Below are 65,686 nucleotides of genomic sequence, written 5' to 3'. Positions count from 1 at the left end.
GCAGGCGCATATGCTCTGATTTGGACAGAACAAGGGGATCTGCACTCAAATGAATGTCCAAAGGGCTCAGAAGAGGCAGAAAACAACCCTGTGTGGCATTTATTGAACCACTGCAACGTTAAAAGCGTTATTAAGTGTAGATATGAGCAGACAGGATCCCTGATAAGACGTCTTAAAGAGCTGCAATAAATGAAGGGGCAGGTAAACCCTGCGGCTAATATCAGCTCCAGTCAAAAATAAAATCAGTCAGAAATTAAATGACCTCTGGGTGGGAAGTAACAAAGTACAAATATGTTAATGGACTTGTAGATCTTCTGACAACTTTCGGCTTTTCCTCCCAACAGGTTTGTTACTTTAGTTGTAAGACATTTGAGGGAAATAAGTGATCATTTTGATTTTGCGTCATAGCACGCTACCTTCCCAACATCACAAGACTGATTTCAACATTTATATATTTAGTACATTTAGTATATTTATGTAGAAATCTGAAGTACCCATTACTTATTAAACAAATAAGATATGGATTTAAACTGCAATCTTCATGGAATTTATTTTACCCACTGATCTCATTAGGTTTCAAACAAGAGAAGTTAGAGTGAAAACAAAAGGGAGTTTTAATGAGAAGGATCTCTGTGTGGAGGGTTAATGGCTGCTCTGCGCTATAATCCTGCAGAGACCAAATCAAATCAACCCAAAAATAGAAAGAGAAGAACTACCTCATGCAGTAAAACTTTCACATCTATCATACAGATCCTCAGGCTCTGCTAACTATCCCACAGTCTGGACTCAATACGCCAGCGATACTTCTGGACTGTCAGAGCTGTTGGACCGTGGCCCGCACTGTCAGAGGCGCTTTCCTAAGACAGCCCTTATAATACATGCATATACAATCGTCCTCCAACAATGTTTCACTGAAGTAAATCTACTGTAAAAACTCTCCTGCATATAATTCTCTAAAAATATTTGGCAAAATGTTAAACCCACTTTGTTGTGAATCATTTCAAAGATTTCATTGTTGACGTTTAAATCTCTTCACAGTCTGGTACCAAGACACCTCACTCAGCTCCTAGTCTCATATGTGCCAAGCCATAACTTGAAGTCCTCAAATATAGCTCCGCTGGTTGTCCGAAAGTCTAGTTAGGTGACTAACGGCGACCTGGCCCTCACTGTAAATGCCCCCAGACTCTGAACAGCTTGCCCGCGGACCTCCGGTTGGCTACACTTTAAAAATCACATTAAAAAGCTCATCTTTTTTCATAAAAGTGCATTTTAAATTAGAAGGCCTCCGGTTGGTCAAGTAAATTCTCCAGTCTTTCTTGGCTCAGTGTTTGGTTATAGATGTTGTCTGTCATTGTTTTGGCATTACCGATTTTTATGTTTTTAATTTGGTGTTGGTGTTGTGTATTTGCATCATTTCACTTTATTTCCCTATACAAGCACCTTGTCCCCTTGTTTAGAACAGTGGAAATAAATAAAGTATATAAAGTATATATATAGTATATATATTGTATAAATAAAGATTCTTATTCCTATCGTTTGTTTTAATTTGTTAATTTTGAATATTAATGTGTGATATTTCCTTAGTCACTAAGTCAAATCGATTGCTTGCCATGAGTTTATCTTTTCTTTAAGTCTCTACTGGAGTCAGGAACGCAGGTAGAAATGGTGCTGGGCTGCAATAATTCTTCATTTTCCTGCAAGATTTTGTGTCTGGTGGGAGACAGGATTGCATCGTGAAGTCGATGTTTGTAGGGAGCCAGTCTAAATGCTGATGGTGTCCAGACTCCAGAGCAATTACGTTGTGAATTCAACGTTTACTTTAAAATGATGTGCAAAAACTTTTCTATCGCCAGTTTAAAGAAACTCAACACAAACAACCAACAAAAGGAGCTGAGCTCTGAGCACATCACTCCATAGTCAAGAGCAATTTTGAATGGATTAATAGTAAATTATTAAACATGATAACTTTATAATCCTTAATAACTGTTTAACATTAATGTATGTCATGGTGGGTAATCATTGACCAATCAACCTACAGAGAGGTGGTCAGTGTGTTAAGTCCAAAATGCACCACAGCCTCAGCCCAGGCTCCACACCAGCACAGGCCAGTAAAGAGTGAAAATACTGTGAGTCTGTGTCACCTTGGTCAATATCTACACCAGCAGCAGCAGAATTTTTCACTATATCTGGTGGGAAACTGTTTTTTATGTGGTGTGAATCTAAAAAGGTACATAAAGGATAAAAATAGCCTTTTTTGCTGTGACCAGCGGGTCTGTCGGCCGCTCCGCTCAGGATTTCCCATCTGTTGGAAGCTATAGATTTTGTCCTACGAGGCGGAAATCTGTTGTGGAGGTCAAGTGTGTGTGAAGGCGCGTGTTTACGTTCATGCTATGGGTAAAAGTGGGGGGAGTGGCAGTGGGAGGGACTGATGCAAAAAGGTGCATTACCTCCAAATGGATTCACAGACATACAAGAGCTTTTGTGTAAACGTTGGTCACGAGCTGAAGACTGGCTGATTCTGAGCTGATGACGCGTTTGTGCCATGTGAGGTTTTGTTTTCAATAAACGAAAAGAACACGTTGACTACAGGCTTCACCACTTCACTGACTTGATTGCCTCAAGCTAATTTTGGAAACTGCTGCACTAAAAGTACCATTAGATGTATATTACAGCCCTTTTAGAGCTGTTTGGATTGCTTCGGTAATAGAAAAGCTATTGTATCTACTGGTCTTATCACAATAAATCAAGGACATAGCTTGTGAGGTCCGAAGACCAATAGCAATAAAACTGATGATTGATAATCAGCAAAAGCTAAGGTTCACTATTTAGCTGACTCATTGGTCTTATACCATGTAACAAAGATTCTGTAAGCATTTGGGTCCTCGTCGCTGTAAATGCAGCAGCCAAAGCAGAATTATATTAGTGTCCCTACAGGAAGGAAATTACAAAAGAGTATATTTCAAACCATTTGGATTATTCCGGATGTGTATTTGCTGCTGCAGACAGAATGATGTTAGGGGATCACCTGAAATATGCGCAGTGTCGCTGCAGCTGTGTGCCCTGTTTGAAATGTGTCAGTTATTGACTATTCTGCCAATTATTTCATGATCAATAGATTTCTTCTTCAACAAAGAGTCCAAAACCCAAAGACTCTTCATTTACTGCCACAAATAACAAAGAATGTTTAAAGAAGCTAGAACCTTGATAAATGATCAAATGATTCTCAACAGTTGGCAAACGAATTACTTTTCACTAATCAATGAATCAACTAATTGTTGCAGCTCTCTTGGGTGCCAAGATGAGGTCAGTTGTCTCTGCTTTTGATCAAAGACGGGAAAGTGTTTCATCTTAAATTCATTTCAGACAACATAAGACGCTGAGATATGAACATGGACCGCAGACACACGCGTTAAAATCTGATAGATATTAGAATCTTTGTTCCTGGTTGGGTCAGTTCTTCCTCTGGGGTTACTGGGCCTGTTGGCTGAAGAGGAAAAGCGCAGTGTGTGTTTTTTTCCACTAAAAACATATTTGAGATAAGGATGTCACACAGGTGACCGTGATAATGGCGCAATAATGACTGCATTCCTGATGAATGGTGTGTGCCGAGGGGAGGTGTGCACGGTAGCGTAGCCTCTGTGGGTGTCAACTGGCCACAGGAGGAGCGACTGGTTGGCTCTGACCTGCCTTATCACCACAGGACTGTCAATGGATGTCTGTATGTGTCGTCCTCTGCTGCTACAGTAGCTGCTTTCTCTCCCTCTAGGCGACGACACTTGCAATAAAGCCCATCAGGTGGGCCTGTATGAGAATCTACTTCTACAGTGTGAGTGGAAGCGTTTCTACCACCTCTTCTTTTAGTATGGTTAAACACAGTGGTTCCTAAGAAAAACCTTATTCTGTCAAAGTAAAACACCCGACTGAGTGACATATTTTGTGGATGTTTCATTTTAATACTCCATGTATATGACTAACCCCACAGAACAACTGATGAACTGCACAATAAACCCACATTGTGAACACTGTTACTGCAGGAGGTTTGTGTGAAACAAGCGATTTGAATGAGGGTGATAATCACTCATACCTCATAACCTAATTCAGTTTATGCGGTACCACATCATGGTAGCCATCATTAATAAATGTCAAATTTATCTTTAACCAACTTTAGTGAACAGTAATTCCACTGTTAACTCACAATGAACTGCTTCACAATTGTTTATTGTGACGTTGCAGCTCATGTTTTTAAATCCCTTACAAATGGTTAAGAAACGGTTTATACAGCATTTCAAGAAACGATGAACGATGAAGTTTAACTAACTATAAATTAACCATTTATTAATGATGGTATTTTAAAATGTTATCGTTTTCTTCTCCTCAATACTTATACTACTATTCTGTTGGATCTTTACATGTTTTAACTGGGTACTTTTTCAAGTTTGATCTTAAATAATAAATCCAAACCTAAAAAAAAAATCTTGGGCTACTAAAGGACTGGCAAAAATAGGAGACCTTTACAACTCACAAAAAGTGCTGATGTCATTTGGAGAAATAGTTGATAAATTTAATATACCCCCAAACCACTTTTTTAAATACCTTCAGTTGAGAAATTTCATTAGAACACACCAAAATCAAACATTATCCATCCCTGAAAGGTCTACTGTAGAAAAATTAATGAATATGGATTTTTTAAGGAGGGGTTTAATATCCAAAATATATAAATGTCTAGTAGATGGAAGCACAGAAACATCAGCAGGAAGGCTGGGAGCATGGAGAGAAGATCTACAGGAGGACATCCCAATAGAAAAATGGGGGGAAGTATGCTCTCAAACACAATCAAGAACTTCTAATACACGCCTGAAAATACTACAGTACAACTGGTTGATGCGAACATATATCACTCCAGAAAAACTTCACAAATATAACAGTGCTATACCTGATACTTGTATTAAATGTGGGAAGGAAAAACCACTGTATTTGGCAATGTACAAAAATACAAAAATTCTGGCAAGAAATAAAACAATGTATTCAAAATATTTTACAAATTCAAATACCATTAATCCCACATTTGTTTATATTTGGTCTATATCCAGATAATTTGAAGTTTAAAAAACATCAACGAATATTTGTGGACTTCAGCGTGCTAATGGCAAAGAGAGTAATAGCCATCTCGTGGAAAAACACTAGTAGCCCAAGTGTGAAGAAGTGGTTGTCTGAACTGTCTTCAACTCTCCCTTTAGAGAGAATAACATATACAATAAAACACAGAACACATATTTTCCACCAGATCTGGGAACCCTTTATTAACTATGTATTGAGGACGGATCTGTCTCATCTGATGGAAGTGCCTGGGGACATGTAAACTATAGTGCTTTGCAGTACTTAATGTTATTGCTTTAATATTATGTATTTACTTATTTTTTTGAACTCACTAACCTTATTCCCAACCAATAACTTGAAATCTTGTAAGGACCAGTGTTGACATGTTTGTTCATGACATGTAACTACATTTTTTTTTATATTTCTTTGTAATATTGTCAAAACAATAAAAAGAATGCAGTCAAAAAAAACAAAAAAAAACAAAACTATTTCATTTTGCAGAAATAAATGGAATGCTGAGATAGAGGCCAATTGTATATATTAGATATGTAATATATTGTAATATATATATAATGTTTTCATACAACCTTTAAAATCGCAGCTCCTGTGAAACTTTGATGACCCTTCAGGCCACATCCACAAGAATGTTTTCCCTTTATCACTTTTGCTTCGTTAAGTCTGTCAGCCACACAACCCCTGCGTTTTATGAACCCTAACACGCAGACTTTTGAAAAAGCTGCTGGACCCGTTTTAGTTCAAACAAATCGCGGGCTGCATGTAGATGTGAAGGAGCAGAAACAGAGACTTTGGAAACAGTAAAGCTCCCCGATTGGGTCTCAAGACTCATGACATCCCTGATTGGCCACATGATCCTTTTCCACAAGACAATTCAACATATGGATAGCAAATTACAGGTGTTGCAGACCTTGTTGCCTATGCTAACGTCCTACATTTTATCATGCTACTGCTTCCTTCAAGCGCAGGAGGCCATTATTCAAGCTCACTGCGACAGTTCCCATGAGGCCAGGAAGAACACGCTGGTAATGCTGGTGGGGGTCGGGACCCTGAGTTTGGGAACCACTGCTACAATGCAGCCTCTCAGTCCTGATCTGTCTGTGCTGCAGCAAACGTCAGACGACGACCGCCAGAGTTAAGAGGCAGAGAACACAAACACAAAAGAGCTCTAATTTGAGCCTCTGCAATCCTTCAACCAAAAACTGTCGCCTAAAGTACCGAGCCAATTTGATCTCAACTGATCTCACAAGAATTATTCTTCACCCGACGTGCGCTGCAGATGAAAAAAAAAATGAAAGCAGAGATTCGACCGACCATATTTAAAGTGAAGAAATTTGTATTTATTTCACATCATTGAATCAAATCTATATCAATGAGAAAACTCTACCACCAGCTGAGCAAGCAACAGGTCAGGAGATGCATTATCTGTCTTCATGATATGCCACACGCGCCCACACGCTCACGCACACACACACACACATGCACACACACAAACAGGTGCTCTAATGTTTCTAGATGAAGGCACATAAACCCATTGAAGGTCACAGTAAGGCAGATTCACAGCACTAAGGAGAAACCGTAGACCGTAGAAATTAGCAAAGGAACACTCAAGACCTCGACCAGTCTGCCGTATTAACGAATCTCTGTTTCCGACTGTCCAGTCTTCCTCTGTCGGGCAGGAAGAGAGCAGGTGAGGGAGGGTGAGGATGGCTGAGAAACGGGAGGAAAAAGATGTTCAGGTGCAGTGCTGACAGACATCCCACCCCTGTTTTCCATGTGACCTTTTCCTCTGCAGGCAGGTAGTGAGAGTTTATCCTTGTCATTAGAAAACTAGCAGCGCTGAGAGAGAGACAGAGTCCTTCCCAGTCTGTAATCCGCATTTCCCTTCAAAGTTCTTTGGCTTGCTTGAATCAGCCAACCTTTAGACAGAACGCGTGACGACGGACGGAACAATTGGCAGTCCATAAATCAACATTATCATATGTCTCTGCAGACATACTGTCGAAAGTAAACAGTTGGGTTTTTTTCTTTCACTCGGACACGTAACTGTGGCAACACACAGTATACCATCACTCACAGGCAGCAGCAGTACAAACTCTGAGAGCTGTTTTTGCATCATTTAGAAACAGTAACACCATATTGTAAATCACAGTTTGTTCAAATGCCTTTCACGCCACGGAAAGGACCAATCTGTACACACAGCAGCAGCAACAGCAGCAGCAGCAGCAGCAGCAGCATTCCTTTGGATCACCAACAGACTGGATTTGATTCGTCCACAAAGCACAAGTTACACGTAATACCCTGTTTCCAACCAGATACATTCTTGTGCAGAACAGCTCTGCTGTGCAGAGGTGCAACCACTCTGTTTTCACGTAAGGAATCTTGTCCCTGAGTCTTCGAACTACATCTGAATAATCCCACTGCACCCTAAATCCCCACCCTGTCCCACGAGCACCCACCTCTAACCACCTCTACAGACATTCAACTTGTAGGTGTGGGTTAAAGGGAGCTTCAGCCGCTTTCCTTGTAAATCGATGAGCTGAAATGCACACCCCCTGGCAGAAGGGCAAAGAATATGACACAGCGTCTGCCTCACACTCGCTCAGACGCACACAACAACAGACAAGTAGTCACATACAGTAGAGAGACTCTACACTGGCTCTGAACTAACAGCACACACACACATTTAACAACATACACGGCTTCAGTCTCTTGGCTCGCTCCGTCACAGAGAGATGTCTTTATGGTGCGTCAGTGTCAGGTACAATGGTTGTGCAGGGCTTGTGTGTGTTTGCATGTGTGTATTTGTGTGTATACATATCTATAGGCAGTTCTGTTCGCGAGGACATCTATGGATGTGCGTGTCCCTGTGTTAAGTTAGGGCGTACTCAAACGTCCCTTTCTCCAGCCCCTCGATACCGTCGGCCCAGTTGGAGGAAGGCATGCTGCTGTAGGGGTCCAGCAGGATCCGGAAACACCTTACTATGAGCAGCCCCAGGAACACCAGTAGCATCCCCACGAAGGCAAACGCCGTCTTCTGCTCCAGAGTTAGAGAGTGCGCCATCATGTCGTTTCCGCTCATGGCAGCAAGGGAGTGGTTGTAGTGGACGCTACACATGGTAAACCAGCATCTAGGTGCCTCATCTCTCCTCTGATAGGGTCAGGCGTTTAGAAGCCTGCATGTTACCTGGACAGAGATTACATGATGGCTTCAGGTTAGTGCTGTGCTGAGAGAATTCACTGAATCAACACGTTATCACAGTTAATGCACACACTGCGCAGGCTGCGAGGAACAACGGTGCACATATGAGAAGCAATTTAGATGTTTTGAAAGGCGCTGACCATGAAACACGAGGGGTTACAGGTTTCTATAAATAGCCTCTTTTGAATGTGGTATCAAACAGATGTCCGGAGACTTCGATCGCTCTCTCGCTCACTCTGCCCCTCTGGGAATTTTGCAGAAAATTTCAAAAAGGCAACCACGAACAGAAGAGTGAGGGAGACTGCAGGAAAACCAGTTCAAGGGATACGAGCCAATGCCAAGGCTACATTCCTTTAAATCGAGTTGGAATTACAATGTGTCGCAGCGCATAGCCAGCTGTTAAACATAAGCAAAGCGGTGATGTGTCTATGCAAGCGCTTCATCTCATGAAGATGTGACGCTACGTATGTTTGCTTTAGAGGAAAGGGCTCTCTACCTGTTGCGTGCCAGACACTGTAATTCCATTAGAGAGGAAAGCGTCGGTGATTGACCGAAACATGATCCCAGAACTGGTGTGGTCACATAAATGCCTGCCTGCTCCCATCGTTCTTTGCCTCCCAAATCATTTTTAACATGAACACGAGCAGCAGGTGGCTCGTGTGAGAGGAAGGGAGGGGAGAGAGGGAGGGTACATACGGACAGGGACGGGGGGGAATGAACAGACAGAATTGGGAAAGACAGACGAGGGGCGAAGGAAGTAGAATGCTGAGGAGGACGCTGCACAAGTATGCACGGTGTGGGAGACAGCGAGGGAGGGTGAGGTAGGGTGAAAGAGAGAGACTGCATTGACAGATTCTCTAGCGAGGATGTCTTAGGAAGTAAAAGCAGGCGTCTCACCGTCATTATCGTTCCATCCTTACAGACCTGTTGCTGCTGTTTCTTGCGGGCAACTCCTCTTCCTCGGAGTCCTCAGACACGTATCCATTAATCCATCCATCGCTGGCATTCTGGACGCGCTACGCTAGCCTCTCATCTAAACACAGAGCGAGAGACAGAGAGAGAAACAGGGAGGCAGAGGGGGAGAGGCAGGATCAAGCTATGATATGTGTCTCTTCTCGGAGATACAGCTCCTCTCCTCATGCTCCCTTACTTGCTGCCTCCTACTCATTATCATTCTGTTTCTCTATCTCCCCCTCCAGAAGCACGCACGCTTGCTCCTGCTGCATGGCAACCACTTGTTAGTCTCACTCAGCTGCTCTGCTGCCTCACTCATTCACAACATTCTCCCCCCCCACCTTCTCCTCCTCGGCAACACCAGGACGGATGCAGCAGCATAAACAAGCAATCCGCCTCATCTTTTTCCTCCTCTCCTCATTCTCTCCCCTCCGCAGTTTACTTGGCTTTTCTAAAAATGACTCCACCAAAATGTGACAGGAATACCACCAGCTTAGCCAGGAGGGGAAATGCCGCCTCTCACCGCTCCTGGCCAGTAAATGCTGCTGCAAAGGTATTTTCGGTACAGCACAGCATTATCCTCCGAGCCTGGTTTGATGATGCGTTTTTAATTGGTGCAGTTCGCTGTGGTCAAATTGAATTAGACCCTCTGCTTATAGGCTTTGCAAATGCAAGCCTCCTCCCTGGACACGGTAAAGGAGAAGACACTGGTGTTTAAATAGATTTCACTGTACAGAATGAAAGGCATGACTGTGAGGGAAAGAAAAGGCAGCAGGTCATGAGATTGCCCACTGTAACAGAATGCAGCAGTGAAGCGTCTGGCCATCTGTTTTGTTGTTATGCAGCGCAAATTCATATCAGCAATGTAGTTTCAGTCACAGTGGTGCAGTGACTCGGATCTAAGGATAAGGCATGCCATGAGGGAGATGGTCATCGTTGCTTAAAAGTGGTAAAGATAGCTTCATTTTTCTTATTCAGTTGTAAACAGCAGACAAAGTCCCAGAGGTGAATTCCCTCCCTCACGTCCACTTTTGCTTCACACTTTTATGCCTCTGCAGTGTCTGTTAAACTGTCCTTCTTCCTTGGATCAGTACGTACCCAGCCCTGCTGTGTTGTCAACGCTGCGCTGTAACTGAGTAGAAATAGGTAGCGTGGCACCACTGTGATTTGTCACCAGAGTCAGCTACTCATAGGCACCTTTTTATTTCAAGGACAGTACTTGCAAATTAGATGGGGAGATGTCACACTGTACAGACAATGCAATCTTTAGACGCTGCCTCATTGCACTCGTGTCAATTTAAAAGACAAGGTCGAAGTGGAAAAGCATTGGGTCACAGCGCAATAGTGTGCGATCGTCAGTGATGAGGTGAAGATGCAGACAGTGTGAACTGTCACTGTTATTAAACCATTATGGTGAGTTGGCTGTGAGATCATAAGATCATTCATGTGAACATGAATAGAACTACAACAACTTACATGAGGTCACCTGCTGATATAGCATTTATCATCAGAGGTGGGAAGGAGTAAAGCACAAATACTTAAGTAGATTTTTCAGGTATTTGTACCTTACTCGAGTATTTTGACTGTTCCTCCCTACGTATGAACACCTTCCCAACATCACAAGACTGATTTCAACATTCATCAGTGCACATCACACACAGCAGACGTAGTGAGACAACGTGGAAGAAAACAGAAAGAGGCAGAGAGGGATTCTGGGAGAAACGGCAAGCTTTTCCTCACTCCAGGGTCTGAGGACAGAGGATGTCACTCACTGGATTGATTGTATCGCCCACTGAGGCAGTGTGATTGGGATTTTGGGCTATATAAATAAAACTGATTTGATTTGTTAGTGTTAGTGTTGCCCTGCAGCCCTCTGCCTGGATTTTCTTATTCTCTCACTTTGTTGCTGCTCCAGACGCTTTAAGACCAACATGTGTGTATGTGACGTCCTGGGAATGAGACTCAACAATCAACTCTCTTCGTGGTGCGTTTAGGAACAGCTGGGACAAATCCTACTGATCCTGAATACATTTCAGAGCCTGTATTTTATTACTACTACTACTTGAGTGAAGACTGTGTTTACCTTTGCCATTTCTGTTCAACGTATCTGTCAGCAGTCATAACAAGCAATTTAAGCTTTTACTTGAGTGCCAAAGTGCTTTGGACTCCTTTGTGTCTGGAAGAAGAACTGCTGAGACAATCTAAACCTGTTGCATAAAGCATATTCGAATGCTGCCCAGTGTCCATAGGACATAGGGATAAAGATTGCTAGACTTTTATCTCAGAGCAAAACTGATATTGAGAACTATAAAATCATTATTCTGTGAACTGCTCTCACGGTATCCCCCCCTTAATGTTAATGAACTCTACACCATGCCCTTTTGTGATAATACAATCTGTACAAGACAGCACAAAGGCAGACGCAGTTAAATCACAAAGATTTTAGATACTTTATTCAGCCTCCTCATTAGCCTGATTGCAGCAATTACTAATTCTCCTGAGGCTCACAACTTAATTAAATTTACATGGTCTCTAAGTTCGACAAAACGCTGGCGTGACTTTCGAGGGTAAATATAATAATCTAAAATATTACTGTCACACCGAGGAATGCAAATTTTAAGCAATTTGTCAAATTGATCGGTGACTGCCTTGACAATCGATTAATCATTAATGATATCTGAAATATTTTGGATGTTTTTGTTTGGGAAACCACTGATGTGATCTATTTTCAATGCAAAATCATAAAAGCTGCATGAGGAGTTAAAAGAACAGATAGCGTAAATACAGAGTTACTTCAATAATTACATATAAATATCTCAAAATAATGACTGCATCGTAATTGTGTAGCTCTTGTCTGTTGCTGTTCATCAAATTCCAGCACATAGTGAAGCGACTAAATGGCTAAAATAAAATTACATCAGTTTATAGAATATCTTTTGGTATTTTTTAAATAATTACTAGTATTCTAATTACACAAATTTTCCCAAACTTGCATTTTGAGTTTTATGTTCATATATTTAATAAGCACGTATTGTAATGAGATACTGCAGTGTACGTCCTACATCTTGCAGGTGATTGTACACATCATAATGTGCCATAAAAATAGAAATACTACTGGAACTGCTAATAAACTAGCGATGGCCACATTAGACATATGCAAGTTAGGTTTACATTGTGTTATTCTGTGGTATTCACACCATAAATAAACAAAAAAGTGGAAACAGACTTTTCCCGTTGAGTTGTAACACAAGACAAATGTGACTTTTTAAATGTATTTAGTCAATAATGGCGATGTTAAAAACAGACAGAAATAGTGCCAGTCAGCCTTCATTTATATGGTGAGGTTTAAGGGGGAACCAATTTTTAAACGCCAATGGTGTCATTATTCTACGGCCATTGTGTTGTGCAAACATTTGCTTCATAATGCGAGGTTAAAGCTTAACAAAAGCTTGTCAATCATGAGTTTCCAATTTGACTATATAGCTGGTTGAAAAAAGGTTAAGTCACTTTTCTGATTGTGTCTTTGTTTGGTGTGTTGGAAAGACAACTTCATGTCTTTTCAAGTAAATCACATTTTACTCAGGAGTGTTTGCAAAAAGAGAATCTTTTAGTAACTACTTGGCTACTAAAAAAATAAATAATAAATCTGACTTCAAACTTTTGTTACAGCAGTGCACAAAGTCACACTGTGGGAGGCTTCAACATTAACTCCATGCATCTCAGTGCGAACCGTTCGTTCTCTGTAAAAGAACTGCAGTTATGAAGCTTTATTTCCACTGCCTTGATATGAATTGTGCAACACTAATCTGCTGGATGTATGCTGACCATCAAGGAAGTGTATTTTTAGTTTATGGACCTGATTTTTTTATTGACAGAGTATAAAATGCACTGTACATAAAGTTAAAGGTTAACTTCACAGCTATGCTACAGGTCAACCTTATCCATGTTGTAATTGGAACTTGTTGCAATCTGTCTTTAATCACACCTGACTTATCAGTGGTATCTGTTCCTGGACGGAGTGAAAATGTATGTACCTCCGGGTGTAAGGCTGCACCATTTGTTGAACTTGTGGTTTTACCATACAACTCAAAATGTCAATGTGTGATAAGACACTTCCCCATAGCATAGCAAACATCTGGGCCGGAGAAGCTCACCTGAAGGTGCACTGAGGGTTCTGATTCTGATGCAATTAAAATCACCATTTGGACTCTGCAGATCTAGTGTGAATTAACTGTAAAATGTGGCTTCACATTGTCTGCATCCCCTCCTATCATCAGTACTTTATCCATAAGCCTCACACTACCTCTTTTTGCTTGTTTTCTAGAAAGGCTTGCTTTGAATTATTGTTCATATGTTCATATGTATGCTAGGTGTGTAAATGATACTATTATGCAGCATAGAACTAACAAAAGGTCAAAATATGAAAAGCTACAAAAATGTTTTGGCCTTAAAAGATAAATTCACCCTAAAATATCTGGTCTTTATCTACATATAGACATGATATGCATTAGTGCTTTTAGCTTATTATTATTATTATTATTTTAGCAGCTTATTTTGTCTTTAAAAAGGTTGTAAATTCCACCTTTTCAAACAGATTTGATATCAGGGCTCCAAGAGGCTTGTCTTATGCCGGACAAGATGTGTAGAGCAAACAAGCCCCCATCTACCTCACTTGTTTAGGAGACTCTGCATGCAGGCTGTGAAGCTCCAGCCATGTTTTTGGGACGTCAAAACTTCACTCAAATTTCCATCGGCATGAATGAAGTTTCATTCATGATCCTGTTCCTTTTGGCTCAAAAAGTCCTTGTCCTCATAAGTAAAAAAAAACTTCAATCAGCTGGGAGCTGAGCAAAGTTTTTTTTGTCTGACAAGAATTCAATCAGCTTTATGTGATACTGAGAAGTGTTCTGTTTTGTTATGGCGGTGCACAGGCCTGCTGAGCACACTCTCTACAAATGTTAAAGCATATTGTATAACGAAAATGAAATTATTCTTCCAGCAGAGCAAAAGTGCATCAATCAATAGTTTCAGGAATGATGAATTGGCCTGGCTCATTCTGCACTCTATTATTAGCATAACAACATTTGCAGAGTATTCAGGGACTCACTGGTTCTAGCAGATACTTCCAATGCTCTGTCTTTGTCTTGTGCGTCAGTCAGACTGCTTTAGTGGGCTGCACATGTCTGGATTTTGGTTTCTAGGTCTGGTCTGTTTAGAAGCACGAATATGCATCCATCAGAGGGATCACTCTCTGCGCACAGGTACAAGGTTGCTCACTTGCTAAACCCTGGAAGTGTCTACTCACCTCAGATCAATCATGTGGACATTCTTTTAAAGTGGTCCCAATTATATCTGCGCTTATTCCTCGACTGTAATCTTCTCTATTCAGCCAAGCTGCCTAGCAACATCTCCCAAATCTCGCGTTGGAGGTGCACAGCACCACTGAAGCCTGTGCTACACACTCCAGGACGGTAGGTGGACTAACAGCAGGTGTTGCAATCCGCCCAAAAAAGAAGACGAAGAAGAAGAAGGAGAAGACGACGACGAAGAAGAAGAAACCTCCCCACTGCACATTTTGAACTGCGTAGCGTCAGGGGCATCTTACGTTGTGTTGGGCAAACACAATCAACATGGCAGATGCTGCAAGCCTTGATGAGGAGCCAAAGCAAGAGGAATCTACTGCGTCCGTGAAGTCCGAAACCGAAGACACGTCCGAGGAGACACCTAATGGCGTGAAAACGTGAGTGAAGATGATGCATTGTTCTGTCCCTCCCGTCGCTGCAGCCGTTAGCTAACTTAGCTAAGATGGAGTCCTGTGATGCTAGCTATTGTTAGCCAAGAAGCCTCTGTCATCTGTTAACAAACACCGTCGTGGCTGCTAATTACCGTTGATATGAACTACACGTGTAGCTATCTTGACGGTACAAGCATGCTGTATAACTTCGTGTTGGAGTCTCATAATTGTGCTCTCTTGATATAGCGAACCGCCGTGTAATGGCTCAGCCTGACTGGGCGCTAATGTCGATAACGTTAGTATTAACGCTAAATGCAGAAATGAAACTCATGTGAAGTAATAGAGTTGGACCTCTGTTACAATTATTTAATAGGAGTCATAAATTACCATAAATTATGCGTTGTCTTTTGTTTCTTTGATTTAAGTAGCAGAGCTAGTATGATTTTTTTTTTTTTTTTTTTTTTTAAGGTACACTATAGTTTTGGAGAAGAAATTCAAAATCATAATTAATGGAGTAGTGGTTTGTTTTTGTTTTTTTGTTTTTTTTCTCATGCTCTCAGAGGAAAGTAAGTTCACCAGGACACTGTTTGAAGCTAGTAAGGTGGCAGGGTCCGCCACTCATAAACAAAGTATGACATTGTGTGGTCCTTTAAGGTTTGTTTGTTTGTGCAGTAATAAAACAAAAAGAGTTCCTATTATTTATTTTTTTTATGTATAAAAACGATCAGTCAATGAAGATCTCTATCTCTTAATTAAAATGTCTTCCCCCAAATTTCGCAGTGCACCTTTAACTTCAGAATTGGGCATTTTGAATGGAAAACAAGTCTCCACATGTCTGTTGAATGTTATTTATTCTGATACGCCTAATTTTAGTGAAAAGGTCAATTGTTCATGAATTAAGCTGCCTTTACACTCACAGGAATCTAAAGGTGTCACGAAGTTATTATTGAAATGTAGTAGTTTTGATTTTGTTATGTTACCTAATAACTAGGCTCTGTGTTAAACTGATACTGGATTTTTAGGATGATGTTGAGGGTGTTTTTAAAAAAATCTGATATTGATATGTTGGTCAATATACACAGATGTTTTGCACCAATCCCTCAAAGACTGGTGACAAATGGACAGTGGATATTTATGATTAAGAATTAACTTTTTTGTCTAAAAGGACATCAGTCTACTGGAAGGCTAAACTTCTCTAGAAAAATAATGATTGGAAAATTCCCCAAGACCCTTCTCAGCAGTACATGATGTAAAAACAGAAGTTTTCTTATTGGGCTGTATTGGACAACATAGCCAAGACTGATATATTTGCGATAGGATATTTATATCCAGCCAATATCTGTCGGGCTCTGCAAATAACCTTTTTGACAAATTTTTCTCAAGGTAAGTAGAATCATCAATGTGATGTTGACACCGCAGTTACACCTGGTTTTAAAGCGGGGTCTTTACTTGGACAATACATATTTCAATCATGCATTTTTATGAACACCTGATACTTTAGATGTGTTCTTATTAGCCTCCTAAAGATTAGAACTCTGTCCTCCAGAGCCAAACCTTCTCATGAGTAATTTGAGGAGGTAAATCAGTCTCAGACTCCTTTACTTGTGCAAGTTGTTAAGTAGGGAGAAACTTAATAACGTTAGTTAATCACTGTCCTATTTTCTAAATTCTGCAAATGCAGTTTCTTTCTTGCTCTCTAAATTTTGAACAACCTATATTTTTGTTAGCTGAAAACAGTTACGTTGTGGATGGATACTTACACGTTGTGTGAAATGCATTTACACCTACCTGACATTCTGGGTGCTATATTGTAGGCAACTGGACTAGTTTCAGTTTCTTTCACCTCTCATCCAAGAGGCTTCTTTAGTTCTGAGATCGAAACACAATGCAAGTCAGATGATCTCAAGACTTGGTTAGGCAGATCTTATAAAATCGTACATATTTACAAGTTTTTCTTTACCTGGATAATTTGTTCCCGATAGAGATTGCATTTTAATACCTCATGTATCTGAGGTGCTGTTGAGCTGTCCCACTCATTCTGTGTGGGAGAAAGTGTTGCTTACAGGTGAAGAAAATGCTTAGCACACAATAAGTTCCTGCTATTTCTCACACAATTATTGACAGGTCTGTTAGATGTGTTCTCTGACTCGCAGCTTTGTGCATTTTGTAGGGATGCTGAAGAAACCAAGCCCCCCAAAGAAAAGCACGATGGTAAAGAGAAGTCATCCGGGAGCCGACGAGGAAACCGTTACCATCCCTACAAAGACAAACACAGTGGAGAAAAGAAGAGTGCTCATAGGAACCGGGTGTTCATCAGCAATATCCCCTATGATATGAAGTGGCAGGCAATTAAAGATCTAATGCGTGAGAAAGGTAATGTCCCCAGTGATGGGGATGGTGTCATCCCCTCTGTAGCTCCTCAGCTCATTAGAACTTCTTGACCCTTCTTCTTTTCTTACCAGATGGAGCATCCTGCTTCTATCAGTAGTCATTTAGTAGTTTGTAGCTTTCTTTGGATAGTAGGGAACCAACATAGTGTGATATTAGGTTATTGGAGTTTTAATAAATTCTTTTTGGATGGACAACAATTTAGTTTGGGCTGATATGTCTGTGAGAAAAGGAAGATGAACCTAGTTACATTGTCACTTGTTTTATGGCATTGTCAGCTCCAAAATGTAACCTCAAACCATCAGTAGAATTGAGTGTTGAATGATTTTGTTGCATTTGTTGAAAGGTGAATCTTGATAACATGAATGAAATATTGTACTTTTTTAACATTCTGAATTATGGGGGTTTTAAGAAGCCTTTTGAAAGGTCAATGGACAGTTTAAACCTTTCAACTGCTATGAATGGAATCTGTTGACAAACTGATCATGTTGAAGTCTTTTGAATTTCCCAGGTTTAACGTAGCTGTGTTTCTCTCTGGCCTTGGCCTTTGGGTGTCTCAGTCACTGCCCAGAAAGGCATGGTGTTGTCTGGTGGGATGTTGGTCTGGGCTGACTGTTGATCATTAATGGGACATTTCCATCAGTAGCGGCATTGCCAAGGCCACCGGCGACTTGAAGACTTGGTGACTTAAATTCCTTTGTTCTTTGGTATTTTTCCTTTGTATGTCTCATGTAGTTGGTGAGGTTACATACGTGGAGCTCTTTAAGGATGCAGAAGGAAAGTCAAGGGTAAGTGATGTGGCCAACTTGCTGCACGAGGTTTTAAATGCCCTCAGCAGGCTCTTATTAATCCAGTGCTCTTATAGGTTCTGATCCTTTGGGTCTTACCAAGTTACTGAACTGGAGATACTGCAGGTTGTGTTTAGAGCCTGATAGATGGCTAATGATTGATATTCATTTGAAAGGGAGATGTCCTGTTGATTTTTTGGAAAAGTAGCCTAATGAACTCTTCTAAGAGTACACTTTTGCTTTTGTTGTTGTTATTTCAATTGGTGTTAAAGTTTGTTTGTTTGGCCATTTTCCAAAGGGAAATGTGGGTTGTGTGATTTGTCTTATTGATTGACCCTCATGGCTCAAAATCATATTTTGAAATTTTGTTATATGACACAGCTCTCTCTTCAAAGGAACAAAACAGTCTTCAAAGATCCTGTAATGTTTTTTGTTTTTTTTTTATTGGTATGTTTTTATACAAATGGCAAAAATGCATATAGATGCAAAGGTGGACCACACATTTTTTTTCTTTATTGCAGTCCTAAAACTGGTTCATCTCAAACATGTAAATTTTTATATGCATTTTTTTTTTTTAAATCTTGCTCCTTGGTATTTGTGTCCAGTTCAAAACAATACAGTGTTTCAGTTAACTACAATGTGCAGATATCTTTTAGTGTCACATGTCTTTAACAAAACCTGTTTTAAACAAAATGTACACCATTATTGTTAACTTGTTTTCAAACAGTAAATTGTATATATTGCTTCAAATAATGGTAAATAATCAGTTTCTTATTAGTTTTTTAATCTTGTTTGCAGTAGACTTAAACACAACCAACAACCTGCTGGCTCAAGCTAGTGGGCAAGATATGGCCAACATGCACTATAGAAAATACTTCAAGCATGTTGATGAATTAGATTTATAATGTTCTCGTGATTTGTTTTGATTCTAACTGTATTTTGTTCACTCCCTCAACTTTGGATGTGTGCGCTACCTGAACTCCTATGATGCACCCTGGTTAGGGCTGTGGGTAAGAAACAACCTCGCTTTCTCGAGCACAGACCTTCTTTTTTTGTAATCTTGCACTTGCGTGGACTCTGCTGATTCTGACTCATCTCTCCCTTATTCAATAGTGTGGTGGAGTTCAAAGATGAGGAGTTTGTGAAGAAGGCGATAGAAACTATGAATAAGCATGACCTGAGTGGAAGGCCACTGAACATCAAGGAGGTGAGAACAGCTTTACTTTTAAAAGAGTGCAGCTTAACTGAATTCTTTTATTGTATTTCTATCCAGATTTTGAATAGTAAATAATGACCACATGCATTAGTCATCATGCTACAGTAAACCAAAATTACCAACACTGAGAGGCAAAGGAGAAACAAACTACAAGACATATTAATTAATGTCTTATCTACTGTGTGTACGACTTAAAAACAGATAAGGAAAGGTTCAAATATGAGGAAGGAAAACAGAAACTGCCAAAGCCTGTTTTTTCACCTGTATTCACAGATGGAAAGTTCAGACACATTACTTCCAGTGACAGATGGTTATACGTCTATACATATGATCTGAGAAATGTGTTAGTAGTCACAAATTGTTGTGGCATTTATTACAGAGTATATCTTTTAGTGAAATGGACCCTGAAATACCCCCAGATAACACACTCAGGTGTGCAAAAGCAATGTACAGTTCTTAGTGGACAATGATGACCTGATTGATTCATTATGATTGTCTTGGTTTAACTGTCCAGAAGTAAAGTGTAATGTAATTCTTATTTTAAGGACCCTGATGGTGAACATGCTCGACGTGTGCTTCAGCGCATGGGAGGAGGTCAACAGGGAGGTCGCGGGCAGGACATGGGGCCTGGCGGGATGAACATCCCGCCCTCCATTGCCAACAACCCTAACATCCCACCTGACGTCATCCATGCTCTGCAGGCCGGACGACTTGGCAACACGGTGTTTGTAGCCAATGTGAGGACACAGTAATAAGCCATTTCCTACTATAGCTAGTCATGATGATTCTTGTTGATAAAAAAAATGGTCGTCTCTTGTTTTTCAGCTGGATTTCAAAGTGGGCTGGAAGAAGTTGAAGGAGGTGTTTGGCATGGCAGGTGTAGTGAAACGAGCAGATGTCAAAGAAGATAAAGACGGAAAGAGTCGCGGGATGGGAACAGTGACTTTCGAGCAGTCGCTGGAGGCTGTGCAGGCCATTTGTATCCTTCAAACCTGAACACTAAAATAGAAAAATCAATGCTTTACAATTTAACTGTGACCCTTCTCCTTGACTCTGGACTCAGCCATGTTCAACGGACAGATGCTTTTTGACAGACAGATGCATGTTAAAATGGTATGTTATTTCTGTTCATTACACAGCTTCAGCTGTACAGGATGAGAGGATGAATTTTGTTCATGAACTACAGTGATGAACTTTTGTGTTTAATAGGATGAGAAATCTCTTCCCCCAGATGATTTCCGTCAAGTAGAAAAATCACCTCAGTTACCACGTGAGTACACTGTCTATACACAGTTGTTAAAATCAAACTCGTATCCATAGTAATATGATCTGTGAATTGTATAACAACATTGTCAGTGTTGGAGGTATGATACCCACTGGTAAAAAATGACTTGTGAATAAAATGATTTACAGTGATGTTTCCAAGACCTAGATATGTTGCTGAAGCTGTATGCCAAAGAAATAGATTTCAAGCAGCTTGCGGCATTTTTTTCCTATCTGTAGGAGAGCTTTTGATCGGCATGGTCCTTAATGCTTAAAGACATGATTTAAGAGGTAGTGGCTGATACATCAGTTAGATATTAAGAGACTTGCATGAGATGGAATCCTTCGGCATTTATTTAAATGGCAGGTTTTTGGTGAGAACCCTTGTATCAAAAGATAGTCAAGTAGAGTTGGAGTATGTGCCCATGCCACGGTGTGCTTGTGTATTAATGGAATGGACAAATGTCCGATGTCTGCACTGAAAGTTAAGGCATGTTGCACTAAAATAGGATATGGAAATACTGCACAAATTAAAACAATATGATATGTGGGTGGTTAAATAACGTGTTATACTGAAAGGCAACGTCTGTATTCGTTTAATCTAAAGTATGTTTTAAGCCAGGGCTGCCCAAAGTGCGGCCCTTGGGGCAAATTTAATGAGGTTTAATTTGGCCCACCAGATGTTCTAGTGGAAGTAATGCAGAAATGAATTGGAAAAAAAAAGTTAAACGAAAATTAATTTATGCTGTTTAATACTTTGTGAGGTAATAATGGTCTCTAAATTATATAGGGCAACTACTATGCAATCATTTTTGAGTGACACTGTCAGGAAGTCAGTTAGTTAAGGGGACCTCAGATTTAGTACAATTTTCTGGAAAAATAACAGTACAATAACAGTTGCTTTTGGCCCATGGCCCACCTTGTAATTTTAGTTTTGGCCGTCCAAGGGAAAATGCTGCACCCTTGCTCTAAGCAGTATATCTTGCTTTAGAATTGGTGCTTTGCACTTGCATTAAAGGATTATAAAATAAAATGTCATTGTGCATTTCTTTTTTAATTAACATCAATCTATTAAGTTCTGGGGAAAGTCTGTTACGATGACAGTCAGTAACATCAGTGATTATTTATTCAGCTTTGTTAACGTTTTTCTGTGGAATGTAATCTTTTTTTTCCCTTCTGTTTTCTGTGTAGGTGGTCTAGGTGGTATTGGCATGGGACTGGGGCCAGGAGGGCAGCCTATTAATGCCAACCGTCTTAGCAGCGGTGGAGGAGGTGGAATGGGCTCCATGGGGCCTGGAGGTGAGCCACCTCAACTGAAGACAACAATGTCTTCAGTCGTGTTTGTGCAGAAAATGCTCACGTGTGCTGCCACAGTACATCACATACATTGAAATGAAAGAAAATGTTTATCAAAGATAAATTGGGCACATCTCCACTAGCTGATCATCACATGAGCAGCACAGGAAAACACCAATCAACAACTCTGAACATTATTTTGTAATAATATACCGGCTAGCCTTATGTACACAGTTAATGTTTAAGCCATTCAACCATCAAGTGTTGGCTGACATTTTCATGGCTCATCTTTTGTCCCTGCAGCAGTGGGTTAAAGAGATAAGAAAGGTAGAGCTCTTCCTCCTTACATGACTCAGATGTGACCTACCTGAAAGCAGCTTTTTACTGTATTTGAAAATGAGACCACTAACAATGTCTTTCCATGAATATATAATAGCCCCTTTGATGTAAATAGATTTGATGTGTGTTTAAACATGATCTGACTGACCTATTCTGCCACAGGTATGGATGTTCCAGGTTGTGGTGGAATGAACAGACTTGGTGGAGGTAAGGTTTTTGATAGCTCATGAGTTTTCTCTTTGAAAGCCATCATCATCTGTTTGTGGAGGAAAGGAGAGACCTTTGTTCAAACTTGCTTGCATCTGACAGGGATGAGTGGAGGTGGGGGTGGTGGCGGCTTCGGGGGCATGGACACCATGGGCAACATGGGCGGCTTTGGAGGGAGAGACATGGCACCAGTTGGCAGGATGGGAGGTAAGAGGCCGCATTCACTCCTCTTGGGTAGATGTTTATTCTGGGATGTTATTTTGTAAATGGGGAGATGAACCTTAGTGCTGTTGCTATCTGAAATCTAAGGTTCCAATTTTTTTCCTGTTGAGATATGTACCGGTCAGGGATGGGTGGAATGGATCGCGACTTTGGCCACAGTGACATGTCAATGAATCGAGGATTTGGGGATTCTTTTGGTGGAATGGGTGAGTCATACTTCTGTCATTGGCTTTCATGCAAGTTCTTCTCTGTAGTTTGTCGGGGTGTTCAGGGGTTGCTTTTTCTCCTCTGTGGTGGTCTGTCTACAGGCTGACTGATTCAGTGTGTGCTGGTGTGTTAAGTTATCGTGTTACGGTTTAATCTAATCCACACTAACTCACTGTATCTTTTTAGGTGGTGGCTTTGGAGGAGGCATGGGCAGTGGTGGCATGGGGCACATGGGGACTGGATTAGGTACATAAAATATTCTGTCCACGATTTTTCTAAATGTGTAAAACATCAATTCATGCCTGAGTTACACATTACCTTTCGTGGTACAGCTTTAGCAGAGCTGTTGACTTTAAACGTTTGTATCCTTAATTGTTTTTTGAGAGCGATAATACTGCCTATTGTGTTAAAGTCAGAATTTGTGGACCATGATGCAGAAAGTCATTGTGCGTCATGCCGTGGTGAATAGGTAATAAGGAGGGCCAGATGTTGGAGAGACTGTCCTTTTTTCAGATGACCTCTGTACAAATATTGGCGCTGCTCTTGTGTTGTCCTTAAACAGAACATGAAGTCCTATACACTGGTGTTTGATGCATACTTCTGTTGGATCAATAGTGATTCACATTGGGACAGACAGAGTGTGCATGATGTTGTGCCCACAGTTGCAACAGAAAAGCTATTTGCCAATGCAGTGTTTAAATTGAAATTCTTCAAAGCCCTCCAGCAGTTTACTTCATAATAATGTGGCTAAAGCGGTCTGCATTGATTTATGAATTGATATAGATTGATATGATTCTTGCAGTATCTGCTGTCCACAGCTGATTACTAGAGCTGTAGTGAAAACAAAATGAATCACCAGCTATTTTTAAATCGACTGATTGGTTTAAGTAATATAAAGTAAAATATAATAGAAACAATATATAAAGTCAAAATTCTCTGTTTCCAGCTACTTAAATGTGATTATTTTCCAGGTTCTTTCTTCCTCTCTGATCGTAAACTGAATGTCTTTGGGCTGTAGAGAAAAACAGATGTTTGAGGACAATATCTTGGTCTTTGGGAAACATTGATCAAAATCTTCCCACATTTTCTAACATTTACTGATCTAACTGCATTGAGAAAATAATCGGCACACTGATTGACAGTGAAAATAATAGTTGAAGCCCGAGCTTATACTGTATAAAAGCTATTTTGATGGAGCAGGACAGCTGTGTCGACAAAACTACAGCGTCTTGTAAGAAGTATTGCACCAGAGCTCAGTGCCATCATGTACTGCCATTCCCTGTGTTTACCCTGATTTAAATCACGTGCAAATGATACCAGGCTTCTGCAGAACGGGCCCATGCAGTTATACACACATCAGAGAGGACAGTAAACAAACTGGCACATCAGTTCATAGCGTCTTATCAATTAAGTGGGTCATTGCGCCCTTTGCTTCTCATGTTTTGTTTGTAAAGCACAACACTGTTGTTACATTTGATGATATGTGATGCAGCAGATTTAAACAGAAAATGTTGGAGTGATGTGGGCATAAAATAACAGCATTTTTATTTAGGATTTTTATCATTAACAGAATGAATAGACTTGTGTTGCTTTGTGTTCTCAACATCTAGAAAACAGTAGGAATTTTCTGAATATCATTTGTTTCCCTTTGTTGAGCAATCGTCGTCGTACCTCCCTGTGATGTCATTGGCAGAGTATTTCACTCGCTGGCGCACAGAGTGGAAAACAGTAAACTTCCTTGTTGAGTTTGTGATTTCAGAAAACAAACTTGTCCGCCTTTTGTGTAAACAATGTCACAGTGACATTGGGCTCTCTGACAGTTCGTGGTCTGATTTAATGGAATATTAATATAGTTTAACAGAGTTTATGCAGTGTTTATTCATTAATCTAGGTCAGTGACATGTCACTGGACTAGATTAATGAAGAGCTATTTGTCATTGTGAAAGGTAGTGGAATGTTAGTGTTTGGCAGTTTCAATATGGAAATATTGTCTAAATATCATTAATATAAATCTGTCACCAGCTACAATAACCTCTATTTACAAACCTGTTCAGTACATGAGTTTAAGTTGTTTACGTGTGTGTGTGTGTGTGTGTGTGTGTGTGTGTGTGTGTGTGTGTGTGTGTGTGTGTGATTGCAGGTGGTGGAATGGGCAGCATGTCGATGGACCGGATGGGCTCTGGTTTTGACCGTATGGGCATGTCAGGCATGGACATGAACCGTGGCTTTGGTGGCTACGGAGGCGGGGGCCACATGGGTGGAGGCATGTCTGACAGAGGCTCCGGCTCCAAAGGAGGCTGTCAGATCTTTGTGCGAAACGTAAGTGTGCGCTGGATTTGTGACAGCTATGCTAGTATAGAGAATTGGAAGCATATTAAATTGGATTGCAGTGACCAAGCCACTTAATGACTATTTTACTAACATTTCTCAGAATGTTTATGCTCAAGTATGGATGGAGGTTTTATTGGGATTCAGCCCATGCTTGTTATGTATCACTGTAAATGATAATGATGCTGTAAATGAGTTTTTTTATGATCAGGTTGTGTAGCCGAATTTGCTGATGCTGTACTTTATAGCAGACTTAAGCTGTTGGCATAAGCATAATTAGCTTTTTATGACGTATTTGTTTGACATACTTTATCTTCATCTTGCCTCAGACATATTCACGTTGTCAAATGTATTGACTGAAATTGTGGTTTCTGTGTTGCAGCTGTCCTATGATCTGACATGGCAAAAGCTGAAAGAGAAGTTCAGTCACTGTGGTATGTCTTCAACTTTATGAATTAATCAGAATGTATTAAATCTTAATTGCTTACAGATTTTTTGCCAGATTAAACACTCATCAGCACTTTGTGAAACACTGCGGTTTAAGAAATCTCATCTCTCGTTCTTGTCCACTGCAGGCCAGGTGATGTTCGCAGAGATCAAGATGGAGAACGGGAAGTCAAAGGGCTGTGGAACTGTGAGATTCGACTCTCCAGAGAGCGCCGAGAAAGCCTGCAGGATGATGAATGGAACGAAGATCAATGGCCGAGAGGTGGACGTCCGCATTGATCGCAACGCTTAGAGCTTTTGTAGAAGTCCTGCTAACACACTTCCACATTCAGCCCTTTTGCCAATGATCTTTTGTTTTGTTTTAAAAACACAGTTACTTCATATCTCCATGTGTCCACAGTTTCATTTTTTTTCTTTTTGTTTATATATACTACATAGCTCTTTTATTCTGTTTTTGTAAACCCTTTTTAATTTGTTGGGCAGTTTATTTGAACAAATAAACTTCTTAATTTTTAAACCCGGTGGTTGTAAAGTCTTGTGGGATCAAAGTCTGGAGGTTGTTCTTAGCATTGTGTAAACTGAGCCTGAGGTGATCATCTATTAAGCATTATTGCTCAACACTGCCATACAGTGGCTGCCAGGAGGTGGGGAAATTCCACAATAATGACGAAGGCAGCAGCAGTTGGAACAAAGTGAGAGCAGAGTTTAGTTAGGTGTGGTGTAGAGCTGCAACGAGAAATCGATTAGATGTTAAATATTACACTGATGTCCAACTATTTTTATAAGTGATCAGCTTATAAAAAGCTTATATAAAGTTATCATTCAGCTCTAGTATGGTGTCCAACAGTAACCACAGGAAGCTATCATATGTCCCAGATCTCTGATTGTTAATTTTGTCTCACCTTGGATTAGAAAGTCACTTGATTTTACTGCACTGATACAAATCTAAGAGTGGATCAGTGTCTCAAGTCCATATAAGCTGTGCCGTAAGCTGTCAACACGTAATTCTCTTTTTACTTTCTAGATAAGAAAAGACACGTGGAAAAATTCTTTGTCTTTTTTGCTCTTCCCCCCTTCCTGTTTGCAAACAGTAAGGACTTATAAAAGGGCTCATAAAAGCTTATCAGTGTTGCGTAGATGGTGCCTCTTTGTCTCCACTCACCCACCGACCAAAAAGGAAGGACAAGGCCACATGATTATGGTTGACACCTTTTTTATTACTTGACTCTGACCAGTCAATTCTGGATTTATCTGAACTGCAGTTACTCCTGTGGTGGCACATTTTCTGTTTATGGTTCTTGAGTAAGACAGAAGACACAGCAGAGCTTGATAACGGGTCTTCTTCATGTAAGGTGTCTGGGCTGACGGCTACACAAACAGAAGAGAGTGATCTTTGGCACATTTCCACTTTTAGTGACATACATAGTGTCATCCTCGTCATGAGATGTGACCAGCACACGTCTGTCATGGCACAGTATCTTTAACGGTATGTAAAGGGGACCAGACCTCCTTGGTTTGACATTCTAGGCTTGACACTTGTGTTTTTGTACTGTTGTTAGTCTCAGAGGATATGGCTTCGGTCCTCAGGGGGTCAGATCTCAGTCACTGCAAAGTCTTACAGGATTATTCCCAATAATCCCCAACTCATACAGGATGGACAGAGTTGCAAAGAGGATGTAGCAGATGAGAGAAATGATTCCCAACTTCCAGTCCAACTTCCATCCGTTAATGTGAACGGATATAAAAAGGAAGACGATGGAAAGGAGGAGCGTGCAGGAAATGAAGACCAGCCCAGAGCTGTTGACCTCCACGGGGTTGTTTGTGTCCACAAAGGCAGTCTTGATAAACCATGGCAGGCCCAAGCAGAGCATGTCGAACACATTAGAGCCCACGATGTTGGACATGGCCATGTCAGCTTTCCCTGATAAACAGAAAACATGTTTACATACCAGGTTTTAACCCTTATTTACACAGAGCACCTCAGAATGTGACCCTCATTCTTACCTTCTCTGGCCACCATCACACTGGCCACAGTGTCAGGTATACTGGTCCCAGCAGCGAGCAGAGTGAGTCCCATAACTGTGTCAGGGATGCCGAGAGTCTCGCCTGCATCAACATAACAGCAGTGAGCGTAAGAGGAAGAAGAAGAAGAATTTTCTCAGCCCATCAAAGTACGCTTCATCCCTCAGTTTATCACAAACATGGGGATACAAGATGTTCACTTGACAGGACAAAGTTGCACTTTCCACCACTGCATAATAGCAACCACAAAAATCAGAGTCTGCCTCCTCCAACAACATCGAGCAAGCAAAGACCATCAGCTGATACCAACTGTTGTTACAGGGTTAATAAATAATCACTGGAGGCAGGATTCCACCAGCAGAGCCCGACCACGAGAGTTAATATCAGTTCAGTTAATATCAGCCTCTAATTTAGCTCTGTAGAATTGTTGAACATTTGAGAAAATATAGACAATATTTAACTGTTTAGTTATATTTAAATCCTGTCTCCTACATTATGTTCTGCTAACAGATCTGTAAGTCTGGTGGCAATCTCAGAAACCAGTGACCCCTGTCTCTTTGGACAAAGGCTTATCGGTGCTGCACTTCTGGTGTGGCCGGGATGTATAAAGACTTTATTTTCTGTGCACCTGTCATATTTTTCTGTCCGATTAGCTGCTTCAGACGTGAAGATGGAGTTGCTGAAAAACACCAAAATTTTCATTGTCTTCAAGCGAAGAGGCGTGTTCAGCCTCTTTAGTTCTCCACACATACCTTTACCAGGCGCGATCGGTCAATAGTACTTGGACCAGTAAGGGATTACAAATGATCAGAGCACTTCTGGTGCAAAAATCTTGTCCATTGCTGACGGACTCTGTGTTTATGTTAAATGGACTGTATTTAATTTTTATAGGTCTTTTTTAGTCCCACCAACCACTCTAAGCATTTACAACACAAGTCAACATTCAGTCACTGGTTTCAGAACGTACCATTTAAGACCACTCCCGCACATCAGGAGCAATATCCATGAACCACTGCCCGTGGCTGCTTCTGGTCCAGTTCAGGGTTCAAGGTCGACTTCTACATTTCTTTATATGTGTAATCCTTGAGTGTACACTTTTCATGTCGCAATAATCTCCCTCAGTAATCAAACGTGTAAGTATATAACTCTGTGTCCTCAGTGGTAGCTTTGATTCTGATTGGTGAACATTGTGGGAAAAACTCCCTTCAGCTCCACTAGAGTCCAAATTTCAAGCTCATATTCTGAACCAACACTTCCAGCAAACCATCAACATCCTGCCTGTGCGCTGTAACTTTTCACAAGTTTCTCAGTCACATACTTGATGTTTGTACCTGCTCGGCCCCAGGCCTGCCCTTACACAAGCCTTTACTCTCCTGGCATGTGAGTCTATCTGACGTCTTCGGGATACTAATCTCATTATACTTCAGTAGACCTGTCACCATCACATGATGATGCTGCCCTTTCGACCTAATCCTAGGTCAGTTTTATGGTTTACATCTCTGTTGTGGATGGGTGGGGGTAAAGCTGTTATTGGACCCATGCCTGCGGGTCGCTCTGTATGTGCACGCACAGCTCACATGACGGTGTTCCCCTCAGGGTGAAGCAGGCTGTAATCCTGCTGCAGCTCAGCAGGCACATGGCCCACTGGAGCTACAATAACCCCCCTCTTAACTTTCCAGGACAATGGCATCTCAGGAATTAGCCAGCAGACCAACATGTGATTCTACTCTGCGAAAGAGGCATTTCTTCTCACAAGGTTCAAACACTTGTGATCCACAGAGGCTCTGCAACCCAGCGAGCCGAGCCTGATTTCCACCTGCAACTCAACTGCAAAGACGAAATAATGAACTGATTCTAACGCAAGCTCATCACAGAGTTCAGCAATGATCTTACCGACCACAGTGACCATCCACACCAGTATGTATGTGAACCCCGAGATCCAGACGGCCGACATGAGGAAGGTTATCATGAACCATTTCTTCCAGAACCTTCTCCTGCAGTCAGGAATGGTCAGGAAGAGCAGAGTGATGATGGGCAAGGAGAGGACCCAGAAGATCCGTTTCAGGTCGCTCTCCGGCACAGCGAACACACTTTTATGCTCTGCTGGATGAAACATATTTATGAGTAGATTCTTAAAACATCATCAGGGGGTCATATAGGCGGAAACACACTGAAAATACCTTCAGGAATCTCATTGAGGCCATGCAGGCTGAGGGACAGGTGGGAGTATCCAGAGTCGTCCTGGAAGATCCCGCTGTCTGTTCTGGACCGACTGCTGACTCGCAGACTGGTGACGTCGCTCCAGCCCATCAGAGGCTGCGTCTCCGTCTTTTCGCCGGATCCTTTACCCAGACAGGTGCAGCAGGGGCTCAGCTTCCTCAGGACAAACTCACTGATACGAAGGTCGAAGCACAGAACTATGATGTAGACAACGTAGACCATCAGCAGACAGGCGGCGTCGTACCTGCGGACAAATGACACAGTTTGAGCATTAAGATTCATTTAATGACCTCCGGGACAGATTTAAGCGTTTAACAGTACAGACGCACCAATCCACTTTTTTCCATTCAAATTATACTTTGTTTTGTTTTGTTTTGGTTTTTTTTTGCATTTTGTAGTAAAAGTGATGGGGAGCAATTGTTTTATCCAGGAAATGAAGTAATAAATACGTTTTAATAAAATAATTACTTTTTGTTAAATTACATTTATTTCACTGATTTTCAGTTACAATATGAATGCAATTCATTTTCATTTTCACTTTTTGAACCAGTTACATAAAAACTGCAGGTGAGACTACAGAATCTGTGTGAGGGCCAGGGACTGAACTTGGGACTCAACTTGACACAACCTTTGGCTTGACTTGAATAAGGAAAAAATGACCAAAAGATTTGAGTCACATGCTACAAAATATTCGAAAATTGTGAAAAATGTTGATCGATGTTTCCCAAAGCCCAAGATGACAACTTCAGACGCCTGTTTCATTCACAACCCAAAGATATTGAGTTTACTGTCACAGAGGAGGAAAGAAGGCAGAGTAATTTGACTTTTTTCGGTATTCAATTATCAAAATAGTTTAATTAAATTATAGGTCAATGCTAATCAATTCATGGTTGCAGCAATAACTAAAATATCTCCAACCAAAGGACTCAGTTGCAGTCGTATGTTCACAGTCACAACTAGTACATCTAACTCATATAATTATGGTAGTCATACACATCTGGGGAATACTTGATATCTTTGTAGAACACTTTAATTACTGATTAAGTAATTAATTTGTGCTGCAACATTTGACTATGGGCTTAAAACTGCATTCTAACATATATTCAATTTTCTTAATTGGGGAATCTAGTCTAGTATGTGGATCAGTAGCCAATATGAGAGGAAGGAACCACTTCAGTAAAGTCCACTTAGTAAGCTGTTGTCGGAGCTTTTGACCACAATGGCCATGGCCTCCTTCAGAGAATACAACTTTGTCATGTGACCTAAGTACAGGAGGACCTTGGTCGTGTGATAACATCTGACTAAGTCACTGAGGAAGGCTGTGGAATTCAGTCAAAAGCTCTTGCAGTATCTAATCAAATGGACCTTGCTTTAAGAAGATTTACAACAGAAGACATACAGCCTAATAAATGTCATCAGGCAGTGTTTTCTAAATTGCCATTTGCAAGAATCATCGGATGAGGAGACCATTTTGGAGCTGTTGTCAAACTTTTGACAGCTTGGTTTTGTTTTCTTTTAATTTCCCAGGTACTAAATGTAGTCCATCTTTACGAGATTCTGTTTCTAGAACATAATAAAGGTGTGCTCTTTATCAGCTCATCCTGTGTTCCTATCAAACTAAATTAATTCTATTGCACTTGAAAATCTCTCCTAAGCACTGAGCGCTACTGCAATCAGTGTTTATGATTCAGTGTTGTAGGATTTAAGGGACGTTTACTGCTCTGCACTGTCAGTGTAATAAACGCCAGTGACTCACTACCGTACGGTTGTTTTGTGCTCAATGATTTTGTTTTGTGTTCGGTGTCACAAGACGCAGGATGACTTTGTGTTTTATAACCACTTCACATGTAGGCGGTGGAAGGTCTGAAGATCAAGTAACTATATCCTGATATCATTATAGTGCAAACAGAGACACTCACCAGTACACCTTGTTATCTGAAATGATGGCAATAACAGCAGAGACACTGATGCCATATGCCAGGCAGTCTCTGAACAGTGGCCAACAGCTGAGTCGCCCTGCCTGTTAAACAAAAATACACAGTTTACAGGTTAAACAACAGAGTACATACAACGATACTTCTGCTTTGACCCAGAAAAAGTAATAATGTATGTACAAGTTGGGTAATCCTCTGTCTGAATATGGTGACAGACTGTACCATAGAGGCCAAGAGTCCACATGCAGCACAGATTCCTAGCAGGTTGTAGACTGCCGATCCCACGATGGTGCTGACCCCGATGTCGCCCTTTGTCACAAACACACCTGAGACACGTGATGAGCACAGTTAGCTTTGAGGAAAGGGACAATGTGGACGCATTGATGAAAACGCAGTGCAAATACAAGCAAAAATTATCAAGTGCTGAGAGAAAGATTGCCCTAATCCATCTCTGTTCCCATATGGCGGTGAAGTCATAGTTCATCAGGCCGGGACAGTGACCCTGATGCTGCTGCTGCTGCTGTCATCATCACCGACATAGCTGGTTGTAATTATTCTGTTAAAGCATGATTACCCAGAAAGGCTGTGACCAGTTCCGGTGCAGAACTCCCAGCTGCCATAAACGTGGCTCCGGCTACATCCTGAGACAGACCCAGACCTGAGAGAAACCAGACACCAAACACCACAGTACACCACAGTTTACATAGGGTGGACAAAATGATAAAGACAGCTGAAGATAAGCTGTCCAGCTGAACAACCAAAACCAAAAACAATTAACAGTCACTAAAGCTTCAATAAGGTCGCATTCGTTGTAGGGCTGTGTCTAATGTATGAAATATGTTATGACACATGTATGTTATTCATCCACCCCCTGTAAGTTTTAATAGTTAAGCTCCTTATTACTGGTTACTCAATTATTCAGTTAGCCAGTCAATAGTTTAGATGTTTTGAAAAAAAAATGTATTGAAACAAAAATGATGATTATATCTACAATGTCACGATTTGTTGATTTTTCTTTTAAAGCCAAGTCTATTTGGGTTTTGGACTACCGCTCGGTCAACACAAGATGTTTGAAGATCATTCATTATTTTGAAGACTTTCCAGAATGAATGTGCAAACTGAGTTTAGCGTTAGTCTAATCGATGATAAAGATGGAAACAGAGGTGAAACACTACAACCACAGCCGGGTGAACGTTAAGTTCAGTCATCACAATCCAACTAAACAAACTCTGGATATTGTATATATCCAGGTTATATATTCACATAATCTATCCACATATTTATGTATTCTTGGAAGTCTGATGATATTGTTGAAGTCTAATCCACAACTATAATATCTGCAGGAGTGGAAGCCGTACTCAGATCTTATATACTTGAGTAAAAGCTGTAGAAATACTCTGATACAAGTAAAAGTCCAACATTTCAAATTTCACTCAAGCGAAAGTTCAAAAATCTTGTTTTATTCAGATCCGAGCACATAAAGTGAGGACTCATTGTGCAGAAGGACCTATTTCAGAATGTATGCGGTATTTTATATTCTTGGATTACAATTTTTGATGCATCCATGTGGACCAATTCCTATTCATTTCTATTTACATATAGTACTTTTTTTTTTACTGCTGGGTAGCTTGTGGAGCCTGACCGATTCCTCGATGTTTGAGACTGGTGTTGATGTTGATTTTTGTGAGTTAAAAAAACAATTCTGATAACACTGTATTGACCGACATGTGCACATTGTTTGCAGTGATCCTTGTGACAGAGACATGTCACAGAGGCATGATATTCAACATGAATTAACATTTGTGAACTTCACTGGGAATTTGATAATTATCATTTGCCCCAAGTGTCTTTTTCTGCATGATACATTGTAATCTCCAAGAAAAGTTTCATATCGGAAGAAAATACATGTCAGCACAAATACATATGTGATAGGTTTGATGATATCAGCTAAGGGATATATCAGTCTACTCTAGTGGCTTGTAAACCTCCTGAGGATCAGTGAAGTCTTATATATATTAATAATATAATTTATCTGTGGAGTGGTAGCATAAAGTAGCAGAAAATGGTGATACTCAAGTAAAGTGTAAATACATCCAAACTATATGTAAATGTACTTAGTTACTCTCTACCATTGAATATCTGTAACTGCTGTGGTTTTAAATACAATAAATAAAATCACAAAACCACTGCAAAATAACTTTTACCATCAATGTACCATCACTTATTGGAATAGCAGTGGCCTATGGTTAATGATGCAGTGATGATGCAAGGTATTTCACATTACATACGTTCACTGATTACTTCCAAGGAGGGCAGAAAGTAATCATCGCAGACTATGGACACAGCCAGCAGCATGTAGAAGATGATCATAAAATAAATGATGAGCCCTCCATCCTTCCTCTCCTGCACCGTGAAGAAACCACCAGGAAACTCTGAGGATTGTGGAGAGATGCACTCTGTCTCATTCTCTGACACACACACACACACACACACACACACACACACACACACACACACACACAACATCACTGACAAAATCCGTGAAACCCTGCAAAAACAGGCATCTTGTTGCTGGAGACAGTTTGAATTGTTCATGGCAGTTTCACGGTGATTCACGCCCATCAGGCATGAGCATTAACCGAGTACACACAGGGCCAACACCACAATGAGCCATGGCATTCATAATGACACGTAAAAATCAGATTATAATAACAAAACAAAACCTACTGAGGACTTTCATCAAATTCAAAAGACCACAAACAAACACACACACACACACACACACACACTTCATGTCTTACCCAGAGCCCGTCGCACCCTGGCAGAGTGACTCCCCTCAGCTGATTTTGCTGCAAATGACACAAGATGGACGCTGCAGTACAAAAATAATACAAATCCTAGGAAGTAAGGTATGAAATCTTTCCTCTTCTTTCTCTGCAGAGCTGCCACCTTATTCATTGTCAATGCAGTCAGTGGAGTGGAATTAGCAGTCACTTCTCCAGGGAGGCATGCAGTGTGTTTCTTCAGCCTGACAAGCTTGCAAAAGATTAAATGTGAGCTGAAGCTGCCTGTGAGCGCTGCATCTAACACTACACTACACTACACTACAAGCTGCACTACAAGCTTCACACAGAGAGATTATTTGGGGGGAGAGCACATCTTTTAAGGTCCAGCAGGAATGGGGGGTTGAGGCGGGGGAGTCATCACGAGTTGCGAGTCATTACACCCTCCAGCCTGAGGCGCATCAGGGGTGGATTTAAGAATGAAGCCACACAAATGCTCTGCTGACTTCACACGTGGAAAATCAGTTGTTTGTTCGCTGCTAACAGAATTGCAACACACATTACTCACCTGTCAAATATAACACCGCCTAGAAAATAAAAATAATATCATGACAGAGTTAGAGTACATACATGACACGTGCTGTATGTATACTATGGGCCTGAATCTGATATTCAGCATCATTTTCAATTACTGGAATCAGTGTTTGATTTTTCTGATTGCTCATAAATAAACACACCAAACAATGAGCTCCTTTGGCAGTGTAACAAGCTACTAAAGTTAGCATGTAGGCTACATGTAGTGGCGTAAAAGTACAATATTTCCCTCTGGAATGTTACAGAGTTGAAGTATATCATCCACAAAATGGAGAGTAAAGTACAATTACTTCCAAACTGTATTTAACATATTTCAATAACAGTGTTCACACACACTGTACACCTTAACAAGGAGAAAGAACAAAACAATTAATAAACAAGACACAATCTAATTAGAGGAGCAACCACACCCATATAATATAATATAATATAATATAATATAATATAATATAATATAATATAATATAATAGCAGATACATAATCTAAAGCAGGTCAGTCAGTAGAGGTCATGTTCCTCCAGTGAACCACCATTATTTAAGAAAAAATATATGTATGGTAACTGATGGAGAGAGACAAATGATTCTTTTGAGCCCTTATGTATTAAAAGATCACTTTCCAACTTGAGAAAATCTCAGCCAAACTGCTATCAGACTGTACTGGATAGATAGATAGATAGATAGATAGATAGATAGATAGATAGATAGATAGATAGATTTATTGATGCCTGAGGGGAAATTAGATCATCATAGAAGCAGGCACATTCAATTGTTGCAATATTGAAATTCTCATATTACAACTTTAATTAGACAGGTGGGCCTATCAAATGAGAGGGGTGTGTGTGCGTCCGCAACTCCTCACTTGTGGGGGCTTAGTTAGGACAACATTTCTAAGTGTGTGTGTGTGTGTGTGTGTGTGTGTGTGTGTGTGTGTGTGGACTGACGGGGTGTCGGACTTGCTCGGACATGCCCCAAAGTCCCCCCCCCCCCCCTCGCCCACAAACCAGGCAACGTGTGCGCACTTCAGCAGACGCAGAGCTGACGGACGGTGTGTCTCCACAGCAGCCGGGCCGCAGAGCAACAGGTGAGCTGCTCATTACTTCCTTCATTTCACCTGAAGTTTGCATGTGCTGGTCATGTTGCTGGCCGCATTGAGGTAAAACACTGAGCACGAGCTCTTGTAGCTCTATGAATGCCAATTAATCACTTAACAGACTCGTTGGCATTTAGATTGCATCAGAGCTGCCGGGCAGCACAGCAGCTCATTAAGGCCGCACACGCTTCTCCTGCTGTGATGGATCACCGTGTCAAAACTGTGTTATATTGTCCGATAATGGACAACAGTGAGTAAATGGCGCCCCTGTGTGGAGTAATTAGTCTAGATTGTTTCTGTTTGAAAAAAAAACAGACTAGAGTAAACTTGGCTGAGGCAGAAAAATATGAACAAGAACATCAACAGAACAAATATCACACTCACTGCACCATGTCTGAGCCATGGTGCAGCGTCCACTCTTATATTTAAGCTTTGTGTAGTTTGATGAACACATTAATCTCATTCTGGATAGAGACTTTTAGATCTTTACTGTTGTTTGTGTTTTTGTTTTTTGTTTTTTTTGCCAGAGGTGTACTGTAGTTTGACCACTTGTAGACATTAAAGAAATGTGTAGCCACGTAGGACCAAAAAAAACAAACTTCAGGAAATAAGTCAATCGTACAAAAATAGGAAATATAACTGACATTTTGAAAACTCAGCTCAAATGAATGGAATGTCTGTTCATCTCGCTTCTTCTGAAGAACATGTTGCAAGTCATTTTTTTTAATTTATTTTAAAAAACTTTTGTATTTAAAGTTTTCTTAAGTCTTTGTTATTGACCACACTTCCCTCAGTTCCCATGTTGTTCCAAAAGGCCACTTTTCATCACTGAGTGGAGGACGGCAGTGTTAAGCAGCTTTACAAATGTTTCTGATTGATTTACAGTTGTGTGACTATAGAATCACCTCTAAAGCGTGTTTATTATCGAGGCTGTATTTGTCAGTAGTGTTGAACTGGACTGCATCTGATTGAAAAGGCATTTCTAATATTTTGGACACCTCATTTATAGACATGAGAAGAGCGATAGGAGAAACACCTGCCCACATAATGCGCTGCGCTACTTTAAAACCACCCAGCATGGCCTAGAATTATTATTGATTTATTCAGTTATATTAAAACATGATTATTACTAAATGACTAAAAGAGGTTGTGTGGAACTTTTGCATTGGACCTGAACCAGAAAAAAAACAAAAAAAACCCCAAAACAAACAGGTGTATCTAGGTGGCTGGTATCTATGAGTGAGGACTATTTGATGCAAATTGTAGATCTAATGATGTTATTATGGGCTGGATTCACTGGTGATATAAGTGATACTGGGCTGTGGACTTTGATATTTGGTTAGGCATGATTGTATAAAAGCTGAGTATGCAACTCTTGTGTCCCCCTTGTGGTGATTAGGTTTCTCTGCCATTAACTCGACATCGCTGCTGTAAAATCTCCCCCTCTTCAGTTTGAGTACACAACATTTATTTAATACAGAGAGATCCTTCTGGAGGATATAGGCTTGATGAATTAGAGCAAGGTGTGAACTCAGTTAGCAGTGGTTTAAATATAAAAGACTTTTATTTGTATGTAAAAGGTCCTTATTCCAGCCTCAAGATGAGAAATCCAAAGCTTTGCAAAAGTGGAATTCCTGACAGAGCTGTTGTATTGGATTGCATTAGAATGTACAGATGTACCTAATGAAGTGTCCAGTGCGTGTGCATTAGTTTTCGCCGCTGTCGGTTTGGTTGTTTATAGGTTAGTTTGTTGGTTTGTCAGCAGGATTACACAAAAACTACTGAATAAATTACCACCAAACTTCCCAGCCCAGAATAGAACTCAGTGACATTTAATCTGGATTAAACAGGTGGATCCAGGAAACGGTGTGTGATAGAGCGTTTTTAAACAGTTTCGTTTCAGATCTGGATGTGTAAGACTCAGTGCAGCAGCTTGTCTCTGAGCAGACCAGCCAGTAGGTGCCAGTGTTGGAACACAAAGTCTTTCAGGACGTTATGAAAATATGATTCCTGAATTCATTCCAGTACGGTAAAATGATTTTTAGGAACAAAATGATCTTCTCTGCGGTTCATGTCAAGTTAATTTAAGGGTTTCATGTTGTGTTTTTACTATTTGCTGTGTAATTATTTGAGTTTCACAAGTTTAAGACTCATAGCAGCACCATTGTTCCTCTTATCAAGGCTGCAGCCATAAAGATAAATACCGCACTGGCTCGCTTTTATTTTTTCCACTGAGATAAATGATTTGATAGCATATTATACAGAAGCCTGTGTACTGCAGCTCTTCTCTCTCTCTCTGTGTGTTGGAGAGCTAAGGTAAAATAGCCACTTGGCAAGGAGGCTCTCCATCTAATTTGTCATTGGAAGCCTCTCTGTCTCCTGGTGTGTGTGTGCGTGTGTGTGTGTGCGTGTGTGTGTGTGTGTGTGCATGCTTTCACTTGTGTGTAAGAAGATACAGTGGAAACTTGACAATACCCTCTTCCATCTCAGTTGTCAGTGGTATTCCAGCCAAGTGGAAGAAAAGTGCCTCCACACAGAGGAAATATGTATATATTATATGACAATGTGCACCTGCAAGAATTCATTTATCATGTGGTTGCAACTACCAGTTACTTTTGTTGTCCATTAAAGGTGCACAATGTAGTTTTTGGCAAGAAATTTTAATCATATTTAAAGAGAAAGGTCTCTATTGACTGTTTTTTTTTTTTTTTTTTAAATTTCTAATCAAACGTAATAGAGAAATTCTCTTCATTCTCATGACTGAATGAACTTAAAGGACAACACAATGTCATGCTGTTTTTTTTTTTTTTATACATGTTTTATGTTTGTATTTATTTTATATTTAACTTTTGACATATAGCGGACCCCGCCACCTTCCTAGCTTCAAACAGTGTTCTGGGATCTTATTTATTATTTAGTTGTATTTATTCATTATTTTTAGTAAATATTTACATTTCAATGTTTAATTATTTCTCCGAAACTACATTGTGCCACAACAACTAATCTGTTGATGCTGTATTCTCTGAAATAGTTGTTTGGTCTTTAAAATGTTGGAAAAAAAAGAAAAAAAAAGTCACTTAGTGTTTCCTAAAGCCCAAATCACCTTGTGAAATGTCTTGTTGTGGGCACAATCCAGATATATTCAGTTTGCTGTCATAGAGGAATAGAGACACCAGGAAATATTTTCATTTTGGAAGCTGGAATACATTTTTTTGGACATTTTTTTTCACAACTGATTGATTAGTTTTTCCAGACATCTATATTTGGAGTGACTTGTCACATGCTAGAGGGTGACTTGTCAGTTTGTGTTACACCACAGTGATGTCAGCCGCAGAAAAAAAAGGGGAAGGAAACAAGCCCAACAGGAAAAACTGGTCGAGTCGCTCTGTTCACCATTACACAAGACAAAGTCGACGGACTTCATTAGTTTTGCGAGATCAGTCTGTGGTCCTGACCTATGCAGCCCCTTCTGCCTTCTCTTATACTGCTCCTTGGCTCTTGAAACAACACAGCTCTGTTTGTTTTCTGTACTTCAACTTGAATACCAGCACCCTGCCCTCTGCAAGGAGTGTTCAAGGTTCAGGAAGATAACGAGAGGTGAGTGGCTGACGCATAGCCCGTGTTATGTTACCAGAGGCTCATATCAGATTACGGTAGACAGCAGGTTGGGTGAAACTGCAGCTGTATTCAGATCGTCGTGGCTCGAACAAACCAGGAACTGGGACTAACAAAGGAGTTTTACAGAGGCTAAAGACGCTAACCGGGGTCTTCCTGTTGTTTTCAGAAGAGCGTTACCATGGGGGAGAAGACACAACACCGCCTGCTGCTTCTGCTGTGTTTGTCAGGGCTTGTTCACTCTTCTGCTGGCATGGTGTTTTGGACAGCCGTGGTGGAAATAAGCTATGCGAAGAATGACAACGAGACTGTGGACAAATACTGTGAGTGTGGGGTGTACGGCCGCAACTCTCCGCTGGCCAAAGCCTCCGGTATTGTTACACTTCCCAAGGGAGACCCTAAAGGCTGTGGCCCGGATCCTGTGTACAACCGCAACTCCAGCTCGCCAGCTTGGATAGCCCTGGTGAAAAGAGGCAACTGCACCTTCAGCGAGAAGATCAATGCTGCCAAAAGTCAGGGGGCATCTGGCGTGGTGGTGTACAATGTGGAGGGCAGTGGCAACAGCACCACTCACATGTCACACTCAGATGCCCTTGATATTGTGGCTATCATGATTGGGAACACTCAGGGAATGGAGATATTCAAGCTGGTGAAAAATGGGACGGATGTTCACATGCATATTGACATGGGCAGCCCTCACGGACCCTGGATGGACACCTACTGGCTTTACTTCCTGTCCATTGCCTTCTTCATCGTGACAGCAGCCTCCATCACCTACTTTGTGTTTATCTCTGCGAACCGTCTCTACAACCTGGGCATACACAGGCGCGCTGAGAAGAGGCTGAAATCTGAGGCGAAGAAGGCGATCAAGCGCCTACAAGTGCGCACGCTCAAGAGAGGGGATGAGGAAACCGCCTCCGATTCCCACATGTGTGCCGTGTGTATCGAATCCTACAAGGCGGGCGAAGTGGTGACGGTGCTGACATGCGACCACATCTTCCACAAAGCCTGCATCGAGCCCTGGCTGCTGGAGAGGAGGACCTGCCCCATGTGTAAGTGCGACATCCTGAAAGCCCTGGGGGTTGAGGAGGAGACGAAGGAGACCCTTTCTGTCGAGTCGCCACCAGATGCCACTGTGATCACAGTGACAGGAAGGGAGCCCATTTATGAAGTCCCACTGACTGACACAGCGGGCCCTGACCCAGAGAGACATCAGCATCTCTATGACAACAGGGCCTTCGAGGGCGAGTCGGAGGCTGTGAGAGGATGAACAACAACAGCAGCAGAAACAAAACAGCACCAAACCACGGCACACTTAAATCCCCTGTTTGAGATATTTATCTGGGATACATTACCAGCACAGTGGAATCAGACTTGATCTTGATTTTCAAATGCAGGCATGCTGAACGAAATCTTAATGGACCAAATGTGTAATTAGCTGGGATGCCTGTGCATTTTTCTCGCTGTTTGTCTGTAAGTTGTAAGTGTGTGTTCATAAAGTTAACTTTCAGGTGCTTTAGAATAGATTCTGTAAACTGAGTGGTCACGCAGCGCTGCCAGTGTCAAAGTGCTGTTTTGCATAGTAAACACAGCAGCTCGACACCGGTTAAAGAGGAAGTGCAGCAGAGCATTTGAATATACGTCTGAAATCGGGGCCAAATTTTCTTCCACAGGAAACGTGTAAGCTTGCATTGCTCACAATTGACCATCGTCTTTTAAATTCACAGCGGAATTTGTTTCCTTTAATTCAGTTAATTTGAACAATATGACCTTCTGTCTCCTCTTTTTTTTTTGTTGCTGTCAGGTCGTCAGGCTGGTAACACAAACACACCCTTATGAACACACCCTTGACTGGTAATGCAGGATGACACACAATGCACCTTGATGAGTGTATGATATCACCTGAGGGGCCGTGACTCTCCGAACATGGTCTGTAGGAACATGTTTACCGCAAATCCCTTTATAATTTGAGAGCCCTCAAGAAATAGAAAGTCCTGTAGTTGTGTGACAACGAATGTCATGTGAGAAATGTTTATGTGTGTTGGAAACGGGGAAATCATCTTAATGTGTACGTTTTTTTTTAATTATATGAATGTTGAGAGAGATTTATTGATCATGAAGTTCAATCTGTTGATATCGAGGTAACACTGTGTATGAAAAGTTCTTCTCTAAATTAGTTATTCTTGAACAGGTCTTCCAGTTTCCTTTTAAATTATTTATCATGGAGTTTATTCAGTCCTACCTCTGAACTCTCTCATGTGTAAATTTTTGAACATGTCTAAGATTCTTGCAATGCAGAGATGAAGTGTGTCCCTCTGAAAATGATAAAGCTCATGACTTGCTCGGTTTCTTTGTCCGCTGCTGGGGATACGCTGCTGATTATGGTACCTAATATATATTTTTCTATGTTGAATCATTTTCACGGCTGTTGAACAGATTCCAGGAGTCTTTAATTGTTCTGTAAAGATGAATGTAACTTTCTGTATTGAATCACATTGATGCTTATTAGAAAGCAATAAATCCCTCAAAATGAGGCCAAATGGTATGAGCATAGTGCTTGTAAGAATGGTGTTTCTGTGTGTGTGTGTGTGTGTGTGTGTGTGTGTGTGTGTGTGTGTGTGTGTATGTGTGTCCACATCAGAGGAGTCTGTGTGGTTAAGTAGTGTCTCATTTTCAGAGTTATAGTCTCGTTCCCGGTGACTGTCGGAGACGCACAAAACTGTAATTACCTCTGCACAGGTTGGAGCCGATCTGCACACACCTTGAGCCTGAGCTGAATAATCATCGTATCAAATAAGTAGAAGGGCCTGACCGAGCACGTAGAGATATGCAGCTGTATGCTGACTGGAATGGAAACTTTTTATCATCCTTCCAATGTGTTTTAAAGGGGCCATCACAGTCACGGTGTTTTACTGTGAGGCTGTTACATATCTCTGAATCATTCTGGACTTCAGTCTTGTATGATTACAAACAGCTGATACAGAGGAAATTGTTCGTCATCTGTACTGTTGTGATCCACATCCCATTTTTGTCTTGTGGCCTCAGAATGAAGCCCACATGTGACTGTGCAGCGCAGATCATGGCCAGAGGGATTCTTCTTTTGGGATTGTGAAGGAAAAAGCTCAATCAGAAATGATAAACATTACTTAGTGTAGTTGTCGTGCTCTAGAGCTTATTTCACATGTATCTTTACTGTAATTTGTTATTTTAATTTCTGTGTCTAGGGGCCTCCCCTTCAATTTATCCGGGCCTTTAATATCAATAAATGTGTATGCTGTCACATGAGACTAGAGCCCCACTGGTACTTGATGTTTGGGGATGATGATTTCTCATAAACCCAGACACTTGTGACAAAGATACTGGAGGCAGATTATTTTAAAATTTTACGGTACACTTAATTCTCTAAAATTACATCACTGCTCTGAAACAATAAACTGGGAATTGAAATATTATGTATTACCCAAGCATCATATCAGCTGAGCCATTCATCGGCCAGGCTCTATATGAAACTGTACTGTAGATCATTTTAGATTTTAATATTATATATGTCACACATATTTTCCAGGTTTTAAAAGGCTGCATCACAGTAAAGCAATTGTCTGAACTTCCCACGCTGCTCCACTAGTTCTAATACTAGCCTAACATTACGAATGATTATGTCAAAATACTGACGGTCATTCCTACAATATTGTTGCAATTGATATCAAGGTATTTGGTCAAAATATTTGTGATATTTTAATCTGTCATCCTGTCTGAGCACTCATGATGTGTTTTTGAGGAGGTTTCACAACAAAGAGATACCGCAACATTATTTTAAGGCCACACTGCCCAGCCCTGCCCACATGTGACCCCTCAGCATGGATTATAGCGTCAGTCATGAGCTGAGTGAGCATCTCGACCAATCCGTGACTTTACTCCTGGGATTGTTTGATTTCAACCAATGCTGAATCTGCTTTTGTTTCTCATGTTTAGTTTTTGATTTCGGGTTGTGTCAATGCTGTGCCTCAGTCTGAGGCACAAAAACTACCATAAACACGGCTTTAAGTTGTCTCGCCATCTCCTTAAAAATATCCATCCCCCTCTGACAGCAGTCTGTCACTTGGCTGCCGTGACTTCTCACCTATCGTTGATATGAAATGTATGATGCATTTTTCATTTTATTCCGGTCGACTGAGCTGTACATTAAAAGGGTTTTTAGAGGCCTGATGAGATGAAAGTATCCAAAAGTTCACATAAAACAAGCAAAAACTGAAAATGATACACATAATTTATGTAAGAGAAAGTTTGATGTAGTTTATATGTCTCCAGGATGGGACTTAAAGAACTTATCTCACACGTACTATGGTTTACATATTCACGCTCAAATGATATATTTTAGATTTTGAATAATGTCTTCTGTGGCCTGGGGCCTTATCCTTAACTTATCTCAGTACAAGGCCTCTTTATGGTCAGAGGCTACATACTCATGCTTGGTAATCTATCATTGCTGCGATGGCCATGCAATGTTTTTGTTAATGATCATTTTCCTTTTGTTTTAACATATTGACCAAAAGTTGCCCAAGGAGGACCGAGTGATTTATCACAGCTGCATGAGAGCAAGCTTTAAAAAGTCTGTGTGTGAGTGTTTGACTTGGGGAGGGAAGAATGTGCTGTGTCATGGGGAGGGGAGATGTGAAAGGTGTAAAGACCGAAGCAGGTGAACAACCAGAGCAGATGCTATAAAAAAGAGCCAAAGTCCAGAGCCACAGAGAGGGAGCCCAGTCTTTCCTCTCATGGTATTTCCTCTCACCTTGCAGGGCAGTGTGCACTGGATTTCAGGCCAGGGCTGTGGGCTTCATAGGTTAGACGGTTATAGTGGTATCACAGCGAGACAGAGAATCAATACTGAACTAACTGGCTGAGCTGGATACAACAGGCAGGCCCTGTGTTGGAGGCCCGCTCTGCTCAGCGGTGGCACTCTTCTGATTTATTGCAGTTGTTAAAGAGAAAATTGAGTCAGAAGGTTTTCATTTAATGGCATACTCGTGTGCGGCTGTACTCTAATACTGCACTTGACCTTCGCTTCCAGATAGGAATCAAAACAGTGGCATTAACCAGTGTAGTGACCTAAGAGCTTATCTGCTCCTGCACAGTAAGCGCAGGATATATCTCATGTGTTATGTGCCGACAAATAAACCTGAAATCTTAAGACTTAAAAAAAAAAAAAAAAAAAAGACTAAAAAGCTTGGCTGTGTTTAAATATACAAGAGGACGCTGCTTTCTTTTCAGGCTTCAGGCTCAAACGGTCTCAGTTTGTTCCTGTGAAATGTTTATGACAGCCCTGCAGCTCCACCTGCTGGAGGAAGTCCCGCCTCGCACTGAATTAGAATTCAGTCCAGCAAAAGTAAAACCAGTGTTGTAAAAGTACCCAGAAGTCATTCTTGAGTAAAAGGAATTAATCATGATGAAATATTACTCAGGCAGAAATGAAACTCACCCACACCAATAATAGTTGAGTAAAAGTTTTGAAGAAGCCGATCTTAAATGTACCAAAAGTACAAATGAAAGTTAATCACACATACATTTACATGTATGTAGCTCTGTATAGCCTATTTGCATACTATGAGCCAACTGATTAGTATTCAGCATGTTGTTGTTTTAAGTCTTATTGCTGAATAATAAATTAATTTAAACATGTGCCACTTTGGCTGAGCTGTAGCATGTAAACTGCAAAACTAAGCAGTAACTACAGTAATCAAATGAACTACAGGTAGTGCGAAGTACAATATTTGCCTCTGAAATGTATTTTAGTTGATGTAAAAATGACCAGAATAACGAGATATTCAAGCAAAGTACAAGTGCTTCCAAACTGTACCGAAATAGCCTGCAGTACTTGAGTAAATGTACTTAGTTACTCTCCGTCATTGAATGTCTGTGGCTGGTGTGATATTAAACAAGTTTTCAATAACAAAACCCAGAGAAATACTTCTTGAGTTAAAGTTTTAAAGTACCTGATGTTAATTGTACAAAAGTACAAGTGAAAGTAAATGATATATATATTTACATTTAAATACTGTATACTTATTATGAGCCTGGCCAATTCACTGTTTTTATCTGATTGCTGGAAAACACGTTATTTAAAATTGTGCTGCTTTGACCCTGATGCAGCGTGATATCTGCAAAGGTTCAAGGTTCACCTGTATTACCCACAATGCAAGTTAACCACTGTGTGACATCACTGAAGACTTTATACTACCTTTTTTTCCCACATATGCAGTGGTACTCCCCAAGACCTGTGTACATCCTTTAATTTGGAATATTCCCCTTCAAGGACAGTACTTAGTAAATGTACTTGGTTACATTCAGTCACGGGGTAAAACTGGTCACAAGCCAGTCCCATCCTTTCATTTTTGGTCTGCAGGTACCTGGGCAATTTCTTGCTTGAGTGGAAAGTACAGAGTAATAAATCCCACCATAATGAAATTTAGTACTTCACTGGCTGTACACTTTAATGGCCCTGCTGAAGTTTTATCTGTCTGTCTGTCTGTCTGTGTGTCCGCCTGTCTGTGCAGCTTCAGCAGAGCGCAGGAAAGTCTCTCTAATTAAATTATAGTAGTTGCTCCTGTCTCAGGCTCTGTTGTTCCAGACTGTCTCAGTAATTATCTTAATGAAGGAGGGAAATTTGATTACAAAAGTGCAGCAAGAAACAAATGAATCCATTTAGTCGCTAAGTACGATATAAAACATGTTTTTCCTCTCGTACTGCTTACATTGACTATTAGACCGAACGCTCTGGTGGGTATATTTAATCCCACTCCTCATCCTGAGCGTCTCACTGGCCCAGAAGTGATGAAGTGCAAATATTGAGAATACTAGTCACATCTCCTCTTTCTCCCAGCAGGGTGTGAACCTCATATGTGAGACTCTTATCTGGAAATATGAGTTGATATGTGGCTGATGGTTCCTCTGCTTCATATCTGGCTCTGTAGTTTCAGTGCTTAAATGTTTGCTGCAGGCGTTCTCTAATCAGGAAACTTATTCTTCACAAGTTCTGCACATATTTGTGCATAAATGTGACGCAGCAGCAGCAGCAGCAGCAGCAGCAGCAGCAGTGTTTCTAGTTTGTCCAGGTGAGGGTCTCTGCTCGATGCTGTCACCCCTTCCTTCCTCTTGTTTGTCCCTCTGGCAGATCAGATAGCGCTGAGTGCACAGCACAAAGCAGCTCTCATCCTGTCGTCATTGTCGCTGCTGCTTCGTCCCGTCCTGTCCTTTGACACGTTCACCCTCCTCTGCTCTCCTCTTCCTGCTGACAGGCAGTAAAAAGGGCAGGCCCGCAGGCAGGCCCGCAGCCAGGCAGGCAGGCAGGCAGGCAGGCAGGCAGGCCCGCAGGCAGGCAGGCAGGCAGGCAGGCAGGCCCGCAGGCAGGCAGGCAGGCAGGCCCGCAGGCCCGCAGGCAGGCAGGCAGGCAGGCAGGCAGGCAGGCAGGCAGGCAGGCAGGCAGGCAGGCAGGCAGGCAGGCAGGCCGAGGGAGGATGTCATGGGAATGACCGCCTGTTCCCTGCCGACTCAATGGCAGGGAAGTGAAGTCACACATTTATCCGTGTGTTCCACACAACGCTTCCTAATACTGTACTACAGGTAACTGAACTGGGCCTTTTGTGCATTCTGAGTGCTGACTCAGGATTGGTTTAGCTGCCAAAGCGGCTGCAATGAACTAAAGTCTGCCATCTACTGGAGAAATGTTAATATAAGATGAGACAAGGTGATCCTTATTGATCCCCTGTAGAGGAGATTCAGGATTAATACAGCCTTTTGTTGACTAGTTTGTGGGGGGTCATTACTTGCTTATAATTGGTCTGAGAGTTGGAGCAGAAACTAAAAGTCGGTGAAGCAACTCACTTTGTAAGTGGAGGTCGACTAATATGGCTTTTTCAGGGCTGATACCAATTATTAGAATTAAAAATGTTTATTTACTTAAGCACTGATCTTAAGTCAGATTTTGTGGCACTTGTGGCGTATGAATAATACTAATGTAGGATGTACGGACGGTACACACCTACATCTAAGTGAGTTGGATTTGCAAATACAGTGGAACGCCGGCTTACGAAGACCCTATTTAACGAAAAATTCAACTTACGAAGGCACTTAACAGCAATATTTCTGGTATGGCAAAATGCCCGCGTAACGAAATCCCACAAATACAGGAAAATTCACGTTAATTTCAAATTTGCAGCGACCGAAATTAAAAAAAAATTATAAAATAGAAAATTAAAAAAAATATATACTGTACTGTTTAAAAAAATATCATTGCACAGTGTACGTACGTATATTAATTAACGTAAATGTAAGTTTTAGTTTTAATGTTTAGAATTAAATTCCATAATGTTATGTACATGTACACGTACGTACGCATGCATACTTACGCTTTCTTCAGCCTCCGCCACCTCCTCCTCCACCAAGAACTTCATCTTCAGCCAGCATCGCCTCACTCAAAAGTACATAATTTATTTTATTGATATTTATTAATACATTTATCATTTCTAAATTATTTTCTTCATTTCAGATTGTATTTTGGAATATTCTTAGTGTTTTTTTTCAAATATTAAGTCATATTTGTAGAAGAAATACACGACTGGTAGGGGGCCTGGAACGAATTAGGCTATTTATAGGGAAAAAGGTGCTTCGACTTGCGAAATTTTTGACTTACGAAAGACCCTCTGGAACGAATTCACTTTGTAAGTCGGGGTTCCACTGTATCTCATTAAAAAAACAAAACAGACAAGAAACAATAATTTGTTGGTTCCAGCTTTTTAAATGTGAAGATTTGTCAGGATCACTTTGTAAAACTGCTGTTGGTACCAACAGCTCGTTTGAAAAGGATTGCATTTTGTTTTTTAGCCTTGCAGACAGCGTCCTTGCTTCCTTTTCCCACGTCCTGCTGTGTGGTGCAGGACACATTTGGTATTCTCTTCTGCTGGTGCAGATTCCAAACATTCCCAAGGTTTGTGCATGTAATTACCACAATCCTACCCCAATCTATCTATCATCTATTGCACACACACACACACACACACACACACACACACACACACACACACACACACACACACACACACACATCAGAGGGAGAGGCAGAGAGCCAGAGAAACAGAGAGATAAAAAAGAGATGCTCTATGTGCCTCAGGAGAAACCCACCTTTAAAGCAGAAAAGGTCTGAGAAACATGTCTGCATTGACAATCAGCCTCTGTCTCTCCGGCTGAAGTGATGTCTCAGCGCTGAGCCTGCACCTGTCTGGGACCGGCCCGTACTTATCAAACCAATTTACTCAGTATGAATCCGGCCTATACGAATCCTGTGTGGTTTTCCCGTCGATACCCCCTATTTGTATATACTTCATGGAAATGATTTGTCAGCAGTCCTCGGTCTCGATGATTGAGCTGTGTACCACCACACGCTGTTAAAATGTCCTCTTGTCTCACTCTGAATGCTGATGGCCCGAGGCAAGGCTTCAACCAAAGTTTCCTCGCAGAAGAAAGTGCCACTCAGCACACTCTGACAACACGAATCAATGATCAAGCTGCTTTTCATCAACTCCTGACATTTTCTCTGATTCTGTCCATGTGCGTCTCACTTCAGGCTCACTTTTCAGAAAATGTCATTTGTTTGTGAAAGTGGCTGTGTGTTTATGTGCAAGTGTGCGACTGTGTGTGTGTGTGCGTTTGTGTGTCACGCGCTTTCCAGGCAGTCTATCCATCCACTCTGATTAACTCCTCGTGTGTCCTGTTGCCTGCGGCGATTAATTAATGACCCATTTGCTTAATTGCAGGAGCTGGCAGGACAAAGAGAGAAGCGAGGGAGGCGTCACCTGGGGGAGCGGAGGGGGAGACGTCTGTGTTTGGATTTGGACAGAAGGGTACGGTGGCCCATAGGGGACTAGACTAACATAACAGTATAAACTTGAAAACTGATTTCACAATACAAACAAAACAAAGTTATAAAGAGAGTCACGCTGGATGCCGTTTTATGTTTTCCTTTGGTTATTGTGTTGCATTTTGAGATAAGTCCTCAGCTACTTCAGTTGTTCAGGAGAATGCTGCAACACTATTTTGCTGTGAAGCTTCGGAAATGTGTTGAGGTCTGCACCTGACTTTCATCAGGCATGGGGGTGAGCAGATAGGAACTGAATTTTCATTTCTGGGTGAACTGTTCCTTTCACAGAGAGAGCAGTTGAAGTAATTATAAGAAAATCATCATAGAAAGTTTTACTGTGCACCAGTCGGTCCAGGGTGTTCGCTGTTGAGCACCTGCTTGTCTTCTCCTGCCAGCGTGGTGTTTTGCGGCCCTGTTGTGCATGTGTGCGTCCCTCCGTTGGGAGTGTGGGTTTATGTGCGGTTGTAAAGCGACACAACAGAAGCTTCAGCTTCTTTGCTGCCTCGTCCTGGGTCATTGTGCTGAATGCGCTCTCCTGAACGCAGCACACATTGTCAACAGTCACCCGTTTGCTCTGACCATCTGTCGCAGGCCTGCCTGGGCTTCCCTACACAGTTTGTCCACAAGCTGTGGCTGCCATTTGGTTTTGTAATAAAAGTCACTCAAAGGTTTCTCCTCATTTCTGTACACCATGGGTCAGTGCTCGGACATGGCTCAACTTCGCCAGCCTTTTTTTTTTTAAAGAGATAGTAATGAAAATTAGAGTAGATTTATAGCAGTTGAAGGGTTTTCGATCATTTAGTATGCTCAGAGAGATCTGCCAGCGTTCATTTCTTTTCTGCTTTCACGTTTCACTTCCCCTTCTTCTTGTCTGATGAACGATATAATTCGGTATATAGCAGCTTGACATCACACAACATGTCTGACTTTACAAACAATCCACTGCTACTAACCAGGCTCCGGTGTGAGACACCTCGCTGTCTGTTTAGCAGTTCATCCATACGCCTCCTATCTGTGTATTGTCTGTCTGCCATGTGTTTCCATCTCTGCATTTATATTCATGCCAAGTGCCCATGCCAGGCTGGGTTATGTCTGCTGGCTTACGTAACAGCAGATGCTTTCACATTGTGAAATCATATATAAGTCGAAGTGAAAAGGAAAGAGAAGGGGGTAGATGATACAGTAATGGGGGAGAAGTAGAAGTGGACCGCAGGGCGGGTTGAATCCAGAGGACGCAGAAGGCAATTAAAGTGTTTGGAAACAGAAATCAGACAGTTTCTTCAGAGGACTGTGTGCATTGTATCCATCTAGATACGCCTGATTTGAGTGTATATGTCAGTGGGGTTTTTGTGTGTGCATTAGGTTTTACGGAGTTGCAGATCATTGTTTGTTTTGCGTTTTCTGTGTTTGTTGCAAACCAGCTGGTCTGCATTCACTTATTTTCCAGAAAACCATCATAGAAAGCCGACAAATTTGAAAGCTAAATCCCTGTTTTATGCCTCTATCGTGGCGACAGGTGTGGCCGGAGGCATCATAAACACAATGTCAATATTATATATCTTAAGAACACTTTGAGGGCTTCAAGGATGAGCTGATTAGATTAAGGTGGTAACCACTGTAACCTAACAAAAGACAATTTTGACCATCGCTCAACAATTCATATCACATTTGAGACGAATTTTACACAAATGTCAAGTAATGGCATCTTATATCCAAAAGGTCAAAGTTCAACTTCACTGTCAGCTATTATCTGGACATTCAGATTATCCAGTTTACTTACATCAACTTTTTGATCACTACTGAACACACATGTGGACTTGAATCACTGTGACATAAGACTGAAGTCGACTCGAGTCACTGCTGTGATGATTACAGAAACTTCTTGAGACAAGAACACCTCGAGGTCTGTGTTCATTTTGTGTTATCAGTTTAGTTAAATATCTGCTTTAAAATGGAGAAAATACATTTTTTTTTACATTGAGCAGACGCATTGGTCCAGTAATCTATACATACAAACAGTGATAGTGGTGGCTGCCATGCAAGGTGCCGACCAGCACATCAGGAGCAGTTTGGGGTTCAGTATCGTGCCCAAGGACACTTCAACATGCAGACCAGGGGAATTGAACCAGTGACCTACCAATAACAATTCCCACAATATTTGTGTGATTCATAAAGAAAGTAAGAAATAAATGTGGATTCACAGTTATTTGTTTTTCTGTGACTACTTTTCTTTCACACAGATTCAATTCATAATCAGACTTTTTGATCAGGTTAAATACATCCGCTGGTGCTATCATAATGTTTTTTTCCCCTTTTATAAAGACAAGACACTGCAGGTTGATTTTCTTAAGGAAGAAAATGACTTGGGCCTCACCTGAAACTTGGACCAAATGACTCGAGCCAAGTGTCTGCTTATTATCTTTCTGTGCTTTGCTCCACCTTCATATCTTGTTTATGGAAACAACATTATCGGCATGTTGGTTCCTTGTGACCTTTACATTTATGTGGTACAGTCACACGGAAATCAGATAAGAAGCAGGCAGCAAACTTCAGTCTGAGATAAGAACATGATTGCATAATTGTAGGAGGGACTTCTTGCCTTTTTGTTTCCTGTACAACTCTGTTGCAGAGAAAGACAATGTGAACAGCGCAAAACAGCTGTCAGGTATATTGTCCAATCGTTTTTTGTTTTTTTTTTAATTTAAAATAGCAGCTTGTGAGTTTGCTAATCACAGGGTGTATAATGTGTATTTAAACACTACCATCAGTGAGCACCAGTACACCTACATACTGCATCTTCATTTTATCCAGCATGTGTCCTGAAGGGACACTTGACACTTCTTTTGTACACCAATATCACAATGGCAGGAGCAGTGGGGGTGTTTCTGGACTGGCAGAGGGACCTTGGCCTGTTCAAGTATCTTTAGCTCCCCTCTGATTGGCCGGTTGCATGTGCGTATACAAACCCTCACAAATTAAATTTACAAGCATCTAACTATTGAGTTGTTGTTCCATGGTTTATAATAGCCTTGTTCTCTTTGCATGTTATTTAACTAAATGTTCAGGCAGTTTATAACTCTCAGTTGTTGCTGGCAAATGCTCACAGTGTATTTCTTTTGTAAGAGAAGACAAAAGGTGTTGTTGTTGCTCGAGGAGAATAGACGGCTTTGTCCGGACTTTCTATATGTGCAGGCATGAGTTACATCCCAGTGAAGCTCCCTTTGTCCAGAGGATAGCTGGTCTGTGGTTGAGCTGAGGCCTGAGCGGGGGAGGGGATGTGGAGCCAGAGTTTGGAAACAAATATGAGTCCCTGGCTCCAGGTAGGGTCACCCAGAACACCATGTGACGTCGAGTAAACAAAAGAGGATCTTGGCCTGAGGCTGGAAGAAGATTGTTACGCCGATGAGACAGAAAGAGGGAAGCACTTGACAAAGTTTGTTTGTGTTCAGCTTCTCCAAACCGCAGCCGGGGCTCTTTGTGAAAGTTTCCTGTGTGGTCTAGACTGAGCTGGGATTTGTGGTTTAGGTGAGGTTAGGGCACCACCAGGGGAATATTATGGAAGTTGGAGCTTCGTGTCAGAAATGGTGGCACCAAGTTTTGATAAGAAACTCTCATAATTGGTTTATAACTTGTAACTAATGCATTAATGAATGGTTAATGATTATTGGTCTTATAATTAATTAGATAGATGGATGACTCACTTTCTGGAAAACGCTGGAGAGCATCCGGACGACAATCCATTTATTGACAACAAATTAACATTTACAGCTGCAGACTTGATGAATTGGAGCCAAAAACCTCTTATTAATGACTTATTAGGGTATATAACTCCAGACATGATGGCTTGTTAGGAAATGAGAAACCAAATATCAGTGGGTTCTTAATAAATGGATTTTGGCCCAGGTGCTTTGCAGCCCCTTTTCCATATGGTGCAAGTGGTCCAACAATTGATCAGCGGTGGGGCTGCAAAAATTAACTGAAATATTGTCGGAATCACAATATGGCCATGTGCAAGATCCAAATCCAGAGTTAGATGAGAAGATGGAGACCGCTCTCATGTCTGACAGCGGCTTGGCTTAGCTTATCACTAAGACCTGAAACAGGAGCAAGCAGCTAGCATGCCTCTGTCTGTGGTTACAAGATGTGAGCAGTGCATTTTGTTGCATTAAAGTAAGGTCTGGTTAACTGTTGCTCCGCTTCCAGTTATCACGCTAAGCTAAGCTAAGCTAAGCTAACTGGCTGCTGGCTCCAACTACATGTTTATCCTTCATATGACTTTTGAATTACTGGCAGCTTTGCCATTGTAAAACTGTCAAATTTGGATTTGTAAAGATTAACACATGTTTTTTTCACTGTGACAACTGTTATTTACATGAAAAGATAGGAATGTTTTACAAGAAGAGCTCGTCTTTATTCTGGCAGCTTTTTGCAGGTTCTGGGCCAGGGAAGTTCAGCAAAAATTAAGATTCCAGAGTTCAACAAAAATACCAATAACAATAAAGAGTAAAAGATAGTCAGTTTGTTATAAAGTTTGATCAGATCTGTCCCTAGTACGCTACATTCCCAAACAAATCAGTAAAAGATCTCTGATAAAATAATCCAAATATCTCTGACTCCATTGTCTGGTGCAGACAGGATAAGTGTCTGGAAGTGCGGCTGCAGGCTATCTGTAGGCTCTTTGGAGGCAAACCAGATGCGTGCACAGCCCAGTCGCCAGGATACAATGTTAGCACTTAACATTTCTGCAAACACAGATACTTCCAAGGTTGACACCAAATGCGGCAGATCACATTTGGTACATTTGCCACAAAAAACGTGTCTTTTTTTTAAGGAGACCTGGAGATACGTATGTCCAGCCATTTTTGCAGCGACCGCAACCATCTGTGATCGTGGCAACCAACACAGGTATTTTAAGACAAACCATGATGATCTCCAAACTCTAACCAAGTTGTTTGGTGCCTTAGCAAAACAGGGCAAATGCAAAGCATTGTGACACGAGAGAAATTCAGCCGAAACAATATGTTGCAACATGAAGAAAGTTCAGGATTAACCTCGTGTGGTTTTGCAGAAACATCCACATGATTCACAAATCATTAGTTATTAACAGTTACTTTCAGCTTTTCTACTTGTTATCCATGTTATCTTTGTAGAGAGTGTAACTGGGTTGGTTTGGACTTTTTGCACAACATGAACAAAGATAAAACACCCACGCTCACACAGTTTCCTCCCTCTCTTGATCCTCCTTGTAAATAAATGTAATTTACAGCCACAGAGCAGAGCGGTCCCTCAGAGTTCAGGCACGGCGAGCTCAACTAAATCAACCCCGACTGCAACAACAGCTCCAACAGCAGGCCGGTCGTCGAGGAACTGCTCGGAATACGTGATCAATGAGAGGGGGAGCGACGGGGAGAGAGCAGGAGAGATGGCATAACCGAGGGAGGGATACACCTCCCTTCACCTACGCGCATGAACACACACACACACACACACACACAGACACACAGTCTCACTGTTCTGACTCTTATCTGTAGCCTGAGGGAGTCAGGATGAGTCGGAGAGGTCCCCCGCACAGAAATAGTCGCCACAGCTCTCCACGCCTCTTGATTACTACTTTAGATCTCAGCAGGTGAAGGACAATATTGTTCAGGCATTGTACAGGAAACCTCGCTCCTGCACCACAGACGTACCTCACATTTGCATATCGTTTCTTGCCTCCTGAGTTCACACCCCTCTATCTCTCGGCACTGAAATCCCCCAGGACAATATACGCAGGTTCATTATGCATCTTTCGGTGTGGAAACCTTTTCCTGAGGGATTTATATTCGTTGATTGGCTTTAATTATGTGTGTGTGTGTGTGTGTGCACCTCGCGTCAAATGAGCCAATGTTTGCGACTGGCCATGGGAAGTGATGTGTGACGCTGGTAACTGCAGGCTATGATGGGATATTTTCCTTGTGAGTGACTGGGCCAACACGTCATTCCCTCTCCGGGCTTTTGTTTTTTTTTTTGCCCTTCGTCTGTGTGTGTGTTGTATCATGTGTGTTTGTATGAGTGTGCGTGACTTCCTTGTGTGTGCGCGCCCCTGTGTGTGTGTGTGTGTGTGTGTGTGTGTGTGTGGAGAGTTAAAAAATGGGCCTGTCAGAAGTGAATGATCAGACTAATCAGGTGGAACACAGCAGACAGCAGGATTAAGACACACTGGAGAGAGAAAGCCCAAATATAGCCAGGGTCAACACACATCGCACGCTAGGGGAGTGTGTGTGTGTGTGTGTGTGTGTGTGTTTGTACTTTAGAGCCAGTCTTGTGATGTCTCATGATAGGCCTTGTTTTTTTCTATCTAATTGCTTTACAGTGTTATGACATGAGAGTCTCAGAAAATCCATCATCAACATCACCAAACCTTCATTTTTCCTTGTGAGTAGTCTTGTCAGGTAGCATTAAAAGTCTCTCTCTCTCTCTCTCTCTCTCTCTCTCTCTGTCTCACACACACACACACACACACACACTTCTACAAATCTACAGCATTTCCTCTGACATCCAGTTTTACAACAAACAAGCAGCTCTCTGAAAGACAAACCCTTTTACCAGCAGGCCTTAATGGCATTAACTGCTAAGCGGAATGAGTTGTCCCGGAATAAAGCTCGACACATTGTTTACCTCCTATAACAATCACCCCATTTAACATAAATGAACCTTACAAGCCTAAATGGATGGATCATCCTCAGCGGAGACACCAGCTTGTGTTTATCTCCTCCATCTCTCCATTTAGTTATCCAGTCGCTGATAAAAGTACATTCGCGCACTCGTTTGCTCTGACAAATATTGATGTTGCGTCGCTTTGTGATGCGTTGGGATGAAAAACAATCATCAATATTAATGGCCACTCTGTTTGGAGATAATGCTCACATTCATTATCATCCATTAATGTTTGTTTACCTAATTTGATTGGACTATAACCTCCACAAAGGCATATCGTGTTATTCTGCAGCGTCGTTGTTTACGTGAGGAGTCCTGAAAGGGTGGAAGCGTAATTGAATTGAAAGTCAAATCCACCCTGAAAGTTTGGTCACATTAGGCGCCATTTCCAATCAGCGGCCTGCTACAGAGATGCTCGTGACACCGCCAGGGCAAACCTTCATCATATTTCACATCATGTTGTTATCACTCACCTCATTACACTTCCAATCAAACTAGCACAGCATTGCCAAACGGTGTGAATCCAATTTTTCTCTCTTTTCCCCTTTTTCCCCCTGATGATTATGTATTTTTTTTTTGCCTCTCTTGTCTCCATCGCTCCCTCGCTTCTCCTCTCTGCGCTGTCTCTACAGAGCTGCTCTAATTAAACACGGGGTCGGTGGTGGTACAGAGTCTTCCAGCCGAGCAGAGGAGAAAGGCTCTAATTCCAGCTCTCAGGATGGAACTCTGACATACAATGGCCCTGCCGTTCTCTCTGCCCCCCATAGATTCCCAACTGAAAGCCCTCTCCTCAGGCAGCTTTTTAATAGGCCTCCCCTCACCACGCACTTCCAGCTACACACATATAAACACACATGCATAAGCACACGCAAACACACGTGCACCTACGCAACACACATGCGCACACACACACACACACACACACACACACACACACACACACACACACACACACACAAACACACACAAGCCATCGGCCCCCTGTGTGTGTGTGTCGCTGGTGCTGCAGCTCACACTGCTTTGGGCTTTTTGAAGTGCTCCTAAGGCCAGACGACAGCCTTTTTACTTTTCACATCATGCAGGGGCGCAAGCGCTAAGCTAAGGCTACGACTCTGACCGGCCGCTATTGTAAGAGCAGCACTCAAGGGCGGACTGCCGAGTACTAAAGGTTTTGTCCATTTTTCTCAACAGGATGTTGATTTTAAAAGCACTTCGTACACGAAGACTTAGCATGATTGTAAAAACAGGTACTTTCGAGTGAATACCCTGGTTGCTCTGCGCTGGGTTCAGGTGCGTCATTTCTGAAAGAAAGGGAAGCCTGAAAACTTGAGTTCACTTTGTATTCATTCCAATTTGACTGGTGTGTAGTTTGGGTAGCTTTCAGTTGTATGGAGTTGTGGGTTTTCTTTCTTTTTTTTTTTTTTTTTTTACAAAAAAACATTTTTCCAAAAAAGAGAATGGATTTGGATTTGTTACTCAGAAGAAAATGGCAATACTCCATTTTTTATCATCAACAAAAACAACAGAATCAGCAGTCACTAAAGGGTATTCATGTGAAGCCAAAGCCTGATACAGTTTATTCTGTTATTGTTCATAATGTATAAAAACACAGAGTCACACAAACACACAGTCTGACAAGTGTCTTCATTGCCATGAGCATGAGTATTTATTTTGGGTAAATCCAACTGCAAATACTCACTAGTGCACTAAAAGTGTACAGATCTGAAAACAGTCCTGCACAAATGCACGTTTTACTGACCCTTTTTAAAAACAAATCTATATGTGCACAGTCTGGGTTAGAGGGAGCCCAGTCAAAACAAAAGACATAAGTAGCACAGATTCATCTGCGTTCTCGTCATTGTTTGATAGTTACCAGTGCCAATGAAAAATCAATCTATCCTACTCCTACGGACAATGTTCTAAAGTTTTTAGTCTGGTTCGCTTCCTTCCTTTCTCACTTTCTGACTCGATCTGTCGATAGTTACAGCGTCAGACGACCGGATTAAACACCTTGCTAGCTTGAATCAAATGATACATTTCTCAACAAAATACATGACAAAGGTCTAGTCATGTTTGGTAATTGTGCACATAACATCTTTTAGTATTTACATCTTCAGCAGGAACAAATCTGCCTGTCCTAATCAGAAACATGACCATATAAATCCACCGAACAAGAAACTTCTTACGACCCATATTTATGTTTCTTTTAAACAGCGACCTCTAGTGGTCATAGAAATTATCACGGCAGCAAAGGAGGAAATCAGGTGAAGTGGCTGTAGATTAAAGAGTGACAAAGTCTGCAAATGGGATGGATGGCCGGGTAAAATAAACGCAGGGCTTTCATCCAGGAGAGTTTGAAACTAAACGTCAAGGGCAAGTTATTTTACCTTCTCAATGAAGGTAAGTTGCGTGAAGTGACATGTGACAAGTGACAATAATAATTAAACCCAAACCACAATGTTTTCCTGAACCCAACCAACATGTGAGTGTACGGATATCTAGCAGAATACTGCAGAAGTGTTGAGTGATGGACTTTTTTGCGAGATTCGTTCACAATAAAATAACTAAATAACTTATTACACTTTACAATAACTTATATAGGGTGAGCTATAGAATATAATTTTCCTTCTGTATATTTAGAGACGGCTGAAGGCTTCTTTTAGGTTATGTGTGGGTATGTGCTGTCGGGGATGGGGGTGGTGCTAAGCTGTATCCTGTGAGTCCAGGGTATTGGATCGTTGTTGATGTGTTTTTGCCCTGAATGATAATTCTGCCTGTTGGAAAGACTAAGGCTTGTTGTGCAACATCTTGGCACTCAGCTCTTTCCTCCTTTCCGTGCCATCTTCTCCCCTCCGTCACTCTCTGTCCTCGCTCCCCTTTCTCCTTCCAGCTACCCTCCTTCCAGCCTTCGCTCGCTCGCTCTGAGAGACTGGAGATGCGCCTTAACAACACAAAGAGACAGTGTTCAATCAGGATGGGAAGAGTCAGAGAGGTCTGCCCAGCGTGAAGCCCATTACGTATCGATCTGGACTCTGTGCAAGGCAGCGAGGGCACATTTATGTTTGTATCAATATGGATGAAAAAGAGGGAAACAACAGGAGAAAGTTGTTGGCTCTGTATTGGCCGCGGCGTGCTGAGCTCATTTCTCAATAATAAACAGGGTTGGTTAAGGGGATGGCTGTGAAGCAGAGGCAGAAAATTGGGCAGCTGATACAGCGGCTTGCTTGAGAAATCTCTCAGTGCTGATGTGTATAGACCATAAGCCCATTGATCTGTAGGGAGAATTAATTTGCTCTGGCACTAATGCAGGAGGGAGCTAACTTCATGTTGTTAGCCAACGTCAGATCCAAGCTATGTTCAATTAAACCCGGTAACAAAGGCAGAGTGCTGCACTTACAGCTGCCCCGTATAATCTGATCCATGGGACACAGTTACATTTGAGTATTCTTGTAATTCATGTGGCCTGTCTTCATGCAGGTTTGTGCACTGATCAGTTGTTTGTAATTCCGATCCGAGCAGCAACTAAAATGACTCTTTTTTATGTGAAGAATTATTGCTGCACATGGTGTAAGATTGTGATAATTGTTACAGCATCCTGCCCGTTCAGCTGCAGTATTTGCCTGAGGGTAGGTCTACATCACAGGCTGTTTCTGTGAGTGTTTGTATATATTTGTGCATCTGGGGCTTTCCCATGCTCGGGGTATTGCAGGTGATGAGGGCCCGTCAGCTGTGATGTGTACGATCTCGCCACCCCCTCGGGCGAATGGGTGTGTGTGTCGGGGTGTGTCTCAGAGTGAGCGTCTGGGAAGATGTGATTTCCCGATGACAAAGCGCCGTAATAGCAGGCTTGGCTATAGTCATAAAGCAATTGGGATAATCCATTGGTTTACCAACAAAGCTCCCAGAACACCCACACTGTGAAAGGCCTGAGTCAAGCCTCAGAGGGGGGCGGATCAAGAGAGTGGAAAGAAACAGAGAAGAAAGGAGAAATAAAGTTGTTTATTTCCACCTAGACAAAGCAGGTTGAGGGCTGTGTCGCTGTTAAATGTGGAGATAAACCCTAACCTGAGCACGTGACCCCTTCACAACAAGAGTTCCACTCTGTCAGGTGTTTACAGTCTCAGTCAGTGAATGCTCGCCTGATAGGCTTGCTGCAGCCTGCCCCAAAGAACAGAAGCCCCTTCTACAGGACACACTTTTACTCACACACACACACACACGCACGCACACACACACACACACACATGCACACACACACACACACACACACACACACACACACACATAGCCGGGTGAGCAGATGAAATCTGACAGATAAGTACCTTTACTTGCAGGTGCTGGAGCATGGACTGTGCATCTTAAAGAACCACATTGGACAGATATTCATCTCACTCTCTCCGCTCGCTCTTAACACTGTTCTCTATCTGTGTCACGTGACTCTCTGTCAGACAGGCCCGTATCGCCAGGTTGATGTTATGCATGGTAAAACTGACTGACATAAATCTAGATTCAATACCATGTCACATGCCAAAGATGGTTGTAGCCCCTGTGTGACTGGTGAACTCCATACTTCATACTTATTTGGTCACATAGTGCTGCCTACACAAAGTTTAGAGTAAAAGATCAAAAGTTTATTTTATTTTAAAAGACATGCGCTGCTCGAAATTGGATTGGGATATTTAGTGTTTCACTTGATTGTTAATTCACTGAAATATCTGAATTTTTATTTTGCGTTTTGTGAATATTTTTAGTCAACAAAAATAATGCAACCCGGTTCATCTGACATTTATTGCATATCCATGCACATATGTACCCATATCACAATACCCCTAAGTAATATTGAGTAGTGTGATAAAAGGCTGTGTGTGGTATCGAGGACTGTCTTGTCCTCACCTTGGAAATAAAGACTGCTGGTGCTCACTTTTCGCCCCCAATTTGCTGTCCCTTTCATTTGCTGTTCTTCTTCGTTGAGTTGGCTGCTGCTGCTGGTAGCTTCTCTGTCAGCACATCACCCCCCTGTACCGTCCTGCTGGTTCGCTCTGGACACAGATGTCACCTTGTCTTTTTATACAGTACTGTGAAGTGGAATAACGGTGCACCGGAGAACATACAGAGTGCCAGTGTATGTAATTGGCACAGCCATTATACCCAGTAATATCTGGTTTTACTGAGTGAAATCTTGGTAGTATTCAAAATGAGTGTGGAGACCTTTTATGTACTGTAGCTGACTAAACCCCTTGACTTTAATGATATCATGACCAATTTAGCTTACTTGCAAACATCTTAACATCTCACTGCAGGCTAGTCTAGTTAAAGTATGCCGTTGTTTCCAGGCAGATCTTAGCTAAGAATGCTGTCAACATATAGTCTCACCATTGATATTTTCTGTTGCGTAACATAAGATGACAAATCCATTTTATATTAATAATTATTTACTGTTGTGCCACGTCTTGCCAAGGACCTGTTCACAGGCCAGACTGTTTGGGGTTTCTGAGGTCCTGTGCTGCTTCTTTGCTGTTACGTGAGTGACGCTAATCTTAAAAGACAAAAAACTTGTGATCGCATGATGCATCCATCCTGATAAATCTTGATTGTGTTATTCAGGTGCCATTTACTTGAAATGAAAAAAAAAATGCCCTGGCAGGCTTGATGGTGTCTGCAAATGCTGGAGAGAGAAAAAAAAAACTGTGAGAAAAATTGAATGGAAAAATTGTTATTCTAATAGTGCACAGTGTGCTAACTTGAAGAAACAGAACAGCTGCGTCTGGACTGCACAGGAATTAGGGGAAAAAAATGATGAGTAATACTGATGATTTTCAGTTTTTTTCTTGTCTCAGTAATGTCTGGACTGGATGTAATACATTGCCTTTGTGGTAACAGCATAATTATTTCCGTATGCAGCCCATTCAGTATTCCTCCTTAATAATAATGTCTGATGATAAAACACAGGTGGCAGTGCAGATGCAGGCATTAAAAACAGGTTGTCATGTCATTTATGGAGGTTATCTTTGTAACACAGCAGCCATTCACTGCAGGGATATCTCAGCAGCCATTATATAACGTACCAATGAGTTCAACTGTCTGCAGCCGAGTTCTCTCCCTCCTGCCATCTCTCTCGCTGTCTCTGTCTGTGGTGTCAATGCTCTTGATTGGCTGAAACTCAGTAAGGGAGAACTGTGAAAAGTCCCTGTATGTGCTTTATTCTCTCATTAAGATGCTTTGTTTGTGGTTTATTCACAATCCAGAAGTCTGTATCTACTCATGAAGGCATAGGAAATACGAGTCCCGCTCTGTCTGCACTCCCATTCCCCAGATTTCATCAATCTCTTCTTCTTTCTTGCTTCGGCTCGCCTGCCTTTTAAGTCACTTTTCAAAGCAATGTGTGCCATTAACCAGCTGTCGGCTGTACGGGTTCTTGCCGCATGGATTAGACTTTGATGGCTTTTCTCGACTCTAGAGTCCGTGCTGCACAAATGTCAGAACTTTTTTTCCAATCCAACTTGGAGAAATTTCAGCTTCTGCCCTGTCATTTAAGTCTGCTTTCGAATGAAGCATTACCCGAACACTGTCAGATTTTAATGCATCGGCGAGAGAGCACATGTACTTGTGAAAGCCCACAAAGAAACCCTCTAAGCACCTTTCCATGACTGAGGCTTGTAAGTGTAATTGCTGCTTTCACCTCCGGGCTTTTAGGAAAAGTGGACAGGAAGGAGTACAGATGGATGATTTTTGGTTTAATCACCGCCTTAAATTTCTAAAGAGATGCCGCGTAGAAAGCCAGAGAGAGAGTAGAGAAATGGACTAGATCGCACTCTGTGTGTTCGTATGTGATCCGTATGTGGATCTGTATTTTCTGTGCGTGTGTGTTGCCGTTTCAGTGAACATTTTAATCTGCTCTTTCAATTCAAGCAATTTACTTTCATCCTCCTGCATCTAGAAGAGTGACCTTGCTGTGTTCCACTTAGACTTAACGAAGAGATGTGTGTTTTTTTTTTTAGCATCTGCTTTCTGTGTCCTCTGTGAGGTGGAGTAAACACACACACACACACACACACACACACACACACACACACACACACACACACACACGTGTGCAGACACACACAGACAATTCTGCATGACAACAAACGCATGCTTTTTGTCTGGGAACCGTCGGCGCTGGTAATGAGACTAAGTGTGGCCAGGCGGAGGGACAAGTGAATGAAAGGGATACAGAATCACTGGCTGTGTTTGATTTGCCTCCACTAATTCAAAGAGACCATCTGATAAATTGAGAGGATGGGATGTACATCAGAATAGCAAGAGGCGCCTCTTTGTTGTTCCCCATTCCCAACCAAATCACACCCCAACCCCCCGTTAGAACACCCAGAGGGGAGAATGTTTCCCTTGTGTGTGTCTGTGTGTGTGTGTGTGTGAGAGAGAGAAAGACAGAGCCGGGTTGCTAGGAGGTGCGAGTTTTCAGGAGGTCCTGCTGAAAGCAAATGAAGGAGCACTTGTGTCAACATTCTGACGGCAGCGATGAGCCACAAAGCCTCCAGGCCAAACAGCCAAAGGGCTGCATAACCTCCCTGCGAAAAAGCAGGAGCCGCTCTCTCAGAGCCCTCCTGCACTTCTTCTTTGTGTGCAGATCAGTGAGATGAAAACCCCTTTTTTCTTTCAATCTCGAGATTTGACTCTAAGTTTTTTCCCGGTCGATGACTTGAGCTTGTGCAGGGTGTAAGGACTCAAAATGTTGATTATAAATGGTGGTCAGAAGTTATTTGTTCTGTTTCTTAGGACACCGTGCCGGCGTAGGCGTGGCCGGAGGCAGTGAGTTCTGGGGTTGTCCGGCCCATTCTTGTTAACGTGATATGTCAGAGAGTCATCAAGAGAATTTCTTCCACTTGGACTCAAGGACAAACTGAGTCAAATGATAATCACAGATTTTTCACACAAATGTCGAATGAGATAAAAATTTGATTTGGTTTTTACATCCAAAATGTCAAAGTGGAAATGTTCTGTGTATTATTCAATGCTATAGCTCAGGAACAGCAACTTGACTGGTGTGTGAAAGCAAGGCTAGCTGAAAACATGATGTCGTGGACGTATTTGCTTTGTTTGACAGTAAACATGAAGAGGCACACAGGAAGTGTGGGGGAGAGAGAGGAAGGATGACACGCAACAAAGGTCTCCGGACGGATTCAGACCAGCGATGTTGCTGTCATGTGGTGTATGATTTCAGACCGCAAAGCCACCGTGACATCAGTGATTTGGAACACTTCGGACGTCTGCATTCCTGTTGTCACTTTTAACAATCTATTTTTCTTCTTGTTTCTGTTTTTGTGTGAACTTTATGATCAGACGTTCAGTTCAGTGATTGTATAAGCATTTTGTTTACAGACGTACAGAGTGAGCAGTTCAACTGTTTTCCATTCCACAAATCAGAAAAACATAAAAGTGATCTTAATCTGACCATCACTCCTATATTCTTTGTAGTTGGCAGCTAATCTTATCACAGGCCTATCTGTGTGTAACACCATGCATTGGCTGTTTACGCTGCATGCATCTAAATGCACGCATGTGCTGGTGCGTGTGCATTCCTCCACAGCTCACTGGTGGCTCAGATCTTGTGCCTTGAGCAGTAGTTAGTCCAGATGTTTGGTGTCCGCAGGAACATACTACTTTGGAAACTTTCCCACATGCTATCTGGTGTGGTTGACTGTGCGCTGCCCCCAAACTTCAAAACAACCCAGCTCTAAAAATAGTCTCAAGCTCTTAATCATTCTGCCGACTCTTAAAGTCTGTCATAGTCAGCTCACAGAGCTCAGCATGGACACATAAATTACCCCCATCCAAGTCATCCTGTAAGTACCAAATACATCTCATGGCTCTTAGACTGGATTTACAAGACACTAAGCATCTGATTTAACAGTTTGCAGCTCCCCATCATGCTCTCTTGCACCGCAAACACATGACATAATGATCTGATTCATAAAACTCACCCAGACTGAATGTCACGACTTAAAAACCCCCCAAAGACTACTCTTTCTGTGCAGTAATGTTTTATTTCAACTATACATGCCGTGTTAAAAAAAATCAACAAAAAATATCATGAAACAAAGACCATCATTATTATTTAC

The 65,686-nt window shown here is 41.5% G+C and overlaps 4 protein-coding genes across 10 annotated transcripts; 2 read left to right on the top strand and 2 right to left on the bottom strand.

Moving 5' to 3' along the window:
- Nucleotides 1–5,414: 5,414 nt before the first annotated feature.
- ctxn2 (cortexin 2) lies at nucleotides 5,415–14,709 on the bottom strand. Of its 5 annotated transcripts, none has more exons than XM_037095351.1 (4): nucleotides 14,574–14,709; nucleotides 14,376–14,476; nucleotides 9,212–9,347; nucleotides 5,415–8,299 (listed from the first exon to the last, which is right to left on the bottom strand). In XM_037095351.1, the coding sequence occupies exon 4, from the start codon at nucleotides 8,228–8,230 to the stop codon at nucleotides 7,985–7,987; it is 246 nt and encodes an 81-aa protein (XP_036951246.1). In that variant the 5' UTR covers nucleotides 8,231–8,299; nucleotides 9,212–9,347; nucleotides 14,376–14,476; nucleotides 14,574–14,709; the 3' UTR covers nucleotides 5,415–7,984. The 5 variants fall into 5 exon arrangements, with proteins under 5 accessions (XP_036951246.1, XP_036951248.1, XP_036951245.1 ...); XM_037095353.1 differs by having other exon boundaries at nucleotides 9,239–9,347; XM_037095350.1 differs by lacking the exon at nucleotides 14,376–14,476 and having other exon boundaries at nucleotides 14,574–14,703.
- Nucleotides 14,710–14,745: 36 nt separating this feature from the next.
- Nucleotides 14,746–26,165, top strand: myef2 (myelin expression factor 2). Of its 2 annotated transcripts, XM_037095348.1 has the most exons (17): nucleotides 14,746–15,008; nucleotides 17,173–17,375; nucleotides 18,126–18,178; nucleotides 19,181–19,188; nucleotides 19,292–19,385; nucleotides 19,940–20,131; nucleotides 20,220–20,373; nucleotides 20,458–20,507; nucleotides 20,604–20,664; nucleotides 21,849–21,956; nucleotides 22,455–22,499; nucleotides 22,602–22,706; nucleotides 22,832–22,927; nucleotides 23,115–23,174; nucleotides 25,069–25,247; nucleotides 25,639–25,690; nucleotides 25,832–26,165. In XM_037095348.1, exons 1-17 carry the CDS (start codon nucleotides 14,899–14,901, stop codon nucleotides 25,993–25,995), a joined length of 1,734 nt encoding a protein of 577 aa, XP_036951243.1. In that variant the 5' UTR covers nucleotides 14,746–14,898; the 3' UTR covers nucleotides 25,996–26,165. The 2 variants fall into 2 exon arrangements, with proteins under 2 accessions (XP_036951243.1, XP_036951244.1); XM_037095349.1 differs by lacking the exon at nucleotides 23,115–23,174.
- A 563-nt stretch (nucleotides 26,166–26,728) lies between these two features.
- Nucleotides 26,729–36,780, bottom strand: slc24a5 (solute carrier family 24 member 5). Of its 2 annotated transcripts, none has more exons than XM_037094771.1 (11): nucleotides 36,276–36,780; nucleotides 35,231–35,249; nucleotides 34,681–34,728; nucleotides 34,168–34,347; nucleotides 32,454–32,537; nucleotides 32,102–32,205; nucleotides 31,865–31,965; nucleotides 29,906–30,189; nucleotides 29,619–29,828; nucleotides 27,708–27,809; nucleotides 26,729–27,624 (listed from the first exon to the last, which is right to left on the bottom strand). In XM_037094771.1, exons 1-11 carry the CDS (start codon nucleotides 36,378–36,380, stop codon nucleotides 27,302–27,304), a joined length of 1,560 nt encoding a protein of 519 aa, XP_036950666.1. In that variant the 5' UTR covers nucleotides 36,381–36,780; the 3' UTR covers nucleotides 26,729–27,301. The 2 variants fall into 2 exon arrangements, with proteins under 2 accessions (XP_036950666.1, XP_036950667.1); XM_037094772.1 differs by having other exon boundaries at nucleotides 26,730–27,624; nucleotides 29,619–29,825.
- A 2,970-nt stretch (nucleotides 36,781–39,750) lies between these two features.
- LOC119017761 (E3 ubiquitin-protein ligase RNF128-like) lies at nucleotides 39,751–42,506 on the top strand. The gene has a single exon (XM_037094773.1). It carries the CDS (start codon nucleotides 40,143–40,145, stop codon nucleotides 41,229–41,231), a length of 1,089 nt encoding a protein of 362 aa, XP_036950668.1. The 5' UTR covers nucleotides 39,751–40,142; the 3' UTR covers nucleotides 41,232–42,506.
- Nucleotides 42,507–65,686: the final 23,180 nt, after the last annotated feature.

This window comes from Acanthopagrus latus, chromosome 4, assembly GCF_904848185.1.
Source record: "Acanthopagrus latus isolate v.2019 chromosome 4, fAcaLat1.1, whole genome shotgun sequence".
Taxonomy (NCBI): Eukaryota; Metazoa; Chordata; class Actinopteri; order Spariformes; family Sparidae; genus Acanthopagrus; species Acanthopagrus latus.
The sequence above is the reverse complement of the archived record's forward strand: the minus strand, read 5'-3'. Positions and strand labels throughout refer to the sequence as shown.

Excerpts from the sequence above, each read along its gene's own strand:
- ctxn2 (XM_037095351.1), bottom strand. The coding sequence starts at position 8,230 with ATGTGTAGCGTCCACTACAACCACTCCCTTGCTGCCATGAGCGGAAAC.
- LOC119017761 (XM_037094773.1), top strand. The coding sequence starts at position 40,143 with ATGGGGGAGAAGACACAACACCGCCTGCTGCTTCTGCTGTGTTTGTCA.
- myef2 (XM_037095348.1), top strand. The coding sequence starts at position 14,899 with ATGGCAGATGCTGCAAGCCTTGATGAGGAGCCAAAGCAAGAGGAATCT. Across the intron at positions 19,386-19,939 it reads GGCCACTGAACATCAAGGAG|GACCCTGATGGTGAACATGC; the intron begins GTGAGAACAGCT and ends TCTTATTTTAAG. Across the intron at positions 25,691-25,831 it reads AGAGAAGTTCAGTCACTGTG|GCCAGGTGATGTTCGCAGAG; the intron begins GTATGTCTTCAA and ends TGTCCACTGCAG.
- slc24a5 (XM_037094771.1), bottom strand. The coding sequence starts at position 36,380 with ATGCAAACTTCAGGTGAAATGAAGGAAGTAATGAGCAGCTCACCTGTT. Across the intron at positions 30,190-31,864 it reads TCAGATAACAAGGTGTACTG|GTACGACGCCGCCTGTCTGC; the intron begins GTGAGTGTCTCT and ends ATTTGTCCGCAG. Across the intron at positions 27,625-27,707 it reads TGTGATGGTGGCCAGAGAAG|GGAAAGCTGACATGGCCATG; the intron begins GTAAGAATGAGG and ends TCTGTTTATCAG.